Source organism: Pantherophis guttatus, chromosome 2 (genome assembly GCF_059756535.1).
Source record: "Pantherophis guttatus breed Tessera chromosome 2, ASM5975653v1, whole genome shotgun sequence".
Classification (NCBI taxonomy): domain Eukaryota; kingdom Metazoa; phylum Chordata; class Lepidosauria; order Squamata; family Colubridae; genus Pantherophis; species Pantherophis guttatus.
The window spans coordinates 271,204,892-271,276,980 of NC_142064.1; the positions used below are offsets into that span (position 1 = coordinate 271,204,892).

Sequence of the window (72,089 nt, forward strand, 5' to 3'; positions counted from 1 at the left end):
TATTGTGGTGGCCACTCCAGAGAATTTTCTAGAAAGTTACTCTTGAAACTGGAAGCATGATAGTCAGACATGCTTCCATTTTGGAGGACTGTCTCTGGAAGGCTGTCAGAGAAACTTTTGGAAAAACAGATCATATGGAGGGGAAATGGGAATTCTGGATTTCTTCAGCATGATGGGTTTTGCACTTTTCTTCTACCTAATAAGGTCAAATTCTTGAATGTATACATGTCCAAATGAACATGTGTAACTCAATTGATTTTACTTCTCCCCTCCTCTTAAATCCTGCTTCTATTTCCCTGCATCCCCACATTTTTTTTTTCCGCAGACCGAAGTCTTCTACTGAATAAGACATAAAGCATCTTTTCCTTTGCTGGTTATAAATGAAGCATGAATTTGAAGGCAGTCAGGCTTACATACTGTTTGGATGGAGTGGAATACTGATTGAGATGATGAACAAAACTAAAGAGATAGGACATCTCTTCCTCTACCTGATTGAGCCACTGAGGGCTCGTGATGGCTTCCTTGTTGATATTGAATTTGACTCCAATGGTTCCTTCTCTGTCAAGACTCCCAAATTTCACTCTGGTGGTCGACTTATTAGGAAACCACACCCAGGTCAAAATGTCAAAGTCAGCCATCAAATCTCCATTTCTATCCAAATACATTCCTTCTATGGTATTGTTGTAGATCTGAGGATTCTTCAGGAAATGGTGAAGCTACAGAATGTAAGGAAAGAGGTTTTTACACAACTGGAATCATCTAAACAAGTTGATGTACAGAGATATAAGGAATTTGGCTTATTGAGCTGCAGCCTGTTTTCTTCTCAGGGCAATCTGCATAGATTTATCCTTCAGGTACCAATGGCGGATGTTTTCCTTCCAACATCTGGCATTCCCAACTAGCCCATATTTTCTTGTTTTCTTGTTTTATTTCTCCCCTTAGTTCTCTTGATGATAAGCAGATGGCAGCAGGGGAGGAGAAGGGTAATCCATTATCTATAAATATATTTGCTTACTTTATCTGTTGCTTATCCATGAGTTTTCCCCTCCTCCCTGAGATGTTCTGCATAGCTATAGATACATGGTTTTGTCTACAGAGATTTATCTTAATATTGTTTGGAGAGTTTCTCCTGTGCACATTGAATAAGAAACACCGCAGTGAGCCTTGATTATTTATTTTGAGTCCTGTGTTTTGATTCCACAAGAGAGATAGATTAACAGAGTTGGAAGGGACTTTGGAAGTGTTCTAGTCCAACCCCCTGCTTAGGAAGGAAACCCTACATTACTTCAGACAAATGGTTATCTAATCTCTTCTTTTTTTTATTTTTTATTTTTTATTTTATTTTTTATTTATATGCCGCCCTTCTCCAGAGACCCAGGGCGGCTTACAGTGCATTAAGCAATAGCCTTCATTCTTTTGTATATTTATACAAAGTCACCTTATTGCCCCCACAACTGGGTCCTCAATTTACCTACCTTAGAAAGGATGGAAGGCTGAGCCAAACTTGAGCCTTGGCGAGATTTGAACCTGCAGTAATTGCAGGCATCTGGTCTTAATAACCAGCTTAATAACAGGGTGCCTTAGACCACTGTACTACCAAGGCTCTGTATAACTTCTTATAAACTTCCTATGTTATGAATTGGCTTTCGGAAAAGTGGAAGCAAATGTCAATATTTATAATTGACTCTTCTATCTGCTCGTTATCTGAAGAAAGCTTGAACACTGATTCTAAGAGAAAGCTTGAATATTGATTCTGGCAGTCTTCAGGTGATTTTACAAGAATATACACTGATAATTGTAATATTAAATACAATGTAGTGTTACATTATAATAAATTGGGAGATAATCCAAAATCCCTTTCTACAAGCTTCAAATTCTAGCGTCTGAAGGAAGAAAAGCTCAAAGCACATGAAGTAAAATACATGAAGTAAAATAATTGTAGTGGTGTGTGACAACATAGGCAAAGTATAATCTGCCATTCAACAATGCTTGAGGCCAAATTTAAAAAGAAAGAGTAATTCAATATTTAATGTTACATGTAATAACAGCAGCAACGGAATTATGTATGTATGTATGTATATATATGGCGACGTTTCAATGAAGTTTCATTTGTCATCTTCAGGCTGGTGTTTTCGGCTTCGTGCTTCTAGGAGCAATGTGTGATCACAGCTGTTTCTTCCTTTTAACTGCTAGTGGGGGTGTGAACTAATTGGGTGGAGGTGTGTAAACAAGATGATACCTCCTACCTACCAGCCATTTGGAAACCCGTCCTTATTGACAAACGAGTCCCTAACATGAGGAATGACACCAGACCCACACTCACGAGAGCCACACAGGATGTCACCACCACACATCCACACGGAAAGCAGACTTAAACCCACACCGATGATGAGGCACAACCACGGACCAGAAGCCAGACCACATCTGCATCATTAGCCACTTTAAATCCCTCCAATCCATACATGAAGCAGACTGACAGCTACCATGAAGATGTGGGACGACCACAAATGTGAAGCCAAACAACAGAAACGAAGCTCACCAGCTCAAATCCCCCTGCAACTCAGACTAACCCCAGCACAACAAAGCCCCCACCCAAACAGAACACACCCCCAGCCAATCAGAGCACAGCCAAGCCCCCATCCAATCATAACACACCTCCACCCAATCAGAACACAGCCAAGCTCCCACCCAATCAGTTCACACCCCCACTATTAGTTAAAAGGAAGAAACAGCTGCTATCACACACTGCTCCTAGAAGCACGAAGCCGAAAACACCAGCCTGAAGATGACAAATGAGACTTTGTTGAAACATCACCAAGACAGTTCCAATTTTACGTGGGAGAAAACCCAAATAACCAAAGACATATAAATGTATGTATGTATGTATGTATATGAAAGAGGAGGACAAGGGATCTTATGAAAGAAAATGATTCATGAAAGGTATTTTTTGTCAATGTATATGACATTTCTCAAAGAGTGTTTCACAATGTTCATCATCTAGATGTCGCCCTTAGCAACATACATGGAACCTTTAAGGAAGTACCTGCCATGGTTGAATGTTTTCAACTTCCACCTTGTCTTTTCTCTCCATCCTTGTCCTCTGGGATCGGGGTGAATTGACCACATTTAAGGCATGTGCCACAATCTGGATGGCATTGTAAGTTAAGGAGCTATCTAGAGAGAAGATCTTTTCAATCTCCTGCTGAGGTAGAGTCTCCAAGTTGTCTTTCTCTGTACACCTTATCCAGCCTTTCACAGACAAGACAGGCTTCCCATATGAACAGTGAAATTTTTTAGTCATAAATGCTTCAATATAAAAATAGAAATCTAGGAAATCGTCAAATTTTGTCCTTTGGCTGGTCTGGATAAGAAAAGAAAAAATGATATGGGTGTATCTGAAAGAGAGAGTATTATATGATAATTCAATAGTGAGATCCCACAACGCGGTTGTGATCCAAACTTTCCCTTCAATAGGCAAGGAATTTAACATGTGTTCTAAGAAATAGGCTCCCTCAATGAACGTAAACTCTGTGTAATAAACGAATACATTGATTTGGGCCCACAGGTTGAAAACAGAAATCAGATGCTTGAACTTCTCATCTTTTAACAATATGATTTGTGAAAAAACAACACAGATGCCATTCTGAGCCAGCACAGGAACGAAGGTTCTAATGAAATGTTCTCCGTTATCGGTGTCTGCAGCAAAGACGCCAATGAATGTCCATCGAAAATACAGCAGCAGTTTAACAATCCCCAGGTTTTGAGCACCTTCTTTGGGGACGGTCCGGTAGAAAAAAGGTAACTGAGTTTTATCACTCAGGATCGGTGAAATATAAGTGTAGCTGATCTGGAGGGGGGAAAAAAGGAGATTTATGTTTTATTTGGGGCTTTTACTATCCTGCTCTATGGAATAGAGAGTTGGTCTCTGACAGAAAACCACTTGAAGAAATGAGAAGCATTTGAAATGTGGATTTACCATCTATTCCACGCCGTATAATATTTTGAGTCTACCTTATCTTTTAAGTCAAATGTTAATTTATCCATAGATGGTACAATTGGATAACTCAAAGAAATGAGATTAAATATAAAATTCTGTATGACAATAAAATTAACAAATGGGCACCCTTTACAAGATAACAGATGTGTGACTAAAGTCACTTTCTTCTTTTGTTGTTGTTGTTGTTGTTTTAGTTTTAGTAAGTAATGTTGTTTGTATTAACACAAATGTATTTTATGTGTACATGATATGGTATTTTATCTTTTTCTGTTTAATAAATTTTGTTTTTAAAATAAAAAAAGAAAGAAATGTGGATTTACAGATGACTTTTTCGTATAAACTGAGTTAACAATAATCACAAATGAAGAGATGATAAGCCGCCTGGGAAAGCAAAGGGAAATCATCAAAGCCATTAAACAGCGAAAGTTAGAATATTTTGGACATATGATGCGACACCCAGAAAAATATGGCATCCTTCACTTAATCCTCCAGGGAAAGTTCGAAGGCAAACGAGGTCCAGGCAGAAGAAGAACATCATGGCTTCAAAACCTAATGGACTGGTGTGGACAAAACTCAGCAGTACTTTTTCATGTGGTTGTTGACAAAAATAGGATTTGCCAACATGATCACCAACGTCCGATGACGGATATGGCAGAAGAAGAAGACCTATTAGATCCTGAAAAGATAATGTCAGAGCTTAGGTAGTGGCTGGAAGATTCCAGCCTACCTTGGTGGATTTAATAGGGGATCAGAAATGCAGAAAACCTAACTGTCAACAAAGGATGTTAAGAAGAAATCCACATCTCATTTTCTGAAAAGCTGATGCTTCCTCAGAGCCTGCATAGTGCAAGATCTGAGCAACGTGAAATATTACAAATTAATATTTGTACTCAATTTATAACTGTTAATTAGGGTTGTACCAATATTTCTTCTTGTCTCTTGTATCTTAATCCATGCTTAATTAACATTTCTAAGGAGAAAATCTCCTTGAACTGCTCTGGAATAAACTTGCAGCCATTCACTGGCTCTATACCTGTGGGATTTTGTAGATGCCCAATATGGCAGCCATGAGGATGGATATATCAGAGTTGGTCTCTTCCAGGAGAACCAGCATGTTTCTCTTCCTTCCACAGCTGTAGTTGGGAACATTGGCCTCTCCAGTCGAAAGCAAATCCAACAGACCATCCAATGTCAACATTTTGTCTCGAAAGTTGTCATGGAGGTTATAACCCAGGGTGAGGTTGGGCAAGAGAAGAGGATCTTTGTTGATTTCCTGAATGGCAAAAAGGAAGGACAGAATTTTCCAGTACATCACTCTTTTTTTCCTGAAAAGATACATGGATTTTACCATAATGTTACATTCAGTGAAATCACCAATCAAGAACTAAGGAGAAATTTCCTGACAGTGAAAGCAATTAACTGGTGGAAGGGCTTCCTTCCCGAAGTTGTGGATGCTCCATCACTGGAAGTTTTTAAGAAGAGATTGGACAGCCATTTGTCTGGAGTGGTATAGGGCAGTGATGGCTAGCCTTTTTGCCATTGCATGCCAGGAAGGGGGGAGGGGGAAGTCCATGTGTGTGTGTGCCCACACCCATAATTCTATGCACCCTGCCCTATGCATGTGCGTGAACCCCCCTCCACCCCAGCTTCTGTCCCCAGCCTCCAGAGCCTCTCCAGGAGTCTCTGGCGGTTGGGGACAGCAAAAACGTCCAACCGGGAGTTGGGAAATGGGCCATTTCAGGCCTCTGGAGGGCCTCTGAGGGAATGGGGAAGGCTGTTTTTGCCCTCCCCAGATGCATAGAGAGGATCTTGAGCCAGGTGAGAAAGAAAAACGGGACTTGTCCACCCCCCCGAGGCCCTCCGGAGGCAGGAAACAGCCTATTTCCTACTTCTGGTGGGCCCATGAGGCCCAAAAATCAGCTGGCCGGTATGTGCATGTGTGCCAGAGCTGAGCTTGCATGCCCACCTATATGGCTACACATGCCACCTGTGGCACGCCTGCCATTAGTTCGCCATCACAGGTATATGGTCTCCTGCTTGTGCAGGGGATTAGACTAGAATGGATACCCCCAGACTTGCTATCATGGGGGATTTCAACCTGCCATCTATCGGTGAAACGTCTGAGGTGGCTCGAGAGTTCATGGCTTCCATGATGGCCATGGACCTTACTCAGTTAATTCATGACCCCACTCACATAGGTGGACACACTCTGGACTTAGTTTTCATCTCTGGTCAGTGGTCGAGTGGCCTTGATATAGGGGATATAGCCATCGAACCCTTGTCATGGTCTGACCACTCGCTCCTTCGACTGGACTTTCTAACCGCTGCACCCCGCCGCAGGGAGGCGGGACAGACCAGGTGGTTCCGCCCCAGGCGCCTGATGGACCCTGATAGGTTCCAGATGGAGCTTGGGCCATTTCCTGAGACTCTGGCTCATGACTCGGCTGAAGACCTGGTGGCTACCTGGGATAGTGCGGCTGCCGGGGCCTTGGACCATATTGTGCCTTTGCGGCCTCTGACCCGGCACCGAACTCACCTAGCTCCTTGGTTCTCCGAGGAGCTTAGGGAGATGAAGCACCGGAAAAGACACCTGGAGAGTAGTTGGAGGACCAGCCACTCCGAATCCGACCAAACACTGGTGAGGTCTCATATTAAGACCTACCTAGTGGCGATAAAAGCGGCGAAATCTAGCTATTTTGCTGCTCTTATCGCGTCATCAGATAATCACCCGGCCGCCCTGTTTAGGGTGACCCGCTCCCTCCTCCATCTGGAAGTGCGGGATGACCCCTTGCAGGGCCGAGCTGAGGATTTTGTGCAGTATCTGTATGACAAAATTGCTCAGATTTGGGAAGGGCTGGCCTCTGACTGGGTATGTCCGGATGGGATGACTGAGGCAAGTCTTGAGAATGTTAACTGGGAGGAGTTCGATCCTGTGGCTCCCGAGTACATGGACAGGGTCCTGGGATGGCTGAACGCGACCACATGTTTATTGGACCTGTGTCCCTCCTGGTTGGTACTGGTTTCCCGGGAGGTGACACGAGGCTGGCTCCAGAAGATTGTTAATGCTTCTTTGAGTGAGGGGGTCCTGCCGGCCGCTTTGAAAGAAGTGGTTGTGAGGCCCCTCCTCAAGAAGCCCTCTCTGGATCTGGCTGTTTTGGCTAACTATCGCCCAGTCTCCAACCTTCGCTTCATTGTGAAGGTTGTTGAGAGTGTGGTAGCACAGCAGCTTCCCCGGTACCTGGATGAAGCTGTCTATCTAGACCCGCTCCAGTCCGGCTTCCGGCCTGGGCACAGCACGGAAACGGCATTGGTCGTGTTGGTGGATGATCTCTGGAGGGCTCGGGATAGGGGTTGCTCCTCTATCCTGGTCCTGTTAGACCTCTCAGCGGCTTTTGATACCATCGACTATGGTATCATGTTACACCGGTTGGAGGGGTTAGGGGTGGGGGGCACCGTTTTGTGGTGGTTCTCCTCCTACCTCTCTGACCGGTCGCAATCTGTTTTGACAGGGGGGCAGCGGTCGACCCCGAGGCACCTTGCTTGTGGGGTGCCACAAGGGTCGGTCCTCTCGACCCTTCTGTTCAACATTTATGTAAAGCCGCTGGGTGAGATCATCCGTGGCTTCGGGGTGGAGTTCCATCAGTACGCTGATGACACCCAGCTGTACATCTCCACCCCAGGCCACCCCAACGATGCCCTTGAAGTGATGTCCCAGTGCCTGGAGGCCGTGCGGGCCTGGATGGGGAGAAACAGGCTCCGACTCAACCCCTCCAAGACCGAGTGGCTGTGGCTTCCGGCGTCCCGATATAGCCAGCTGACACCATCGCTGGCTATTGGGGGCGAATTACTCACCCCCACGGAGAGGGCTCGTAACTTGGGCATCCTCCTGGACGCACGGCTGTCTTTAGAAGATCATTTGATGGCTGTGGCCAGGGGGGCTTTTCATCAGGTTCGCCTGATACGCTAGTTACGCCCCTTTCTAGATCGGGACTCCCTATGCACAGTCACTCAGGCACTCGTCACTTCCCGCCTGGACTACTGCAACGCTTTCTACATGGGGCTCCCCTTGGGGTACACCCGGAGGCTCCAACTGGTGCAGAATGCGGCTGCGCGGGGGATTATGGGGGCGACAAGGCGCTCCCATGTGACACCTCTCCTGCGCGAGCTGCACTGGCTCCCGGTGGTCTTCCGGGTGTGCTTCAAGGTGTTGGTGACCACCTTTAAAGCGCTCCATGGCTTAGCGCCGGGGTATTTACGAGACCACCTTCTGCCACCAATAGCCTCCCACCGGCCAGTACGCTCGCACAGAGTGGGCCTCTTCAGGGTGCTGTCCACCAGACAATGTTGGCTGGCAAGCCCCAGGGGGAGAGCCTTCACTGTGGCGGCGCCCACCCTCTGGAACAACCTCCCCCCAGAGATACGTACAATAACAGACCTCCGGATTTTTTGTCGGGCCCTAAAAACCTATTTATTTCAACTAGCTGGGCTGGCTTGAGTTAAATTTTAAATTGATTTTAAATTGGGTTGTTTTAATTTACGGCCAAAATATTTAATTATTTTAAATTGCTTTTAAATTTTGTATGTTCTGTTTTTTACTCTGGCTGTTCACTGCCCTGAGTCCTATTGGAGAAGGGTGGTATAGAAATGGAAACAAATAAATAAATAAAGAAGACCTCCAAGGTCTTCCCATCCAACTCTGTTCTTCTGTTAATGCATTTCATATGTGCTATTGTGACTGCACACGTTTTTGTCCCCAAAGTTTCTCTTCTCTACTTAGATTATTTGAAAGTCAAAACAGACACACTCCAGACAATCTGGGCACTGTTGTCACTTGCACTATTCGCTCAACCTCAGTTTGAGAAGTCAAAAAACATCCCAGGAAAAGATTTTGGCAAACCATGTCTGAAAATGTAGCTCAGAAATCTGCATGGACCTCACCATGTAGGAACCAGGATTTGAGATTCCATCAAAGGGCCATTATGCATGTATTACATTTTAAAAGTGTGCATGTATGGATGTGTATGAGCCTGAATGTGTGAATGAAGTTGGGGCAGAAAAGAAAGCATTTAAGAATTGAACAGAAGTACCAGCTTTCCCATTTTCTCTTGAGTAAATGGTCTCGATCCCTGTTTGCTTGAGAGAGTGGATAGAGAAAACAGAGGGCCTGCTCAAAGCACTTTGGTATCAGTGGAACCAGAGGTGAGTCAAGAAGGAGCATCTGAAGATGCCCATGTCCACATCAGGGAAACAACAACTAGCTGTGGCGAGTTTGGAGAAATCCATGGATCATTGAAGAAAACAATAGCAGAGAATTTGGGAGAAAGACTGGAGGCACCCAGGAGCTGACTGCTGATGTCTTTAGAATTATGGGTTCTATCTTTCTGGAAAATTTATTCATTCAATTTATTAGATTTATGAGGCATGTCAAACTCCTACTCTGCAATAGCATTGTGGTCTCCTCGCTACTGTAGCAACACCAGACGCTAATAATAATAATAGATTTACATGCTGCCCATCTCATCCAAAGGAGACCCTGATAGAGAACTATCTTCTAGGAAAGACTGAGAAAAGAAATCAGCCTTTTCTTTGAATTGGGATTGACCAATTAGAGCCTCCTGTCCTTTTCTTTGATGGCCATGCTGAGACCATAACCATGACCTCCCAAGCTAATCAGCTTGAAAGATGAAAGCAAGTTGTCCATGTAGAGATCAGTTGGACAAGGGTGCTGAGCATTAAAGCTTGCTTTTGTTTCATCTGCTGAATATATTCCACTTCATGCTGTTTGTATACAGATGTGACTGTCGATCTAAGTAACTAACTAATCTCACTCTGTCAAGGACCTAGGAGTACTTATCTCAAATCATCTATGCCCTAGAGCTCACTGTAACAGCATTGCCAAAAGGCATTAAGAGTTATTAACCTAATTTTGTAAAACTTCTTATTAACATCGAATTGTTAACTAGTGCATTCAAAACCTTTGCCTGACCAATTCTCGAATATACACAGGCAAGCAATAGATACAAACTTAAAGTAAACTGCTCCAAACTCGACTGCAGAAAATACGACTTCAGCAACAGAGTGGTCAATGTCTGGAATGCACTACCTGACTCTGTGGTTACTTCCACAAACCCCCAAACCTTTAACCTTAAACTGTCTACCGTGGACCTCACTCCATTCCTAAGAGGTCTGTACGGGGGCATGCATAAGTGTACCAGCGTGCCTACTATCCTTGTCCTACCATCCCCATTTATTTGTACTCATCTCCTGTGTTCATGTCTATACTTACACCAGTTTTCTCATACATGTTTGACAAACAAAATAAAATAAAAAAATAAAATAAAATAAAACCTCACTGCCTTCTGTCCCCATTTTTCCTCAAAGGCAACGTAACATAACATCAATCAACATCCTGAGACTTACTTATGAACCTTTTTAGAAGGACTCAAACTGAAATTCTGCAGCTCAAGATGTACTTTATTTGTTGCAGAGAAGAGCCCACCGATGAGATGATCTCCTGGCCTGTAATGATTGAGTGGGTCTCTTGCATCCCTTCCCAAAGTCAAGAAGCACTTGGTGCCGAGCATCCCACAGGCTGCCTGGGGCAACAAAAGTTCCATCAGAAGCAGAAGCAGTGGGTTCATTTCTGGGTTAGCCGAAGGAATCCCCTGCCTTGCATCTGAATTCAGAATCAGGAGAGCAGAAGCATTTGGAGATGTTGAAAGCAGATTGCTGCAAGACTGACTTTTCTAATATAATATGAAGTCCAGAGAGAACTTCCGCAATGATGGAAACTGGACCAATGCAGAAGCAGAGCGCCTGGTGTCCATGAAGCTCAGTCCAGCTTTCCAGGGTGACAAGACAACTTATACACTAACTATCCTGATGCTGAATGTCTTGCTGCTGAGTCTGTTGAACTCCTTCAGACAATTTCCAGAGGGAAAAAGAATCCCTTGACATTTAGCAAGAAGGCAAGAAAGAAATCACTATCATTCTAATAATTAGCTGGGGAAGTAGGAGTTTTGCAAAGTCCTCCTTGCAGGGTGAACTGGGATCCAACTGAAAAAGTCCCGATGAAACTCAACGTAGTGGATTCCCAGAAAGCATCCACAACCAAATTGTTCTGTGGGCATTTGGGACACGTATCATTCTGCTGGGTTGATTTCCAATTGTTTTTCTTTTATGCTATTATATGTGACTGGTTTATTTTATAAAGTTGTGCTTTTGACATGATGAAGTTACTGTTTTCTTACTGTGGACTTTTGAACATTATGATGCTGATGTGGTCTTAACTTACTGTGCATTCCTTATTATACAGAACTTTATATTTTAGGGTGGATACTTCATTTTTTTATTGTGAGCTGCTGTGCATCTGTCTGGAATTGAATGCATACATATCAAATAGATGTCCAGATGTCCATCCATCCATCCAATCAACCATCCATCCATCCATTCATGTAACATGTCCCTTTTCTTGCCAAAATGAAAATCTAATGAGTAGCATTTCACCCTGAATCTTAGAAAACATCATCCTTTCCTTTCCTTTCCTTTCCTTTCCTTTCCTTTCCTTTCCTTTCCTTTCCTTTCCTTTCCTTTCCTTTCCTTTCCTTTCCTTTCCTTTCCTTTCCTTTCCTTTCCTCTCTTCTCCTCTCCTCTCCTCTCCTCTCCTCTCCTTCCCTTTTTGCGGGATCTCTACAACCCGCAAAATTGCTTCGATGGAGAATGTGACTGATGACACACCTTGGGGGAAGGGGGAAAACACAGTCAGAGCTGGAACGTAAATTACGTGGAGTTAGAGTTGGCTTCACTTGGAACGTGCTGACATGAAACTCCTAATAAATAATTGGATTTCTTTTGAAGCTTGGCTCGAGGCTCATGATTTAATTAGGGCATCGTTTATAATCCTGACATCTCCTTTACGGTAAACGCTATTTTGCTCTTTTCAAATACTGAAAAATACACCAAATTTCCTGTGGATCACCCTTTAAACATCAACTGAGATGACAGCATAGCTAAGATTGAATCTCTGCTATCAAGAAAATTTGGGGATCATTGTCGTTTCCCTTTGCCTTGTTTCTATTTTTGGTAACAGGCTTAATCTTGGGAATCATTTAATTCCCAAAAACTCACTTACTGAAAGCTAACAGTCAGGATCTCCTCTGTTTTATTTATTTATTGTTAAATGTGTTCAAGGATCGTGCCCAATAACTCCATAAGCAGGTATTCATTAAATCAGATATTGTTTATTAATTAAGCATCTTATCATTACAGGTACAAGTCTGGAACTGAGGCAGGACCGCATGGCTGACCCTTAAGTACCCCCTGGGCGTGGCTAAGGTAAGGAGGGGTTATTGGGTTAGGGTGGACCTTGGGGGCTGGCTTGTCCAGCCCCCCTGCCTCTAGCTCTGGATCAGAGGCAAGGCATTTATTCCTGACAAAACCCCCTCTAAATGCCTGGCCAAGGTGTTCTCGTGTGGTGCATACCTGAGGTGCCCTTTTCAGGAGGACACCTAATTTTGATGTTAGATACATGTGCTGTTTGTTTTGCAATGGTTTGGTTAGAATGTCCGCTGTTTGTTCTTCTGTGTCACAATGTATAACTCTTATGAATCCTATGCTTGCGAACTGTCTAACGTGTTTGTATTTTATGTCGATATGCCTCGACCTTTGACCCACTGCTTCAGCCTTAGATATCTCCATAGCGGCTTTATTGTCCTCGTGCATGATGATAGGGTAGTTCGGTTCGGCCCATATGTCTGCAAGCAGGTCATCAAACCAGACCAGGTTGTTGGCGGCTTTGGACAAACAAATGTATTCGGCCTCTGTTGTGGATGTGGCTACCAGATCCTGTTTGCCTGTGTACCAATGTACTGGGCTGTTGTTTAGAAAGAATACGTTACCTGAAGTGCTCTTTCTGCATTTCACATCCCCAGCCCAGTCAGCGTCTGCATAGCACGTGAATGTGGGTGTTGTGGTGTTCTCGGGTTCTAGTGATAGGCAAGCATCGGAGCTCTGTTTTAGGTACCTCAGCACCCTTTTGATGGCTTCCCAGTGGTACACAGTGGGTTTACCTACATGTCGTGATAGCAGTTAACTGGCAGGGCGATGTCTGGCCTAGTCCAGTTCGCAATGTATAATAGGGAGCCTATGGTGGATCTGTATAACGTGTTGTCCTTGAACGCCTCAGCCTCATTATACATGTCCTTCAAGAAATCTGGTTGCATTGGTGTTTCACACCCCTTGGCATTTGTCATGTTGCACTTATGTATTAGTTCCAAAATTTTGTCCTTCTGTGACAGTTGGAAACCTCTGCCTGTTTTTGTGATTTGCACCTCTAAGTATTTATCTACCTTACCCAATATCTTCAGTGTAAAGTGTTTTCCCAGCTCACTGGCGAAGTCATTACATTTGCTAGACTGGCCACCGATATACAATATATCGTCCACGTATATCAAAACGTACTCGAGGGAACTGTCTGACTTCTTGGTGAAGAAGCAGTTATCGGCCGAGGTGGCTGAGAATCCCATGGACTTCAATGTCTTGGATAGGCATTCGTACCAACATTTCCCTGACTGTTTGAGTCCATACAAGCTCCGGTTTAGGATCCAGGTTTCTCCCTTCCTGGTGTTTTGGCTAGGTGGCGCTCTCACGTATATCTCTTTATCGAGCTCGGCGTGCAGATAAGCGGTTTGCACGTCAAATTGATGTACTTCTAACCCAAGTAGTGATGCAATAACCAACACACATTTTACGCTTTCAGCTCTGACTGTGGGGGAGTACGTTTCCATGTAGTCATCAGGGTATCTTTGGGCGAACCCCTGTGCCACCAGCCTAGCCTTGTAGAGTGCTTTGTTTCCCTCTAGTGTTTTAATTTTGTAGACCCACCTGGTGCCTATGGTTGTCTTTCCTATTGGGACTTTAGAGGGAGTGTATACGTTTAGTTCCCTCAGGCTGTCCATTTCCCTCTCCATGGCTTGTTCCCATTTTTCTCTTTCCTCATCTGGTAACTTCAGTACATCCTCATATGTGTTGGGGGTTAGTTGGTTAGTGTGGAGGGATAACACGTAGTCCCCTAACCTTTCTGGCTTTTTGCCCCTGTTTGCCCTAATTGGCCTGTCGGGGGGTGTCTCTGTGTCATGCATGTACCTAGCTTCTCTCTCAGTGAGTGAGTCCACTTTGATGCATGGGTGGTTTTCCTTCCACCCCTTCACTGGTATTTCCTGTCTCTTGGGTTTGCTCTTTTCCTGCTCTGTACCCTTTCCTGTTTGGTGCTTTATCCCCCTTTGGTCATCCCCTGGTCCGTCCTTGCTAAGGGACACCTCGTTGAGGTGTATCTTGGACCAGTTGGCATTTTCGTGAAAGACAGCTGTTCGTGATATCACAAAATTGTTATTGCTGTCTATGAATCTATATCCCTTCGTCCCTGGTTCATACCCCATGAACCTCAGTCTTCTGGATACCCTGTCTCCCTTATGTCTCAATTGTTTGGGGATGTGCACATCTGCTGTGACCCCGAATATGTGTAAATGTGACACCTGTGGTTTCCTTTGGTACATTAACTCGTATGGAGTTTTGTTTAGTACTCTGGTCCATAACCTTTCAAAGTGTAATTCGAATAAATGAGTGCTTCTGACCAGAAATGCTGCCTCTAGTGCGCACCTCATCATGGTCTGCAGTGTTCCATTTTTTCGTTCTCCAACGCCATTTTGAAAGGCGGAAAAAGGAAAAGTTGTGTAGTGGACTATCCCGCCATTGCGAGAAGTCACTTGACAAAAATTCAGACCCCCGGTCTGTCATTATTTGCCTGATCTTGGTATCATGTTGTGTCTCCACCCTTGCGTAGAATTCCTTAAATTTTTGGAATACTTCACTCTTGTGTTTTAGCGTGTATACGAAGCCATAGCGGCTGAAATCATCCACTATGGTCAGGAAGTACCTCTTCCTGTATTTGATGGAGGGTCTTAGTGGTCCCACTAGGTCCATATGTATGAGTTGGAAGATTGAATTAGTTGTGCGCACTGACTTTTTGGGCCTTGGTTTAGTTTTTAATTTAGAGCTCTTACAAATAGAACACTCGAGATAGTTCTCACAATCCTTTATTTTTACACCTTCAGAGCATTCCATCATTTTCTGCACCACAGGGAAGCTAATGTGTCCTAGCCTTCTGTGTAACAGGTGGGCACAGTTGTCATGCATTGGCTTCCCTATTGCTGGCTTTCCTTCCCTGGGAGTCCCCTGCTCACTTGTATCATCAGTGGTGTGTGCGTGACTAACCCCCTCTATTTCCCCACTTGTGTAGTCTGGGTTGTCGGGTTTAACCTTCTGGTGATTGTTTACCTCTGGCTGCTTGTTCCTGACTGGTTGGAAGAATGGCAGTTCCCCACTGATTACTACTTTCCCTATTCTTTTGCCCCCTCTAGTTACCTCTGCCTTTCCTTCCTTGAATGTCACCTCGACATTGTTGTCCTTGCTTAGTTTTAGGGTGGCAAGGATGTTATAGGGTATATTTGGCACTAATAGTACTCCTTGTATTACTCCTATCCCTGGCACGTATGCGTTACCTTTACCTGTTACTTGCACATTGTTCTGGTTAGCCACTTTTATTATAAAACTTTCTTCTGTAAATGAGGTTAGCAAGTTACGGTCATAAGTGGTATGGTTTGTGGCCCCTGAGTCCAGCAGCCATGTGCCTTCCTCCCTGTCCTGGCCTATGTGTCACTCTTGATCTCCTATGCCATACAGTGATCCAGTCTGGCTCTCCCTGGAGCTGTCCCTGTGGTTTCTCCTGTCCCTGGGGCTAGGGGAATCCCTACGCCTGTGTCTGTCCTCTGGTGAGCGTCCGCTAGTGTGTCTTGTCCTTTGTTCTGGTCTGTCCCTTCTATGTGACCTGTCCCTGTCCCCTGTGTTTCTAGGACAGTCTCTTTTGTAATGGTTTCTTGACCCGCATATGTAGCACTCTGTGTTACTGTAGTTCCTACCCTGTGGCTCAGCCTTTCTGCTGGGTCTTTGCTCCCTGCGGCTTAGTAAGCGGTCTTTCCTGATGCTATCTTCAGCTATTAGTTTACTTGTTAGTAGTTCCAGTGAGAGTTTCCCTGACCCTAGGTTGTCTATCTGTGTGATAAATGTGTCCCAACTGGGGTCTAAGGAATTTACAATGATGCTTATCATGGTCCTCTCACTTATGACCTCCCCTCTTTGCGTCAGTTGAGCTCTGGTGGTATTTAGTGACAATAAATGCTCGCTCATTGGGGTCCCTGCTTTAAGTTTGGTGGCGTAGAATTCCCTGGATAACCTGGTGGTACTTGCTACGCTTTGGCAGTAAAATAGTTTGTGCATCCTCTGTATTACCTCCAGAGCAGTCAAGTGGTGGTTAATGCTGGGGTAAATACTGGGGGTAATGCTGGCAATGACAATACAGTATGCTTTATGGTGGATGCAATCTAATTCAAAAGTCCAGGGTTTTTCTGGGGGGTCTATGACTAGGGATAATAGATCTTCCTTTAGTAGGGTGACTTGGAGTTGCTGGTTCCAGTCCAGGAAATTCTCCCCATCTAGTCTCAGTTTGGGAAAGTCATTTGGCAAAGTCCCTGAATTGTAAGTTAAATTACTTATATTATGTCGCTGTCCATGGTTCCTCACGTAAGGGTACTCACAATAAGGCAGAGGAACAACTGTGGCAAGTCTGAACTGACTTGTCTCTATGTGCTTGCGTCGGTGTAGCTCTATGTCTTGTTCCGTTTCTCTTACAGGGATGCATTGCGCATGCGTGAGGTTCATTTCTGCCCAGCCGCCGTGGAGTGAGGAGCTCGTCCCCGCAGCTCTCGGGTGAAGGCCCCAACCTTCCGGATGGGCCTTCGGTTCCTCCTTGGTCGGCCTCGCTTGCTCGGGATCATCGCGGATCATCGTCTGGAGCCTCGGGAAGCAGTGAGGATCGTTGGTGGAGGTCGGAAGTCCCGTTGGGGCCGCGAATGGTCCTGGATGGCCCGGCCGTGTGTGGGTGTCGCCTCCGGGTGTTGGGCCGAGTCCCCTGCCCGCCGATGGATGTCCCCTGCCTGCGGATGGCCCCGTGGGCCATGGATCTGGTCCTGGTTGTCGGTCCGGTGAGTAGTCCCATCGCCTTCGGTGTCCCGTTTTTATGGGGAGGCTCCTTGGGAGCTCTGGGTGGCCCTGGGCCCATGCGGTGGCGGTCAGTTCCCCAGGGTGGGTGCCAGTGTCGGCCCTCTTCACGCTAGGGTCCCCTTTGTGTTTTGGCCTAGCACCGGGGTGTGTGTTCGGTAATTTCATCTTATCCCCTAGGGCCGCGGTGATTAGTTCGATGGCTTTGTTGACCTCGGGCTCGGTAGGCGGGCCTGTAGATTTTGGCTTTGGGCTTTCTTGTTTTTTGTGATAGTTTTGGTCGGCTACTTTAGGGTAGGCCCCGATTCCCGCCATGAGATTTAAATCTCGGGAATCTATTGGTGGGTGGTCAGCCATTTTTGATGATGCCGCCTCCCAAGATGGCCACCGTAAAAAGGGCGCGAAGTCTCCTTTGGCCTTTTCGGTGGGTTTCTGGTGGGGGAAGTCCTCCCTTACCGCATCTTCGTCGCTGTAGTCGGATTCGTCTTCATCTTCCTCACTCGCTGCTTCGCAGCCTTTGACCAGGCTTCGGAGTTCCGCGATGAGGTCGGTGTTGCTTTGTGACGAATCTATCAGCTCCAGAAGTTTTACTTTTAGGTCGTGTTTTTCTCCTTTTGAGGTCTCGTGTTTCTTCCACCCCTCGTCGCTTCTGGCCGGGGTGCATGGGTGGTGGAGTAGGCCGCTCGTCTCGGGTGCCTCTCCTTGCGTGGTTTTGGGTTGGGCAGGCCGTTCTTCCATCTTCTTGGTGAATGCTCTGGTATTCACCCTGTCTGTCATGGTCCTTTGCATGTTGTGGAGTATTAGGATTGGGCTGTCAAACCATCCTCTGCTACCATATTGTTAAATGTGTTCAAGGATCGTGCCCAATAACTCCATAAGCAGGTATTCATTAAATCAGATATTGTTTATTAATTAAGCATCTTATCATTACAGGTACAAGTCTGGAACTGAGGCAGGACCGCATGGCTGACCCTTAAGTACCCCCTGGGCATGGCTAAGGTAAGGAGGGGTTATTGGGTTAGGGTGGACCTTGGGGGCTGGCTTGTCCAGCCCCCCTGCCTCTAGCTCTGGATCAGAGGCAAGGCATTTATTCCTGACATTTATGTACCGTATTTTTTGAAGTATAAGGAACACCTTTTTCCACCAAAAAAAAGTATGAAAATCTGGGTTCGTCTTATACTCCGAATGTAGCCCCGCCCAGCTTCTCAAAGGTTTCAGAGGCTGAAAAAAGCATCAGAAATGAAGCTTCAAAAAAGAAGCCCCCAAACAGAATTTCAGAGGCTTTTTTTTTCTGAAACTGTTTTGGAGGCTTTCAGAGGCAGGAAAAAAGTTTTTTTCTGAAACATGGATTACAGAGTCACCATCTGGCTCCCAATAATCCTTTCACTGACCTCAGAAGGATGCAAGGCTGAAGCATTCTTGAGCCACTCAGGATTGAAGTCCTGCTGAATGAGCAAAGAGTTAGCCTGCAATACTGCTGTCATGGTTGACTCGCTACACAGTCTTGCTTTTTTGTTGTTAGTTGTGAAGTCGTGTCTGACCCATCGTGACCCCATGGACAATGTTCCTCCAGGTCTTCCTGTCCTCTACCATCCTCTGGAGACCATTTAAGCTCCCTCCTACTGCTTCAGTGACTCCATCTAGCCACCTCGTTCTCTGTCATCCCCTTCTTCTTTTGTCCTCAATTGTTCCCAGCATTAGGCTCTTCTGCAGTGAGTCCTTCCTTCTCAGTAGGTGGCCAAAGTATTTGAGTTTCATCTTCAGGAACTGGCCTTGCTTGCAACTAGACAACTATAACATGAGGGGGAAGGGAAGGCCTTGGAATCTAAGGGAGGCTTGGGAAGGAAATTTGGAATGCAAGTGTGTCAACTGGAAGTCTGTGACAGATCCAATATCTGAAGGTCACCAGCTGGGGAAGTCCGAGGCAGACAGACTGTTCCCAAAACAAAGAAAGTGCAAATGCATGGTGGACAATGGACAATGGGAGGTCCGGGGGGAAAGGGAAAGTTTTCCTATGCTATTTTGACAGGAAATCATTAGAACTGGCTTTTCTCCTGTACCTACATGGAATCTTCAGTAAAGTTACCTTATTTTTCGGAGTATAAGATGCACTTCCCCCCCCCAAAAGAGGCTGATAACTTGGGTGCATGTTGTACTCTGAATGTAGCCCCACCCACCAGCTGGCCCCCACCCTTCACCCTCACCACATCCACTTCCTGGCTGCAGAGATTGCCACAGACAATGGCTCTCATTTTCAGCCTCCAAACACTCCGTTTGAGAGCCGTTCAAGACTGCAGGGATTGCCAAAACACATCGCCACTGATCACTGCCTATGCACATTGTGTTTTCAGCCTCTGTGCATCACATTTTAGGCTTCAGCATGCCCCATTTTTGCCTTCTGCACATCATGTTTTTTGGGTAGCGATGGGCAGTGATGTGCTTTTTACGATCCCCACAGCCAGGAACAGTTCTCAAATGGAGCATTTGGAGGCTGAAAACACGAGGCGCGGAGCCCAAAATGGCAACCCATTTTGCCAAAGCTACTGCCTTGTCTTACTGCTTCCGCGCTTCACCTGCTTTACTAAGTGGAGCTCCCTCTGACAATCAGCTGTGCTTCTTTAGCTGTTTATCAGCCCCAGCGCGCACTCACAACCAGCCAACTAATCTGTGCTAAAGCTGACCAGGCTAAGGACGCTAGCCAGATGAATACTTGGTAGGCAGAGGCAGATTTTTTTCCCCCTATTTTCCTTCCCAAAAACTAAGGTGCCTCTTATACTCTGGAGCATTTTAAAATTAAAAAAAATATGGTATACTCTTGGTAAAAAAATGTCCCAGGAGTTTCTTTTGCTGTCTAACCCAATGGGACAATTGACAACTGCATTCTAACTAACTAACTAACTAACTAACTAACTAACTAACTAACTAACTAACTAACTAACTAACTAACTGACTGACTGACTGACTCACTGACTCACTGAAGCTGATGTAGATGGGATGTTCAGTTGCCTTTTTGTTTTGTAACTACATGAAATTAGTGTAGATATAGAGTTAAAGGCAGGGCAAGCATATCATTGACTGGGAATCTTGGATTCTGAGAATCCTGAATTATGCCTACTTTATCACTTTATGGCTGAAGGCTGTACAATTTAAAGCTTTGCTTTTACTTTGTATCTTGTTGCAAAAATGTATGTGAAACTTGTTGGTTTGAGAGCTGTTGTGCTTGAGGCGTAAAATATTCCTGAACATCTCTTTTTGGTCAGAAGTAAATATTTTATTATTATCTCCATCCTCAGTGTGTTTTATTGGGCTTTGCATACCAGCCCTGAATCCAGAGATTTGGAATGTTTCCAAAAATTTCCTTTCTTGTGCAATAGATTCTCTTTTCCAATTTCATTTTGGAAAAAAAAAATGTGTAGGTATCTTCAGTGCTTAGCCATCCTTTCCCCTTTCAATCAAATATTTCCTATCCTGCCAATCAGGGTTTCTTGGTCAATTCATTGCTTTGCTTACATAATCTCTCCTGTCACCTTTCTCTTTGCAAGCAGGAACACCATACCACCATCCCCCACACAATCCTGGCCTCTTAGTTCCATTGGGGGTCTATTAGTTTCTACTCTCCGCTGATCAGGCTCCCCCCGACTCAACCCACTATGGAGGAATGGCTGGTGAATTTGGTAGAGTAGCTAAATGGATAAATTAACTTATTTGATTAGAGAAAGGAAATGATCTACATTAATTGATAACTAGAAGCCTCTTATACATTTCTTCATTAAAAAAAAATGCCAATAGAGAATATATGTTCTTCAGGATTGAAAACTAATAACATCATCATCGTTAGTCACTCATGATAGTTATCAGCTCTGATGATGTTTCCCTCCCCCCGAATGCCATCACTCTGCTTAACAACTAATTCCCACAACACTGTCAAATAATGTATTACTATTATTATTCTCTTCCTTACTAGTATTTCTCTCTTCCCACTTATTACTATAACCATGTTGCTTGCATCTTTCAATTTATATTGTTTTTATTTGTTTCCTAGTACAATTTGAAAGCTTATTAGGAACCTTGACTATCACTAAGTGCTGTATCTTTTTATTCTTGGTGAATGTATTTTATTCTCCTTATGTACACTGAGAGTCTATGCACCCAAGACAAATTCCTTGAGTGTCCAATCGCACTTGGCCAATAAAGAATTCTAATCTATTTTACCTAGTTTGGGACATGAAACTTCTGCAAGAAAACAAGCCCACATAGGGAGCACCAAGGATCCCACAAATAAAAAGAAATGAACTTCTGATCTATAGTTTTGATTGTTAGACAGGATAGATTATATGGAAAAAAATACTTTCTTCTACCTGTTTGGTAGATCTTAATAATTATAAATATTTTATTAGTGAATTAACGTCCCTTGGATTAAAAAAAAAAAGGTGACAACCATTTATGTTGCAGCTTTATTTTCCCCAATTGTTTGGCCTTATTTTTCTGAATCTGAGAGATTAAAAACACTTTTTCCTTTTGGAAAAGTAAGCTGTTCACCCCAGAGGTGGGTTTCAGCAGGTTCTGACCGGTTCTGGAGAACCAGTAGGGGAAATTTTGAGTAGTTTGGAGAACCAGTAAATACCACCTCTGACTGGCCCCGCCCCCATCTATTCTCTGCCTCCTGAGTCCCAGCTGATCAGGAGGAAATGGGGAGTATCCTTCCCCTGCCATGCCCACCAAGTCACACCCACAGAACTGGTAATTAATTTTTTTTAAAAATTTTTTATTACATATATAAACACACAAAAAACACATACACAAACACATACAAATGCGACAATTACGACATTAATAACATAAATGACATCTAAACATAGTGTCTGATTTTATCCGACATCAATAACCTAAATTCCTCAATATATATTCCTTCCTAATATAACAATATTATTTTTTAATCTTTAATTATGCGTTGTTATATCTTATTTGGTACAGAATTTTGTTTTACTCTTTTAGGATCCTCTTTTGGTTTTGTTTTTCCCCTCTAACTATTGATACCACCTTTGCCAAACCAGGTAGTAGTCAGATTCTTCCTTTCCTTGAATTTCCTTGGTGAGTCTGTCCATCTCAGCACATTCCATGACTTTAGATATTATTCTATCTTGTGTTGGACTTCTTCCAACTTCCAATTTTGTGCATAAGTGATCCTTGAGGCAGTCAAAATATGTGTGATCAAGTACATTGTTTCTCTGTTGCAATTACTTGTAAATATGCCTAATAAATATGTTTCTGGTCTTAGTGGTACTTTTTGGGCTGTTATTTGTTCCAATTGGGTTTTGATATTATTCCAGAATTGTTTGGCTTTGGAACACGATCACCACATGTGGTAGTATGTCCCTTTTTGTGCTTTGCATTTCCAGCAGAGTGAAGATGTATTTGGGAACATTTTGGAGATTCGTGCTGGTGGGAGATGCCATCTATAAAACATCTTGTAAATATTTTCTTTGTACGGTACTGATAAGGTTAACTTACTTTTAATTTTCCATAGTTTTTCCCATTTGTTTAATTCTGTAGGGTATCCAAAGTTCATCTCCCACGTAATCATATTTTCCTTGACTATCTCCTCCTCTAATTTATATGCCAGTAAGAAATTATAGATTTTTGTTATTAATTTCTCATTGGGGCCCAATAAGATTTTGTCCAGTTGGTTTAGTTCTTTTTGGATTCCAAATTTCTCCATATCTGTTTTGTGTCTGGATTGTAATTGTAAGTATGGCCACCAATCCATTTCAAGCCCTTGAGTTCTTAGTTGTTCTATTGTTTTTAGTTTTCCTTCTTCATTTAAAAGATCCTGATATGTTTTCATTTTATTTGGGTCCATTGTATTTGGGTAGATTTGTGCTTCCATTGTAGAGATCCAACGTGGTATCTTATCATAGTGAATCTTTCTGATTTTGTTCCAGGTTTTGATCAGGGTATTTCTCACAATGTGTCTACGGGATTGTTCTTGTTTTGTGGGTTTGTCTTCCCATAAGTATGCATGCCATCCCTTTGTCAAGTCGAAACCTTCCAATGTTAATGTTCGTCTATTTTTCAATTTAATCCAATCCTTTATCCATGTTAATACTGACGCTTTGTAATAAATCTGCCAATCGGGAAGTCCCATTCCTCCTCTATCTCATTTATCCTGTAAATGTTTTAATTTGATTCTTGCCTTTTTTTTCCTGCCATATGTATTTTAGTATCATCCTGTCCAAATCTTTAAAGTATGTTCTTCCCGGGTTTACTGGAATCACCCTGAATAGGTACAGCACTCTTGGTAGAATATTCATTTTGATAGTGGCAATTTTACCTAAAAAAAGATAACTGAAGTTTTGTCCACTTTTCCAAGTCTTTTTCTACTTGTTTAGCCAGTTTAGTATAATTATCTCCCTTCAGCGTCAATATTTTGTTGATAAGCCATACCCCTAGATATTTGACCTTTTTTGTTGTTTGCATTCCTAGCATATTTTCCAACTCTTTTTCTTGGTGTTTGGTGAGATTCTTTGTTTTATTTTATTTATTTATTTATTAAATTTTTATACTGCCCCCTCTCCCAAAGGACTCGGGGCGGTGAACAGCCAAAATAAAAACACACAATACAAATATTAAAATACATTAAAATGAAATTAAATTATCTTTGGCTTCTCCAATTTAAAACCCCTTGCCCATAAAATTCCCCAATTAAAAGATTTTTAACACAGCCCGGCTTGCTGAAAAATAAAAGTCTTCAGGACCCGGCGGAAGGTACAGAGGTCCGGGATCAGTCGTATCCCTGGGGGTAGCTCATTCCAGAAAGCGGGTGCCCCCACAGAGAAGGCTCTTCCCCGGGGGGGTCGCCAGCCAACATTGACTGACAGACGGCACCCTGAAGAGGCCCTCTCTGTGGGAGCATGTTGGCCGGTGGGAGGTTATCGGAGGCAGAAGGTGGTCTCGTAAGTAACCAGGTCCTAAGCCATGGAGTACTTTGAAGATGAGAACCAACACCTTAAAGTGCACCCGGAAGACCACTGGAAGCCAATGCAGCTCGCGCAGGAGAGGTGTCACGTGGGAGCGCCATGTCACCCCCATAAGTAACATAAGAATGCGGCCGCATTCTGCACCAGTTGGAGCCTCCAAGTGCTCCTCAAGGGGAGCCCCATTTAGAGAGCGTTGCAGTAGTCCAGGCGGGAAGTAACGAGGGCATGAGTGAACGTGCATAAGGAGTCCCGATCCAGAAAGGGGAGCAACTGGCATATCAGGCGAACCTGATAGAAAGCCCCCCTGGCCACGGCCATCATATGCTCTTCCAGGACACCCAAGTTACATGCTGTCTCCGTGGGGGCCAATGTCTCGCCCCCAATAGTCAGCGATGGCACCAGCTGACTATATCGGGACGCCGGCAGCCACAACCACTCAGTCTTGGAGGGGTTGAGTTGGAGCTTGTTCCTCCCCATCCAGACCTGCACGGCCTCCAGGCACTGGGACATCACTTCAAGGGCATCGTTGGGGTGGTCTGGGGTGGAGATGTACAGCTGGGTGTCATCAGCGTACAGATGGCACTGCACCCCAAAACCATGGATGATCTCGCCCAGCGGCTTCACATAAATGTTGAACAGGAAAGGCGAGAGGACCGATCCTTGTGGCACCCCACAAACCAAGTGCCTTGAGGTCGACCTCTGCCCTCCAGCCAACACAGACTGCGACCGGTCAGAGAGATAGGAGGAGAACCACCGTAAGACAGTGCCTCCCACTCCCAACCCTTCCAACCGGCGCAGCATGATACCATGGTCGATGGTATCAAAAGCCGCTGAGACATCTAATAGGACCAGAACAGAGGAGCAACCTCTGTCCCGAGCCCTCCAGAGATCATCAACCAACGCGACCAATGCCGTTTCTGTGCTGTACCCAGGCCTGAAGCCGGACTGGAATGGATCTAGATAGACGGTTTCATCCAGGTACTGCGGGAGCTGTCACGCAACCACACTCTCAACAAAAAATTTAGCTTTTTGTTTGTTGATTTTCAAGCCCGCCACTTCTCCATATTGCTCTTTTAGTCAGTAGACTTTTTTTTTTAATTTGATTTATATGCCGCCCTTCTCCGGAGACTAAGGCAGTTTACAATTGATCTGTCCCCGTCTACACACACACACAAACACAGCCAGCCGAGGGTTAAGAAAGTACTTGGCACACACACACCGTCTGCCAAGAGCTTTACTGCAACAGATAACATAAAATTACATACGCATTGCAAATAGTCCAGCAAAACAATATCCTTTCGGCAGCTTCAGACGTTGTTCAAGTGACTAGCCAGAGTTAGTTTTTGTTCGTCACAGAGTTTTACCAGCCACCACCCTCTCTTATATAGTCTCTGGGTTGTGGTCCAGTGACTCAGTTCTAATCCCTAGCACGCCTCCTTAACTGCTGCAACCGTTTATCATGCCTTCGTTGGCGTGCATCCAGGAACGACGGCTCTCCTTCCTCGCTCTCATCAGAGACACCTGGCTCCTGGCTAATCTTCTGTCCCTTGGCCAGCACCTGAGACAGTACCAGAGGGGAGGGGCCTGGAGAAGGAGGCCTGGCTGACTCCTCTCCCTCATGTTCAGAGCCTTCTTCCTCCGATGAGATAGGCTCAGAGGGCGGGGCCACAACAACAATGTGCTAAGCAATTGTAGTACTATGTCATCGGCGAAGGCTTGCAATTTGTATTCCTGATTTTTTATTTTTAATCCCGTTATTTCTGTATCCTTTCTGATTTCTTCTAATAGTATTTCCAAAGTTAATATAAACAATATGGGGGATAGGGGGCATCCTTGTCTTACCCCTCTTTTTATATCAAATTGTCCTGTCATCTCACCATTAATTAATATTTTTGCAGTTTGTGTACTGTATATCCTTTTAATCATCTTTACAAATCTTTCTCCAAATTTCATCTTTTCCAATTGTGCAATGAGAAATGTCCAATTAAGGTTATCAAACGCTTTTTGAGCGTCCAGGAACATTAAGGATTAGCTGTTTGTCTGGTCTTTGTTCGTAGAATTAAAGGGTGTCCATAATTGTTCTTGTGTTATTTTGGATTTGTCGTCCGGGGATGAAGCCATTTTGGTCGGGATGTATATAATGTTTGATAAAGGTTTTCAGTCTCTGTGTTATGATGGATGTATATAGAACTGGTAGTAAAAAAAATTTGAAACCCACCACTGGTTCAGCCCTACCCAAAAACACAAATCGCAGGCACATTGAAAAGCATTTATGGAATGGGGGGAGTCCAAGTCTTTTAATAGGTTACAGAAACAAATGATACAAACATTTGGTACATGTGATACATCAGAAATAAACCAATAAAAGAACAAAAGACATTTATTACATTTGACAAGTGAACAATAGAAAAAATTGATTAGAGATTACTTTCCACATGTAGTAAATTTATGGGTTACATCATGCTCTTTCCCAGATGGATTAGTATCTTACTTAAAATTTGCAAGTGTATTCAATTACTTTCAGAATACACTGATTAAGAGCCTGTAGTACAGTGGACTACAGCACTGTTATTAACATATGCTGCTTGCAATTACTGCAAGTTCAAATCTCACCAGGCTCAAGGTTGACTCAGCCTTCCATCCTTTCAAAGGTAGGTAAATTGGGGACCCAGATTGTGGGGGCAATAAGCTGACTTTGTATAAATATACAAAAGTATGAAGGCTATTTCTTAACGCATTGTAAGCCTCCCTGAGTCTCTGGAGAAGGGCGGCATATAAATTAAAGGAAAAAAAAATTAAGATTCAGTTGTTGAAAAGGCTGTTTTTTCACCATGAAAAAACAGAAGAAAAGCATGCTTTCCTAAAATCTGAAAGGAAGTCAACACTGCCAGACTAAAATTCTAATAACATCCTCACTTAAAGGCTGATAATGAAGCCCAAAATGCTAAATAATACTACCAGACACAGAAACTTAAAAGCATGGAAATTAGGCTTAAGCAGGAGATCACTTCAAAAAGCAGCCTGATAGTGTTTTCTCCTGAAAAGTACCCCATGGGTGAGAATTATATTGGGTGGGAATTATACTCCCAGGACATCCATCAGCATCACTTTTTTACTTCACTTTTGAACATCAGATGTTCCTTTGTATTCAGATCTGGCCTCAGCAAAATGATGTAACACTTAGGGATGAAGATGCAACCCAGCAGCCCAGCACTGGAAGCCAAGATGGAGAAGACCTGCACAGCAACCGTGAATTTCCCTTTGGTGCTGAGATAGGTAGGCACAAAGGAGATCCAGACACTGCAAAAGACCAGCATGCTGAAGGTGATCAGCTTGGCTTCGTTGAAGGACCCAGGTAGATTCCTGGCCAGGAAGGCCACTATGAAGCAAATGGCAGCCTGAAAACCCATGTAACCAAGGGCAACATAAAACATAGTGACCGAGCCTTCATTGCACTGCAGAACAATCTCTCTAGGCTGGGAATACATGTCAGAATCAGGGAATGAAGGAAAGACTCCTAACCAGGTGAAACAAATGACAACCTGGACACTGGAACAAGAAATGATGATGGTGTTGGTCAGACTCTTGCCCAGCCACCCTCTCACTCTGTTTCCTGGCTTTGTGGCCAGGAAGGCCAGCACCACCATGATTGTTTTGGCCAAGACGGAAGACACGGCAATTGAGAAAATGATGCTGAAAATTGTTTGTCGGAGAAGGCAGGTGGTTCTCCTTGGCCGACCAATGAAGAGAAAGGAAGTCAAGAAGCAAAGAAGAAGGGAGACCAGGAGAATATAGGAGAGGTCCCGGTTGTTGGCTTTGACAATTGGAGTTTCTTTTAATTTAATGAAGATTCCCAAGACTAAAACTGTGGTTAAGATCAGGAATATGGCAAAGAAAGTAAGAATAATTCCCAAATAATCTTGATGGGACAAAAAAGTGACAATTTTGAGGATACATTGATCTCGATGCTTGTTCTGATACTGATTGTCTGGACATCTGGTGCAGTGGTCTGCATCTATAGAGGACAAATGTAATATTTACCATGGGCCTTGAGTTTCACACCCCTGATCTACATCATGTAGGAAGGTTTCTAATGGAGTAGGACTAGCCAATTTGACAAGGTTGGAATATTCTGGTTTTCCAAAATGGAGTTTGATTTGTCCCATTACCCATTAATTGGAAGATAAAATTGAAATTCAATAACAATATTGTTCAACTATTTTTGCTTTCATTTTGTCCCACCAAATCCCAATGGTTAATGATTAAAAAGGGGCAGATAAAGTTTCTGGTTTGACCTTTCTCTCTAATCGCCATAATGAGGAGAGGTTCTCTCTGGTAGCAATGTATTGCCCCAAATAGCTACTCCACAGGAAACACAGATCATGCTTGCCTACTCCTTGGATACTTTGAAGGAAGATGGTTAGGCAGAAATGTGTCTATCCCGAGTCTACCCTGGAATGGAGGAGATGGCAAGTTTACTGACTAGGTCCTGTGTGAGTTGGCTGTCAGGCCTGGAAGCCATCTTTTTCATTGCATCTTCAGGCCTGCCATATTTACTACTGTGGGAAATTGTGATGAGGGGATTGTATGGACTATGGGTGATATATACCGGTAGTCATAATAACATTCCTTTCTCAGAAAGTCAAATTGCCCTGGATCTGGAGGGTTACAACCGGGAGGCATCTCCAGTGAGCATGGTGTTTGGATTGGGCCATGTGATGGACTTGTGGGTGTTGGGCAGGGACTTGAACTTTCCCTTGGGTGAGGAAAACCTGGAAGCTTTCAGATTTGGGTTTTCCCAGATGTGCCAATATGACATCTTCAATAACATGTAACTTTGGGGAAAGTCAAGCCTCGGAGTTTTCTTTCATTGGGGGTGTTACTTGGAATCCTGACATTGGAGATTAATTCATCTCAATGGAGAGCTTCATATTGTAGAAGCAACATCATTCTGTTTGTCATGGTGAAACAATGAGCTGCTTCATATCACTTCAACTGATCCTTCACAAAGTCACATATGCTTCTTGATAGCTGCTTGGCTTCTTCTACACTTAACCTCTCATTCCAATGAATTCTCCCAGCTCATATTACTGTTATATCCTTGGTAAAATTAATTCTGATAGTTAAATTAATACTCCCTCCCCCCCCCAATACTTAGAAGATATTAGAAATATCTTCTTAGAAAAGGTCTGCAGGAACCTTTGCTCCTATCCGAAGAACTGTTTTGATTCCCATTCACCCACCTTCTTGGGTGGAAATGCTCCCTTCTGCACAAGGGACGCAGTTGTAGCAACAGATTGGTTTTCCTTCCTGGACCACCTTGAAATAGCCAGGTTGACAAGGCTCCACACACTGGGAGTGAGGCAAGGGCTGAAATTAAACAGAATTTGCATTCAGAAGCATCTGCAAAACTGATTAGTTATGAAATGAATTACAGTGATGGAATGGGATTGTCAGGTCCCATAGCTTTTCTCGTCTCCAGAGAAGAGCAGCAGCGTTGCCTTGGAGACCAGCATTTATCCGTCCTCAGCCGGAGTATCTCATAATATCTTTACACTTCGAGATTGACTTGGTGATGTATTGGACTTTGGGAGGGACTCTGTCTGCACTTTACTGTTTTGAGCGGGAAACTTAATTCCTGCCTAGATCTCTTGCTATCACAATCTTCCAATAAAAGTTTCCTTTTGAAATGGCTTTTGTTTCATGAGTACTGCTTTCTTGAGAGGACTGGAGAGGCAGGGCCTTATAGGGAAAAACAAGAGGTATGTGCAAAATGGACTAGAAGTGGACCATTCTGTTTCTCCTCTGGGCCATGTTGTGGTGGCCACTCCAGAGAATTTTCTAGAAAGTTACTCTTGAAACTGGAAGCATGATAGTCAGACATGCTTCCATTTTGGAGGACTGTCTCTGGAAGGCTGTCAGAGAAACTTTAGGAAAAACAGATCATATGGAGGAGAAATGGGAATTCTGGATTTGTTCAGCATGATGGGTTTTGCACTTTTCTTATACCAAATAAGGTCAAATTAGCTGTCCTTGGAGGAACATCTGACGGCTGTAGCCAGGGGGACCTTCTGTCAGGTTCGCCTGATTCGCCAGTTGCGGTCATTTCTTGATTGGGATTTTCTGTGCACAGTCACCCACACCCTTGTCACCTTGTGCCTGGTCTACTGCAATGCACTCTACATGGGGCTCCCCTTGAGGAGCACCCGGAGGCTCCAACTGGTCCAGAATGCGGCCGCGTGGGTAATCCCGGGAGCCACCTGGCGCTCCCACATAACACCGCTCCTGCGTTAGCTGCATTGGCTCCCAGTGGTCTTCCGGGTGCGCTTCAAGGTGTTGGTTACCACCTGTAAAGCGCTCCATGGCATAGGACCTAGTTATCTTTGAGACCGCCTGCTGCTACCGATGACCTCCCACCGACCTGTGTGCTCCCACATAGAGGGCCTCCTCCGGGTGCCATCACCCAAACAATGTAGGCTGGTGACCCCCAGGGGGAGGGCCTTCTCTGTGGGGGCACCTACCCTCTGGAATCAGCTGGCCCCAGAGATAAAGAGAATCCAAGACCACGGTGCCTTCCACCGTGCCCTTAAAAGTTTCTTTTTTCAGCAAGCCGGGTTGGCTTAACATATTTTTTAACATATTTTTAAATTTTTTAATTGGTTTGTTATCTTAAATTGGGGCCAAATTAATATATATCTTTTTAATTGTTTTTAAAGTTTGTATTGTATGTTTTTATCTGGCTGTACACTGCCCTGAGTCCCTCGGGAGAAGGTACGGTATATAAATTCTAAATAAATAAATAAATAAATAAATAAATAAATAAATAAATAAATAAATAAATAAATAAATAAATAAATTCTTGAATGTATACATGTCCAAATGAACATGGTTAACTCAATTGATTTTACTTCTCCCCTCCTCTTAAATCCTGCTTCCATTTCCCTCTATCCCCCCATTTTTTTTCGCAGACCAAAGTCTTGTAATGTATAAGTCAGAAAGCATCTTTTTCTTATTTGTTATAAATGAAAGAATATAATCCTGAAACATGAATTTTAATAGGGTTGCTGATTTTAACTTTATTTCATTGTGATTTGTATTGGAATTTGTCATTTTGTAAGCCGCTTTGAGTCCCTAGGGAGAAAGGCGGCATATAAATCGCAATAATAAATAAAATAAATAAATAAATTTGAAGGCAGTCAGGCTTACATATTGTTTGGAATGGAGAGGATTGATTGAGATCATGGGATGGAGGGGATTGATTGAGATGATGGACAAAACTAAAGAGATGGGACACCTCATCCCCTACCTGATTGAGCCACTGAGGGCTCGTGATGGCTTCCTTGTTGATGCTGAATTTGACTCCAATGGTTCCTTTTCTGTCTAGACTCCCAAATTTCACTCTGGTGGTCGACTTATTTGGAAACAACACCCAGTTCACAATGTCAAAGTCAGCCATCAAATCTCCATTTCTATCCAAATACATTCCTTCTATGGTGTTGTTGTAGATCTGAGGATTCTTCAGGAAATGGTGAAGCTACAGAATATAAGGAAAGAGGTTTTTACACAAATGGAATCATCTAAACAAGTTGATGTACAGAGATATAAGGAATTTGGCTTATTGAGCTGCAGCCTTTTTTTTTTCTCAGGACAATCTGCATAGATTTGTCCTTCAGATACCAATGGCGGATGTTTTCTTTCCAACATCTGGCATTCCCAAATAGCCCATATTTTCTTGTTTGCTTGTTTTATTTCTCCCCTTAGTTCTCTTGAAGATAAGCAGATGGCGGAAGGGCAGGAGAAGGGAAATCCATTACCTGCAAATATATTTGCTTACATTATCTGTTGCTTATCCATGAGTGTCCCCCTCCTCCCTGAGATGTCCTGCAAAGCTATAGATACATCATTTTGTCTACAGAGATTTATCTTAAGATTCCTTGGAGAGTTTCTCCTGTGCACATTGAATAACAAACACCGCAGTGAGCCTTGATTATTTATTTTGGGTCCTGTGTTTTGATTCCACAAGAGAGATAGATTGACAGAGTTGGAAGGGACCTTGTAGGTCATCTAGTCCAACCCCCTGCCCAAGCAGGAGACCCTACACTATTTTTGACAAATGGCAGTCCAATCTCTTCTTGAAGGCTTCCAATGATGAAGTTCCCACTTCTGAAGGCAAGCTGTTCCATTGGTTGATTGTTCACACTGTCAGAAAATGTCTCCTTATTGTAGAAGACATAGCATCAGTTTGTACAACTCAGTCCTGGAAATATAATAATTTAATAATTATAATAATAATTTAACAAAGTTGGAAGGAACCTTGGAGGTCTTTTTTTTTCTTTTTATTGAAAAGTTTTACAGAAAAACAGAAATTTTCTTCCCCCCCATGTTCCCCCCACCCTTTCCCTCATCCCACCCTCCCCTCCAGACTTCCCAGAACAAAATACAAGGTATTTCATTTAACAATCATAAAATAGATTAACCTACTTATCCTCAGACTACTAACTCCCCCCCTGAAACCTTAACTCCACTATAGATAACATAATACTTGACATTCATTCATAAGCTATTTGGTATTTTCTTGTCTGATACTTATTTTTGAATATAATCAATCCATCTTCTCCATTCCGATACGTATCTTTCTTGTGTATAGTCCTTCAGGTACACTGAGATTTTCGCCATTTCTGCTAAGTTTGTTACTTTCAGTATCCACTCTTCAATAGTAGGCAAAGAGTCCTTCTTCCAATATTGCGCTACCAACAGTCTTGCTGCTGATATTAAGTTCAAAATCAATTTAGTCTCTGATACTGTACAGTCCGTAGTTATACCCAATAGGAACAATTGAGGAGTAAATTTCAACCTTCTTTTCAAAATATTCTGCATAACCCACCAAATGTTTATCCAAAATGCCTTGATTTTCTTACAGGTCCACCATATATGATAATAGGTTGCATCATTACATTTACATCTCCAACATTTAGCTTGCAAATTTGAGTACATACATGATAATTTTTTAGGATCTAAGTGCCATCTATAAAACATTTTATAAAAATTCTCTCTCAAATTTTGTGCTTGCGTAAATTTAACATTTCTGACCCAAATCTTTTCCCACGTTTCCATCATCACTGGTTCCTGAAAATTTTGTGCCCATTTTATCATACAATCCTTAACCAATTCCGTTTCTGAATCTATTTCCAATAATGCATTATACAACCTTTTAATATGCATCTGACTTTGATCTCTAATCTGTTTCACCAGATTTTCCTCATTTTGCATAACCCCAAATTTTTGATCTTCCCTCCATCTAGCTTGAAGCTGACCATACTGAAACCAAGTATAAATTATCCCTTCTTCTTTTAGTTAATCTAAAGATTTCAATTGCAACTTATCCCTTTCCAAAAAAAGAAGCTCTTTATAAGTAATCACCTCTGTTTTTTGCTCTATACTTATATTTTCTATTGCATGTCTGGAATTTGCCCATATAGGTATCTTATAATTTAGCTTATATTGGTACTTTTTCCAAACCCTCAACAATGCATTTCTAAGTATATGACCCTTAAACACTTTATCCACTTTTTTTTCATATAACAGATAAGCATGCTATCCATATAACAAATCATAACCTTCTATGTTTAACATTCTTTCTTCAGTTAAATTAAACCAATCGCTAATTTGTGATAAAGCAGCTGCTTCATAGTACAATCTTAAATTAGGCATTTTAAGACCTCCTCTCTCACGTACATCCTGTATAATTTTTAGTTTCACTCTTGGTTTCTTCCCAGCCCAAATAAAGGTATTAACCCCTTTCTGCCATTCCATCAAATTTCCATCTTTCTTAAGCACTGGTATCATTTGAAACAAAAATAAAAACCTATGTAATACATTCATTTTTATTGCTTCTATCCTTCCCAATAGTGATAATTGTAACTTTTTCCAATTTTCCATTTCTTTCTGTACTTTTTGCCAAAGAATTTCATAATTATTTTTAAACAATTTCGTGTTTAAGGCTGCAATATATACTCCTAAATATTTAACCTTTTTAAATATTTCAAACCCCGTTATTCTCCCTAAATCTTCTCTTTGAGTTATGGATATATTTTTAGTTATCATCTTTGTTTTATGTAGATTTACTTTTAATCCAGATACTTTACCATATTGAGCTACTATGTCCAACATATAGGGAGCCGTTTCTATAGGTTGAGATAAAGTAACAACCAGGTCATCTGCAAACGCTCTTAATCTATAATCCTGCTGTCTAATTACAATTCCTTTTATTTTATCAGAGTCACATAACTTATTCAACAAAACTTCTAAAGTTAAAATAAACAACAATGGGGACAAAGGACAACCCTGCCTGGTACCTTTCTCAATTTTAAACACATCTGTTAAACCTCCATTAACTATTATTTGTGCTGTTTGTTCCTGATATATTGCTCTAATTGAATGTATAAAATACTCCCCAAAATGAATTTTTTTCTATTATTTGAACAGAAATTGCCAATTCAATCGATCAAATGCTTTCTCTGCATCCAAAAATATGAACGCCGCAGGGACCTGGTTGTTTTTGTCCAAATATTCCAATAAGTTTATAATTTGTCTAACATTATATTTCATTTGCCTCCCTTTTATAAAGCCTGACTGATTATTATGAATTGTTTGTTGCATAACTGGCATTAGTCTATTCGCTAATATCTTAGCAAAAATTTTATAATCCGTGTTCAAAAGTGAAATTGGCCTAAAATTTTCAGGTTTAGTACAGTTTTGATCTTCCTTCGGGATCAGTGAAACAAAAGCTGTTCTCCAAAAGGGTGGAACTCCTCCCCCTAATTGAATTTTACAAAATAGAACTCTAAGCGGTTCTACCATTTCAAGCTGTAAATTTTTATAATAAACAGCTGTTAATCCATCTGTTCCCGGAGCTTTCCCTATTTTCAATTGCTTAATTGCATCAATAATCTCCTCAGAAGTTATTGGTTGATTCAATCCTTCCCTCTGTTTCAACGTTATTTCAGGAATATTCCCTTCCTTTAAGAATCTATCTATATCTATACCTTGTATTGAGTCACTAGCATATAACTTTGTATAAAATTCTAAAAAAGCCTTTTTGATCATATTCTGTTGGTAAACTTGCTTACCTCTAAATTCTATCTTGCCAATGACTCGTGATTTCTGTTTTTTCCTCAACATGTAGGCCAACCACCTACCTGGTTTATTGGCATTACAAAATGTATTATGTTTAGCATATTGTAAGCTAGTTGCCACCTGATCAGCCATTAACATATTAAATTGCCCTCGTAGTATATTAATTGTTTCTTTTAATTTCTTATCTCCTGGATTGAGTATGAGTAATTGTTGGTTGATTGTTCACACTGTCAGAAAATGTCTCCTTATTGTAGAAGACACAGCATCAGTTTGTACAACTCAGTCCTGGAAATATAATAATTTAATTATTATAATAATAATTTAACAAAGTTGGAAGGGACCTTGGAGATCTTCTAGTCCAACCCCCTGCTTAGGCAGGAAACCCTACACCACTTCAGACAAATGGTTATCTAATCTCTTCTTATAAACTTCCGGTGTTATGAATTGGCTTTAGGAAATTGGGAAGCAAATGTCAATATTTATAATTGACTCTTCCATCTGCCCGTTATCTGAAGAAAGCTTGAACACTGATTCTGAGGGAAAGCTTGAATATTGATTCTGGCACTCTTCAGGTGATTTTACAAGAATATACACTGATAATTTTAATATTAAATACAATATTGTGTTACATTATAATAAATTGGGAGATAATCCAAAATCCCTTTCTACAAGCATCAAATTCTAGAATCTGAAGAAAGAAAAGCTCAAAGCACATGAAGTAAAATACATGAAGTAAAATAATTGTAGTGGTGTGTGACAACATAGGCAAGGTATAATTTGCCATTCAGCAATCCTGGAGGCCAAATGTAAAAAGAAAGAGTAATTCAATATTTAATGTTACATATAATAACAGCGGCAACGGAATTACGTATGGACAAAATTGGAAAAATGGAGGTATACCAACAGAAGAAATGGTAATAAAGAAAATTTTAGAATGTGCCAAAATGGACAGGTTAACGATGGAAATTAAAGACAAAGAAGAAACAGCATATTACTTAATATGGGGTCTATTGGCTAGATAATAGATGCAAAGCTTAGAAATTAATGATGAAAGAGGGTCAGTAAGCGAGAAACAAATACAGGTATAAAACTATATAGAAGAATATATATTGCAAGCAATATTATTATTTGACTGTACATAGCTGCAAATTAAAATATATAGAGTGCTAAATGTATAGAAAATTATGTTATAACTATGGAAACAATAGATATAAGTATGTTATATAATATCAAGTTTCTTTTTTTTCCTGCGGACTATGATTAAGTGAAAAATGGTCATAATTAGGATGTATAACATTATATATATTTAAAAAGGTACTGATACAACCAGTATATCCTTTCGCCTTTCAGCTCCAATCCAGGAGCCCTCAAGCAGCCACGTTCACGACAAACCATTTTATACCAAATTTATATTTTTAAAAGGTAGACTATTATAGATCTATTTCAAGCTATTTAACTCTCATCAGCTAGTCTCCCTTTATTTCTTTATCAGCAAAAATATAAATTTGGTATAATTAATATATATAAGTTGTGAACCTTAGAAGGTTAATTCAACTGCCTAACATGCAGGAATCCAAGTTTGTAAGGACATGGCTAGTTGATGAAAGCTAAAAAGCTTGAAATAGATCTATACTAGTCTCCCTTCATTTCTTTATCAGCAAAATATAAATATATAGTGGTTGTATCAGTACCTTTTTAAATATAAATAATGTTATACATTCTTAAGTTTTATATATGAGCACGAAGCCGAAAACACCAGCCTGAAGATGACGAATGAGACTTCATCGAAACATCGCCAAGACACTTCCAATTTTACGCGGGAGAAAACCTGAATAACCAAAGACCTACATACAAACACCCGCGAAAACCTCAGAAACCATATATATATATATATATATATATATATATATATATATATATATATATCTGTGAAAATTGACAAATACGAAAACAAATATATATATATATGAAAGAGGAGGACACGAACAATTCATCAACTGCAGAAAATTTACTTAGAAGAATTAGACTCAATAAAAATATAAAAGGACTCAGGGTCAAAGGAGAAGAGTACAAGGTCCAAGCATTCGCTGACGACCTTGTATTCTTCATAGAAGATCCACTAGAAACAGAATTAAAATTAATAGAAGAAATAGAGAAATTTGGTAAAGTGGCAGGTTTAAAAGTCAATAAAGATAAGACCAAAATATTAACTAAAAATTTAACAGCAAAACAAATAGAAGAGTTAGAAAAACAATCAGGATTACAAGCAGTTAAGAGGATAAAATATCTAGGTATTAATTTGACAACTAGGAATGTGGCTATAAAAGATAATAATTATGGAGAGTTAGTACAACAAATTAAAAATGACTTAGAAAGATGGGGGAAACTAAAACTATCATTGCTAGGAAGAATTGGGGCGATAAAGATGAATATACTCCCGAGGCTCCTCTACTTATTTCAAACTATCCCGGTTAAATTAGAGAAAAACTTCTTTACAAATCTGAATAAAATAATATCAAAATTTGTATGGGAGGGAAAAAAACCAAGAATAAATTTAAATATATTACAGGATGATAGAACTAGAGGGGGTTTTGGCCTACCAGCGTGGGAAAAATACTATAAGGCAGCGAGTCTAACATGGATTAAGGAATGGGTCAATTTGGATAATTATAGACTATTAAAATTGGAAGGCCACGATTTATTAAAGGGGTGGCATGCCTTCTTGTGGAATGCCGGGAACAAAACATATAAACATTTTAAAAATCACATAATAAGAAATTCACTGAGTGGTACTTGGTTCGAAATTAAAAATAAACACTACATGAAGGTTCCCGGCTGGATATCTGCATTGGAGGTGGCAATTCACCCCAACACATTAGCCCCCCATAAATTAATAAGATATAAAGAATTATTGGATCCCCATGGAAGATTAAAAACACGACAGGAACTCAGGGAACAAGGTATAGAAATAGATTGGTGGCTCTACCTACAAATACAAACTAGGTATAATAAACATAGTGAGGAAGGAGGAATCGAAATAATCCCAACCGACTAGACAAATTATTAGGAGCTAAAGGTGGAAATTTGATTTCAAAGATTTACAAATACTTATTAGAATTCGACCTAGCAGAAAATCTAGTCAAAGCCTGGACAAGGAATATTGGTAAAAACATACAATTGGAAGAATGGGAAAGGGTATGGGAAACCAACTATAGAATAACAAATCGGTAGCATATAAGGAGAACCACTACAAGATGTGGTACAGATGGTATCTAGCCCCTGTGAGATTGGCGAAGATGTATGCAAATCTTCATCCAACATGTTGGAAATGTAAGCAAGCACAGGGAACCTTCTTTCATGTCTGGTGGCTTTGCCCAAAAATTAAGAAATATTGGATAAAAATAAAAATTTGGATATCAGAAATAATTGCAGAGGATATTGAGTTAGAAGCAGAAATCTTTTTGTTAGGAATGCTTCAACAAAACATTAGAAAAGAAAAAAAGTACCTAATATTACATATAATTATGGCAGCTAGGTTAGCCCTAGCACAAGTCTGGAAAACAGATAAATTGCCAACAGAGCAGCAAATAATTCAAAAAATTTATGCATGTGCAGAAATGGATAGACTAATGTTGAAATTGAAAGATAAGGAAGACTCACAGTATTTTAAGGTATGGGACAGTTGGTATGAGTGGATAAACCAATGGAAAAGAAGGCAAAGTCAAAATTTAGTAAGAAATTAAAAGTAATAATTATACGCCGTCATCAAGGAAAGAAAGGAAATAAGTCACTGTGTATATTTGTACTTATATTCATTATATATACTTGTTGTTTGTTGATAGTGTTGATTGTATTTTAAGGTTGTGAATGTTTTATATAATTTTATTTTTTAAAGAATCTAATAAAGTTTGTTTTTTAAACCCCCCCCCCAAAAAAGAAAAAAAAAAGAAAGTGGAGGACAAGGGATCTTATGAAAGAAAATGATTCATAAAAGGTATTTTTTCTCAATGTATATGACATTTCTCAAAGAGTGTTTCATGATGTTCACCATCTAGATGTCGCCCTTAGCAACATACATGGAACCTTTAAGGAAATACCTGCCATGGTTGAATGTTTTCAACTTCCACCTTGTTTTTTCTCTCCATCCTTGTCCTCTGGGATCGGGGTGAATTGACCACATTTAAGGCATGTGCCACAATCTGGATGGCATTGTAAGTTAAGGAGCTATCTAGAGAGAAGGTCTTTTCAATCTCCTGCTGAGGTAGAGTCTCCAAGTTCTCTTTCTCTGTACACCTTGTCCAGCCTTTCACAGACAAGGCAGGCTTCCCATATGAACAGTGAAATTTCTTAGTCATAAATGCTGTGATAAAAAGATAAAAATCCATGAAATTGTCAAATTGGGTCATTTGGCTGGTCTGAATAAGAAAAGAAAAAATGATATGGGTGTATCTGAAAGAGAGAGTATTATATGATAATTCAATGGTGAGATCCCACAAAGTGGTTGTGATCCAAACTATCCCTTCAATAGGCTTTCGCAAGGATTTTAATATGTTTTCTAGGAAAAGGGCTCCCTCGATGAACGTAAACTCTGAATAATAAACGAATACATTGATTTGGGCCCACAGGTTGAAAACAGAAATCAGATGCTTGAACTTCTCATCGTTTAATAATATGATTTGTGAAAAAACAACACAGATGCCATTCTGAGCCAGCACAGGAACGAAGGTCCTAATGAAATGTTCTCCATTATCTGTGTCTGCAGCAAAGACGCCAATGAATGTCCATCGAAAATACAGCAGCAGTTTAACAATCCCCAGGTTTTGAGCACCTTCTTTGGGGACGGTCCGGTAGAAAAATGGTAACTGAGTTTTATCACTCAGGACCGGTGAAATAAAAGTGTAGCTGATCTGGATTGAAAAAAAAGGAGATTTATGTTTTATTTGGGGTTTTTACTATCCTGCTCTATGGAGAAGAGAGTTGGTCTCTGACAGTTGAAGAAATGAGAAGCATTTGAAATGTGGATTTACAGATGGCTGTTACGTATAAACTGGGTTAACAAAAATCACAAATAAGGAGGTAATAAGCCACCTGGGAAAGCCAAGGGAAATCATCAAAGCCATTAAAAAGCGAACGTTAGAATATTTTGGACATGTGATGCGACACCCAGAAAAATATGGCATCCTTCACTTAATCCTCCAGGGAAAGTTTGAAGGCAAACGAGGTCCAGGCAGAGGAAGAGAAGAGCATCGTGGCTTCAAAACCTAAGGGACTGGTTTGGACAAACCTCAGCAGTACTTTTTCATGTGGCTGTTGACAAAAATAGGATTTGCCAACATGATCACCAGCATCTGATGACGGATGTGGCAGAAGACCTATTAGATCCTGAAAAGATAATGTCTGAGGTTAGGTAGTGGCTGGAAGATTCCAGCCTACCTTGGTGGATTTAATAGGGGATCAGAAATGCAGAAAACGTAACTGTCAACAAGGGATGTTAAGAAATCCAGATCTCATTTTCTGAAAAGCTGATGCTTCCTCAGAGCCTGCAGAGTGCAAGATCTGAGCAACGTGAAATATTACAAGTTAATATTTATATTCAATTTATAACTATTAATTATGGTTGTATCAATATTTCTTCTTGTCTCTCTGGGAGACTGAAAGATGACATAAAGATTAATTCTTCATCTTAATCCATGCTTAATTAACATTTCTAAGGAGAAAATCTCCTTGAACTGCTCTGGAATAAACTTGCAGCCATTCACTGGCTCTATACCTGTGGGATTTTGTAGATGCCCAATATGGCAGCCATGAGGATGGATATATCAGAGTTGGTCTCTTCCAGGAGAACCAGCGTGTTTCTCTTCCTTCCACAGCTGTAGTTGGGAACATTGGCCTCTCCAGTCGAAAGCAAATCCAACAGACCATCCAATGTCAACATTCTGTCTCGAAAGTTATCATAGAGGTTATAACCCAGGGTGAGGTTGGGCAAGAGAAGAGGATCTTTGTTGATTTCCTGAATGGCAAAAAGGAAGGACAGAATTTTCCAGTACAACACACTTGTTTTCCTGAAAAGATACATGGATTTTGCCATGATGTTACATTCAGTGAAATCACCAACCTAGAACTAAGGAGAAATTTCCTGACAGTGAAAGCAATTAACTGGTGGAAGGGCTTCCTTCCCGAAGTTGTGGATGCTCCATCACTGGAGGTTTTTAAGAAGAGATTGGACAGCCATTGGTCTGGAATGGTACAGGGCAGTGATGGCTAACATTTTTGCCATTGCGTGCCAGGAAGTGGGGGAGGGGGAAGTCCATGTGCGTGTGTGCCCACACCCATAATTCTATGCACACTGCCCTACGCATGTGCGTGAAACCCCCCTCCACCCCAGCTCCTGTCACCAACCTCCAGAGCCTCTCCAGGAGTCTCAAGGTTGGGGACAGCAAAAAGGTCACTTCCTGTCTAACTGGGAGTTGAGAAATAGGCCATTTCAGGCCTCTAGAGGGCCTCTGAGGGAATGGGGAAGGCTGTTTTTGCCCTCCCCAGATGCATAGAGAGGATCTTGAGCCAGGTGAGAAAGAAAAACGGGCCTTACCCACCCTGATAGGCCCTCCGGAGGCAGGAAACAGCCTGTTTCCCTACTTCTGGTGGGCCCATGTGGCCCCAAAATCAGCTGGCCGGCATGTGCATGTGCTCCAGAGCTGAGCTCGTGTGCCCACCGATATGGCTACACATGTCACCTGTGGCATGCCTGCCATTGGTTCGCCATCACGGGTATAGGGTCTCCTGCTTGTGCAGGGGATTAGACTAGAAGACCTCCAAGGTCTTCCCATCCAACTCTGTTATTCTGTTAATGCATTTCATATGTGCTATTGTGACTGCACAGGTTTTTGTCCCCAAAGTTCCTCTTCTCTACTTAGATTATTTGAAAGTCAAAACAGACACACTCCAGACAATCTGGGCACTGTTGTCACTTGCACTATTCGCTCAACCTCAGTTTGAGAAGTCAAAAAACATCCCAGGAAAAGATTTTGGCAAACCATGTCTGAAAATGTAGCTCAGAAATCTGCATGGACCTCACCATGTAGGAACCAGGATTTGAGATTCCATCAAAGGGCCATTGTGCATGTATTACATTTTTAAAGTGAGCATGTATGGGTCTGTATGAGACTGAATGTGTGAATGAAGTTGGGGCAGAAAAGAAAGCATTTAAGAATTGAACAGAAGTACCAGCTTTCCCATTTTCTCTTGAGTAAATGGTCTCGATCCCTGATTGCTTGAGAGAGTGGACAGAGAAAACACAGGGCCTGCTCAAACCACTTTGGTATCAGTGGAACCAGAGGTGAGTCAAGAAGGAGCATCTGAAGATGCCCATGTCCACATCAGGGAAACAACAACTAGCTGTGGCAAGTTTTGGGAAATCCATGGATCATTGAAGAAAACAATAGCAGAGAATTTAGGAGAAAGACTGGAGGCACCCAGGAGCTGACTGCTGATGTCTTTGGAATTGCGGGTTCTATATTTCTGGAAAATTTATTCATTCAATTTATTCGATTTATGAGGCATGTCAAACTACTACTCTACAATAGCATTGTGGTCTCCTGGCTACTGTAGCAACACCAGATGCTAATAATAAAATTAGATTTACGTGCCGCCCATCTTGTCCAAAGGAGACTCTGATAGCTATCCACCAGGAAAGTCTCAGAAAAGAAATCAGCCTTTTCTCTGAATTGGGATTGACCAATTAGAGCCTCCTGTCCTTTTCTTTGATGGCCATGCTGAGACCATAACCATGACCTCCCAAGCTAATCACCTTGAAAGATGAAAGCAAGTTGTCCATGTAGAGATCAGTTGGACAAGGGTGCTGAGCATTAAAGCTTGCTTTTGTTTCATCTGCTGAATATATTCCACTTCATGCTGTTTGTATACAGATGTGACTGTCAATCTAACTAACTAATTAACCTCACTCTGTCAAGGACCTAGGAGTACACATCTCAAATGATCTATGCCCTAGAGCTCACTGTAACAGCATTGCCAAAAAGACATTAAGACTTGTTAGCCTAATTTTGCGAAATTTCTTATTAACATTGAATTGTTAACTAGGGCATACAAAACCTTTGCCAGACCAATTCTCGAATACAGCTCATCTGCCTGGAATCCACACTGTATATCGGACATTAATACAATTGAGCAAGTCCAGAGGTATTTCACGAGAAGAGAACTCCATTCCTCTGCTCACAACAGAATACCTTATGCCACCAGGCTTGAAATTTTGGGCTTGGACAATCTAGAACTACGCCGACTACAGTCTGACCTAAGCGTAGTCAACAAAATTGTCTAGCTTCAACCACAATAATACACAGGCAAACAATAGATACAAACTTAAGGTAAACCGCTCCAAACTGGATTGCAGAAAATACGACTTCAGCAACAGAGTGGTCAATGCCTGGAATGCACTTCCTGACTCTGTGGTTACTTCCACAAACCCCCAAACCTTTAACCTTAAATGGTCTACCGTGGACCTCACTCCATTCCTAAGAGGTCTGTACGGGGGCATGCATAAGCACACCAGCGTGCCTACCATCCCTGTCCTACCATCCCCATTTATTCGTACTCATGTCCTGTGTTCATGTCTATACTTATACCACTTTTCTCGTACATGTTTGACAAACTAAATAAAATAAAAAAATAAAATAAAATAAAACCTCACTGCCTTTCTCCATTCCCATTTTTCCTCAAAGGCAACGTAACATAACATCAATCAACATCATGAGACTTACTGATGAACCTTTTTAAAAGGACTCAAACTGAAATTCTGCAGCTCAGATTGTAGATTATTTGTTGCAGAGAAGAGCCCACCGATGAGATGATCTCCTGGCCTGTAATGATTGAGTGGGTCTCTTGCATCCCTTCCCAAAGTCAAGAAGCACTTGGTGCCCAGAATCCCACAGGCTGCCTGGGGTAATAAAAGCTCCATCAGAAGCAGAAGCAGTGGGTTCATTTCTGGGTTAGCCGAAGGAATTCCTTGCCTTGCATCTGATCTTAGAATCAGTAGAGCAGAAGCATTTGGAGACGTTGAAAGCAGATTGCTGCAAGATTGACTTTTCTAATATAATATGAAGTCTAGAGAGAACTTCCCCAATGATGGAAACTGGACCAACACAGAAGCAGAGCTCCTGGTGTCCATGAAGCTCATTCCAGCTTTCCAGGGTGACAAGACAACTTATACACTAACTTTCCTGATGCTGAATGTGTTGCTGCTGAGTCTGTTGACCTCCTTCAGACAATTTCCAGAGGGAAAAAGAATCCCTTGACATTTAGCAAGAAGGCAAGAAAGAAATCACTATCATTCTAATAATTAGCTGGGGAAGTAGGAGTTTTGCAAAGTCCTCCCTGCAGAGTGAACTGGGATCCAACTGAAAAACTCCCAATGTAACTCAATGTAGTGGATTCCCAGAAAGCATCCACAACCAAATTGTTCTGTGGGCATTTGGGACACCTATCATTCTGCTGGGTTGATTTCCAGTTGTTTTTCTTTTATGCTATTATATGTGACTGGTTTATTTTATAAAGTTGCTCAATATGAGACATCTCTGGTTCTTTCATACTGATCCACCAGGTAGAAAAGTCTATCTGTACCCTTCTGCATGAAATGAAAATCTAATGAGTAGCATTTCACCCGGAATCTTAAATACTTTGCTTCCACAAATATCTCCTGCAAATCATGAATTTTGATTGTCCCTAGAAATGGTTCCATCCACGAAAGGAGATTCCAAGAAAACCTCATCCTTTCCTTTCCTTTCCTTTCCTTTCCTTTCCTTTCCTTTCCTTTCCTTTCCTTTCCTTTCCTTTCCTTTCCTTTCCTTTCCTTTCCTTTCCTTTCCTTTCCTTTCCTTCCCTTCCCTTCCCTTCCCTTCCCTTCCCTCCACTCCACTCCACTCCACTCCACTCCACTCCACTCCACTCCTCTTTCCTCTCCTTCCCTTCTTTCCTGTAGGTATTTTTGTCCACTTTCATCGGCTCCATCAAAAGTTTCACTCCAACAGTGAATCTGATGGAAGAAGAATCTGCTGTCAACTCAAAGAGCATCTCTGGCTTGCTCTGCGGTGAGGAAGCATGTCAGTCAAAACAAAAGCACATTCCAGTCATATCTCTGTTAAGGCTGTCTCCATGTTTATCTACAGTGGCCAGAAAGGAGTGATCACTACAACCCACAAAATTGCTTCGATGGAGAATGTGACTGATGACACACCTTGGGGGGAGGGGGAAAACAGGGTCAGATATGGAATGTAAATTACATGGGGTCAGAGTTGGCTTCACTTGGAACGTGCTGACATGAAGCTCCTAATAAATAATTGGATTTCTTTTGAAGCTTGGCTGGAGGCTCATGATTTAATTAGGGCATCGGTTGGAATCCTGACATCTGCTTTATGGTAAACGCTATTTTGCTCTTTTCAAATACTGAAAAATACACCAAATTTCCTGTGGATCACCCTTCAAACATCAACTGAGATGACAGAATAGCTAAGCTTGAATCTCTGCTATCAAGAAAATTTGGGGATCATTGTAGTTTCCCTTTGCCTTGTTTCTATTTTTGGTAAGAGGCTTAATCTTGGGAATCATTTAGTTCCCAAAAACTCACTTACTGAAAGCTAACAGTCAGGATCTTCTCTGTTTTATTTATTTATGTACCATATTTTTTGGAGTATAAGGCACACCTTTTTTCACCAAAAAAGAGGGTGAAAATCTGGGTTCGTCTTATACTTGGAATGTAGACCCACCAAGCTTCTCAAACGGAGGTTTCAGAGGCTGAACAAAAGAAGCCCCCAAACAGAGCTTCAGAGGCTTTTTTTTGCTGAAACTGTTTTGGAGGCTTTCAGAGGCAGGAAAAAAAGTTTTTTTCTGAAACATGGTTTACAGAGTCACCATCTTGCTCCCAATAATCCTTTTACCGACCTGAGAAGGATGCAAGGCTGAGTCATCCTTCAGCCAGTCAGGATCGAACTCCTGCTGAATGAGCAGTGAGTTAGCCTGCAATACTGCTGTCATGGTTGACTCACTACACAGTCTTGGTTTTTTGTTGTTAGTTGTGAAGTCGTGTCTGACCCATCGTGACCCCATGGACAGTGTTCCTCCAGGTCTTCCTGTCCTCTACCATCCTCTGGAGTCCATTTAAGCTCACTCCTACTGCTTCAGTGACTCCCTCTAGCCACCTCGTTCTCTGTCATCCATTTCTCCTTTTGCCCTCAATCGTTCCCAGCATTAGGCTCTTCTCCAGTGAGTCCTTCCTTCTCATTAGGTGGCCAAAGTATTTGAGTTTCATCTTCAGGATCTGTCCTTGCTTGCAACCAGACAACTATAACAGGAGGGGGAAGGGAAGGCCTTGGAATCTAAGGGAGGCTTGGGAAGGAAATTTGGAATGCAAGTGTGTCAACTGGAAGTCTGAGACAGATCCAATATCTCAAGGTCACCAGCTGGGGAAGTCCGAGGCAGATAGACTGTTCCCAAAACAAAGAAAGTGCAAATGCATGGTGGACAATGGACAATGGGAGATCCAGGGGGGGGAGGGAAAGTTTTCCTATGCTATTTTGACAGGAAATCATTAGAACTGGCTTTTCTCCTGTACCTACATGGAATCTTCAGTAAAGTTACCTTATTTTTTGGAGTATAAGATGCACTCCCCCCCAAAAGAGGCTGATAACTTGGGTGTGTCTTATACTCCAAATGTAGCCCCACCCACCAGCCGGCCCCCACCCTTCAGCCTCAGCACGTCCTCTTCCTGGCTGCAGAGATTGCCGCAGACAAAGGCTCTCATTTTCACCCTCCAAACGCTCCCTTTGAGAGCCATTCAAGGCTGCGGGGATTGCCAAAACACATTGCCACTGATTGCTGCCTGTGCACATTGTGTTTTTGGCCTCTGTGCATCACGTTTTAGATTTCAGCATGCCCCATTTTTGGTTTCTGCACCTCATGTTTTTGGGTGTCGATGGGTGGTGATGTGCTTTTTACGATCCCCGCAGCCATGAACCGTTCTCAAATGGAGCGTTTGGAGGCTGAAAACGCGAGGCGCGGAGCCCAAAATGGCAATCCATTTTGCCAAAGCTACTGCCTTGTCTTACTGCTTCCACGCTTCACCTGCTTTACTAAGTGGAGCTCCCTCTGACAATCAGCTGTGCTTTTTAAGCTGTTTATCAGCCCCAGTGCGTGCTCACAACCAGCCATCTAATGTGTGCTAAAGCTGACCAGGCTAAGGACTCTAGTCAGATGAATACCTGGTAGGCAGAGGCAGAATTTTTTTTTCCTATTTTCCTTTCCAAAAACTAAGGTGCCTCTTATACTCTGGAGTGTCTTATACTGCAAAAAATATGGTATACCCTTGGTAAAAAAATGTCCCAGGAGTTTCTTTTGCTGTCTAACCCAATGGGACAATTGACAACTGCATTCTAACTAACTGACTGACTGACTGACTGAAGCTGATGTAGATGGGATGTTCAGTTGCCTTTTTGTTTTGTAACTACATGAAATTAGTGTAGATATAGAGTTAAAGGCAGGGCAAGCATATCATTGACTGGGAATCTTGGATTCTGGGAATCCTGAATTATGCCTACTTTATCACTTTATGGCTGAAGGCTGTACAATTTAAAGCTTTGTTTTTACTTTGTATCTTGTTGCAAAAATGTATGTAAAACTTGTTGGTTTGAGAGCTGTTGTGCTTGAGGCGTAAAATATTCCTGAGCATCTTTTTTTGGTCAGAAGTAAATATTTTATTATTATCTCCATCCTCAGTGTGTTTTATTGGGCCTTGCATACCAGCCCTGAATCCAGAGATTTGGAATTTTTCCAAAATCTATTAGGGTCTATTAGTCTCAACTCTCCGCTGATAAGGCTCCTGCCTCCCACTCAACCCACTATGGAGGAATGGCTGGTGAATTTGGTAGAATAGCTAAAACGGATAAATTAACTTCTTTGATTAGAGAAAGGAAATGATGTACATTAATTGATAACTAGAAGCCTCTTATACATTTCTTCATAAAAAAAATGTCAATAGAGAATATTTGTTGTTCAGGATTGAAATGAGGGATCCTTGGTTCCCTCTGAGCTTTTTTGCTTTCTTGCAGATTTTTCATAACCCAAAGTAATAACATCATCATTGTTAGTCACTCATGATAGTTATCAGCCCTGATAATGTTTCCCTCCCCCCGAATGCCATCACTCTGCTTAACAACTAATTCCCAAAACACTATCAAATAATATATTACTATTATTATTCTCTTCCTTACTAGTATTTATCTCTTCCCACTTATTACTATAACCACGTTGCTTGTATCTTTCAATTTATATTGTTTTTATTTGTTTCCTAGTACAATTTGATAGCTTAATAATAACCTTGACTATCACTAAGTGTTGTATCTTTTTATTCTTGATGAATGTATTTTATTCTCCTTATGTACACTGAATGCATATGCACCAAAGACAAATTCCTTGAGTGTCCAATCACACTTGGCCAATAAAGAATTCTAATCTATTTTACCTAGTTTGGGACATGAACCATCTGCAAGAAAAGAAGCCCACATAGGGAGCACCAATGAGCCCAGAAGTAAAAAGAAATGAACTTCTGATCTACAGTTTTGATCGTTAGACAGAATAGATTATAGGAAAAAAAATACTTTCTTCTACCTGTTTGGTAGATCGTAATAATTATAAATATTTTATTAGTGAATGAATGTCCCTTGGATAAAAAAAAAAAAGGTGATGATCATTTATGTTGCAGCTTTATTTTCCCCAATTGTTTGGCCTTATTTCTCTGAATCTGAGAGATTAAAAACAATTTTTCCTTTTGTAAAAGTAAGCTGTTCAGCCCAGAGGTGGGTTTCAGCAGGTTCTGACCAGTTCTGGAGAACCAGTAGGGGAAATTTTGAGTAGTTTGGAGAACCAGTAAATACCACCTCTGACTGGCCCCGCCCCCATCTATTCTCTGCCTCCTGAATCCCAGCTGATCAGGAGGAAATGGGGATTTTGCAGTAACCTTCCCCTGGAGTGGGGAGGGAATGGAGATTTAACAGTATCCTTCCCCTGCCATGCCCACCAAGCCACGCCCACCAAGCCACACCCACAGAAGCGATAGGGTTATGCACAGTGAAAAGCATTTATGGAATGGGGGAAGTCCAAGTCCTTTAATAGGGTACAGAAACAAATGTTACAAACATTTGGTACATGTGATACATCAGAAATAAACCAACGAAAGAATGAAAGACATTTATTACATTTGACAAGTGAACAATAGAAAATATTGACTAGAGATTACTTTCCACATGAGGTAAATTTATGGGTTACATCATGCTCTTTCCAAGATGGATTAGTATCTTACTTAAAACTTGCAAGTGTATTCAATTACTTTCAGAATACACTGACTAAGATTCAGTTGTTGAAAAGGCTGCTTTCTCCCCATGAAAAAAGCATGCTTTCCTAAAATCTGAAAGGAGGTCAACACTGCCAGACTAAAATTCTATTAACGTCCTCACTTAAAGGCTAATAATGAAGCCCAAAATGCTAAATAATACTACCAGACACAGAAACATAAAAACATGGAAATTAGGCTTAAGCAGGAGATCACTTCAAAAAGCAGCCTGATAGTGTTTTCTCCTGAAAAGTACCCAATGGGTGAGAATTATATTGGGTGGGAATTATATCCCCAGAACATCCATCAGCATCACTTTTTTACTTCACTTTTGAACATCAGATGTTCCTTTGTATTCAGATCTGGCCTCAGCAAAATGATGTAACACTTAGGGATGAAGATGCAACCCAGCAGCCCAGCACTGGAAGCCAAGATGGAGAAGACCTGCACAGCAACCGTGAATTTCCCTTTGGTGCTGAGATAGGTAGGCACAAAGGAGATCCAGACACTGCAAAAGACCAGCATGCTGAAGGTGATCAGCTTGGCTTCGTTGAAGGACCCAGGTAGATTCCTGGCCAGGAAGGCCACTATGAAGCAAATGGCAGCCTGAAAACCCATGTAACCAAGGGCAACATAAAACATAGTGACCGAGCCTTCATTGCACTGCAGAACAATCTCTCTAGGCTGGGAATACATGTCAGAATCAGGGAATGAAGGAAAGACTCCTAACCAGGTGAAACAAATGACAACCTGGACACTGGAACAAGAAATTATGATGGTGTTGGTCAGACTCCTGCCCAGCCACCCTCTCACTCTGTTTCCTGGCTTTGTGGCCAGGAAGGCCAGCACCACCATGACTGTTTTGGCCAAGACGGTAGACACGGCAATTGAGAAGATGATGCTGAAAATTGTTTGTCGGAGAAGGCAGGTGGTTCTCCTTGGCCGTCCAATGAAGAGAAAGGAAGTCAAAAAGCAAAGAAAAAGGGAGACCAGGAGGATATAGGAGAGGTCCCGGTTGTTGGCTTTGACAATTGGAGTTTCTTGGAATTTAATGAAGATTCCCAAGACTAAAACTGTGGTTAAGATCAGGAATAGGGCAAAGAAAGTAAGAATAATTCCCAAATACTCTTGATGGGACAAAAAAGTGACAGTTTTGAGGATACATTGATCTCGAGGCTTGTTCTGATACTGATTGTCTGGACACCTGGTGCAGTGGTCTGCATCTATAGAGGACAAATGTAATATTTACCATGGGCCTTGAGTTTGACACCCCTGATCTACATCATGTAGGAAGGTTTCTAATGGATTAGGACTAGCCAATTTGACAAGGTTGGAATATTCTGGTTTTCCAAAATGGAGTTTGATTTGTCTCACTACCCATTAATTGGAGGATAAAATTGAAATTCAATAACAATATTGTTCAACTATTTTTGCTTTCATTTTCCCCCCCAAATCCCAATGGTTAATGATTAAAAAGGGGCAGATAAAGTTGTCTGGTTTGACCTTTCTCTCTAATCGCCATAATGAGGAGAGGTTCCTCTCCGGTAGCAATGTATTGCCCCAAATAGCTGCTCCACAGGAAACACAGATCATGCTTGCCTACTCCTTAGATACTTTGGAGGAAGATGGTTAGGCAGAAATGTGTCTATCCTGAGTCCATCCTGGAATGGAGGAGATGGCAATTAATACTCCCTCCCACTCCAATACCCAAATTAGAAATATCTTCTTAGCAAAGATCTGCAGGAACCTTTGCTCCTATCCCAAGAACTGTTTTGATTCCCATTCACCCACCTTCTTGGGTGGAAATGCTCCCTTCTGCACAAGGGACGCAGTTGTAGCAACAGATTGGTTTTCCTTCCTGGACCACCCTGAAATAGCCAGGTTGACAAGGCTCCACACACTGGGAGTAAGGCAAGGGCTGAAAGTGAGTAAAATTTGCATTCAGAAGCATCTGCAAAACTGATAGTTATGAAATGAATTACAGTGTTGGAATGGGATTGTCAGGTCCCATAGCTTATCTCGTCTGCAGAGAAGAGCAGCAGCGTTGCCTTGGAGACCGGCATTTATCACCTCCTCAGCCTGAGTATCTCATAATATCTTTACACTTTGAGATTGGTTTGGTGATGTATTGGACTTTGGGAGGGGCTCTATCTGCACTTTACTGTTTTGAGCGAACATGTGTAACTCAATTGATTTTACTTCTCCCCTCCTCTTAAATCATGCTTCCATTTCCCTCCATCTCCACATATTTTTCCTCAATGTCCCCAGACCAAAGTCTTCTACTGTATAAGTCATAAAGCATCTTTTCCTTTGCTGGTTATAAATGAAAGAATATAATTCTGAAGCATAAATTTGAAGGCAGTCGGTCTTATATATAGTTTCGGATGGTGTGGTACACTGATTGAGATGATGGACAAAACTACTGTGTTTCCCCCAAAATAAGACCCTGTCTTATATTTTTTGAACCCTGAAATCAGCGTTTGGCCTTATTTTTTGTGAGGTTTTATTATTTTGGGGTGTGTGGAGCAAGACGAGGCTCCTCTTGCTGATTTCCAGCTCTGTCTCCCTAACCCTAACTAGAGGAAATGGCGAGGACTGTCTGCGCATGTGCTTAAATATATTTTGGGAGGGCTTATTTTTTTTGTGGGGGGGACTTATTTTAGTGCATGCGCTCAAAAACCTGATTGGACTTATTATCAGGGAATGTCTTATTTTCAGGGAAACATGGTAAAGAGATAGGACACCTCTTCCTCTACCTGATTGAGCCACTGAGGGCTCGTGATGGCTTCCTTGTTGATGCTGAATTTGACTCCAATGGTTCCTTCTCTGTCTAGACTCCCAAATTTCACTCTGGTGGTCGACTTATTAGGAAACAACACCCATCTCACAATGTCAAAGTCAGCCATCAAATCTCCATTTCTATCCAAATACATTCCTTCTATGGTGTTGTTGTAGATCTGAGGATTCTTCAGGAAATGGTGAAGCTACAGAATATAAGGAAAGAGGTTTTTACACAAATGGAATCATCTAAACAAGCTGATGTACAGAGATATAAGAATTTGGCTTATTGAGCTGCAGCCTGTTTTCTTCTCAGGACAATCTGCATAGATTTGTCCTTCAGGTACCAATGGCAGATGTTTTCTTTCCAACATCTGGCATTCCCAACTAGCCCACATTTTCTTGTTTTCTTGTTTTATTTCTCCCGTTAGTTCTCTTGAAGATAAGCAGATGGCAGAGGGCAGGAGAAGGGAAATCCATTACCTACAAATATATTTGCTTACATTATCTGTTGCTTATCCATGAGTGTCCCCCTCCTCCCTGAGATGTCCTACATAGCTATAGATGAAGTTCCCACAACTTCTGAAGGCAAGCTGTTCCATTGGCTGATTGTTCACACTGTCAGAAAATGTCTCCTTGTTGTAGAAGACACAGCATCAGTTTGTACAACTCAGTCCTGGAAATATAATAAGTTAATTATTATAATAATAATTTAACAAAGTTGGAAGGGATCTTGGAGGTCTTCTATGTTCTGTCTCTGTCTCCACACACACACAAACACAGCCAGCTGAGGGTTAAGAAAGCACTTGGCACGCACACAGGTCGTTATCTCAAACTTGGCAACAATATAAGCACCGTCTGCCAAGAGCTTTACTGCAACAGATAACATAAAATTACATACGCATTGTAAATAGTCCAGCAAAACAATATCCCTTCGGCAGCTTCAGGCGTTGTTCAAGTGACTAGCCAGAGTTAGTTTTTGTTCGTCACAGAGTTTTACCAGCCACCACCCTCTCTTATATAGTCTCTGGGGTGTGGTCCAGTGACTCAGTTATAATCCCTAGCACGCCTCCTTAACTGCTGCAACCGTTTATCATGCCTTTGTTGGTGTGCATCCAGGAACGACGGCTCTCCTTCCTCGCTCTCATCAGAGACACCTGGCTCCTGGCTAATCTCCCCTTCCTCGGCCGGCACCTGAGGCAGTGCCAGAGGGGAGGGGCCTGGAGAGGGAGGCCTGGCTGACTCCTCTCCCTCATGTTCGGAGCCTTCTTCCTCCGATGAGATAGGCTCAGAGGGCGGGGCCACAACATTCTAATCTAACCCCTGCTTAGGCAGGAAACCCTACACTACTTCAGACAAATAGTTATCTAATCTCTTCTTATAAACTTCCTGTGTTATGAATTGGCTTTCCGAAATTGGGAAGCAAATGTCAATATTTATAATTGACTCTTCCATCTGCTCGTTATCTGAAGAAAGCTTGAACACTGATTCTGAGGGAAAGCTTGAATATTGATCACTCTTCAGGTGATTTTACAAGAATATACACTGATAATTTTAATATTAAATACAATGTTGTGTTACATTATAATAAATTGGGAGATAATCCAAAATCCTTTTCGACAAGCATCAAATTCTAGAATCTGAAGAAAGAAAAGCTCAAAGCACATGAAATAAAATACATGAAGTAAAATAATTGTAGTGGTGTGTGACAACATAGGCAAGATATAATTTGCCATTCACAATGCTGGAGGCCAAATGTAAAAGAAAGAATAATTCAATATTTAATGTTACATGTAATAACAGCAGCAACGGAATTACATATGCACAAAATTGGAAAAACGAAAGTATACCGACAGAGGAAATGGTAATAAAGAAAATATTAGAATGTGCCAAAATGGACAGGTTAACGATGGAAATTAAAGACAAAGGAGAAACAGCCTATTACTAAAATATGGGGCCTATTGGCTAGATAATAGATGCAAAGTTTAGAAAATTAATGATGAAAGAGGGTCAATAAGCTAGAAACGAATACAGGTATAAAACTATATAGAAGAATATATATTGCAAGCAATATTATTATTAGACTGTACATAACTGCAAATTAAAATATATAAGAGTGCTAAATGTATAGAGAATTATGTTATAACTATGCAAACAAGAGATATAAGTATGTTATATAATATCAAGTTTCTTTTTTTTCTACGGACTATATTGTATGATTAAGAGAAAAATGGTCATAATTAGGATGTACAGTATAACATTATATATATTTTAAAAAGTGCTGATACAACCAGTATATCCTTTCGCCTTTCAGCTCCAATCCATGAGCCCTCAAGCAGCCACTAGCTGATGACTAGCTGATGAAAGCTAAAAAGCTTGAAATAGATCTATACTAGTCTCCCTTCATTTCTTTATCAGCAAAATATAAATTTGGCATAAAATGGTTTGTCGTTTATGCAAGTTTTGGTGTGTATGGGTCTTTTCCTATGTAAGATTGAGAGTATCTTGGCGACATTTCGATGAGGTCTCACTTGTCATTTTCAGGCTGGTGCTTTTGGCTTCGTGCTTGTGTGAGCAAAGCGTGCTCGGAGCTGCCGTCTCTCTATTAATACTGGTGGGGAGGTGGGGAGTTCTGGCTTTGTTGCTGTAAGTGGGTTGGTTGGCTGTGTTGTTACATCTTGATTAGTTAATGGAGTTGATGTTTGCACTCAGCTGTTTCGTCGCATCCTGTGTGGGTGGGGCCCTGGCTGTGTGCCTATTAGTCTTTTGTGTTTTAATGTCCTGGGTAATGGCTTGTGTAGTAGCATCCTGAGCTCTATTCTTATGATGTCCTGCAACATCCTGGGATGTTGTGCTGCAACATCCTGGGTAGTTGGCTGTGTTGTAGCATCCTGAGCTTTAGTGTTGTGGCATTCTGAGTTCTGTGATGTGATATCCTGAGCAGATGGTTGTGATGCAGCATCCCGGGCTTAGGTTTGGCTTCAAGTTTGAGGTCTTGTCATGTGTTCATGGCGTGTGTCAGTTTGCTTTGTGTGGGGATCGGAGGGGGGGTGCAGCAGCTGGTGATGCTGCCGTGGTCTGGCTTCTGGATGGTGGTTGTGTTTCATCTATGGGATGGGTTTGGTTTTTTTATATATATATTATACATGAAACAAGCATTAAATCTATAGCCGTCTACATCACAACACGAGAAAGGAATAAAATTGTCCCATTACATATATAGGTTAGCCAAGTAAAGCCTATTAGATATACCAAGTGACATGTTTATCAAATACATCAATTTGCAGCTCGATTTGACATCCAATTATACCATTGACTCCAAGATATATAGTAATCTGTGTCCCCTCGCCCTTTCAGTATCATAGTAAACCGATCTGATTCTGCACAGTTCATTATTTTCTGAATTACTACTTGTTCGGGTGGGCTGACATCCATCTTCCAGTATTGGGCCCATGCCGATCTTGCAGCTATTGTTATTCATGTTATGGGGGTGTTTCTCTATTTCTATGGCTTCCATGATTATTCTCTTGTTGAAGTGTTCAGTTTTGGAGATTAATTTGGAGATCAACACAGCCAACCAACCCACTTACAGCAACAAAGCCAGAACTCCCCACCTCCCCACCAGTATTTATAGAGAGACGGCAGCTCCGATCATGCTTTGCTCACACAAGCATGAAGCCAAAAGCACCAGCCTGAAGATGACGAGTGAGACCTCATCGAAACGTCTCCAAGATACTCTCAATCTTACACAGGAAAAGACCCGAATACGCCAAGACTTGTATACCTGTACCCGTGAAAATCTACGAAAACAAATATCTTACCTCTACGGGGAGAAAACCTTCCTGCTGACCAGGACCTACGAGAAACTCAAAGTCCAAAGAGCTACCATTTTACATACCAACAAACTCCACAGACTAGAAAAATGCCAGAAGCCCAACCCCCCTCCACAGCAACTCATGAAACAAACAGTACATAACATATCAGACAGGATCTTCACCATAGCAGAAACCAATGTCCTTTCCAAAGGATTGAACTTTGCAGTCGCCCCCAAACGCATCCCTACTGAAAACATCATATGCGGAGTTGAAGCTAGCCTAACCAAAATCAACCCAGATGAAGCCAATAAAATCAGACTTGAAGTCACCAATGTCCTCTGCTCCAGCAATCCACCCAGAAGCAACTTACACAAAGAAGAACAAAAAGCACTCACCAACTAGAGGAAAGACAATCACATAATCATTCTCCCAGCAGACAAAGGTAATGCCACAGTGGCCATGAACACATCTGACTACCAAGCCAAACTATCCAACCTACTCCAAGACCCCACTTACAAACCTCTAACACAGACCCCACCACCTACCTGGAAAAAACCACCAAATCCAAAATAAAAGCCTCTCCCATCAGTGAAGAGATCTAGCAAAGAATCATCTCCAGAGAGAAATCATCCAGATGCCCCAAGCTCTATGGCCTCCCCAAGATACACAAAGAAGGAACACCACTCAGACCCATAGTCAGCTCCATAGGCTCACCTCTACAGAATCTTGCCAAATTTCTTGCCAAACAACTTCAGCCCTACGCAGAATCCATCACCTCACACGTACAAAACTCATTCCACTTCATAGAAACAATAAAGAAACAAAACCTACGACCCAGTGACCTACTCGTGAGCTTCGATGTCATATCCCTCTTCACCCAAGTGCCTATTAAAGAAGCCTTGACAGCTATCCAAAACACATACAACTCCCCTAAGCATATCCTAGACCTGACCAACCACTGCCTAACCAACACATACTTCATCCACAATGGACAAAGATACAAAAAGGTAGAAGGAGCACCTATGGGATCACCCCTCTCACCTGTCATCGCAAACCTATACATGGAACACTTTGAAACCAACACTTTAGATAAATCTGAACCCAAACCCAAACAATGGCTTAGATATGTAGATGGCACTTTCATAATTTGTCCACACGGAAAGGAAAAACTAGACAACTTCCTCACACATTTCAACAGCCTACACCCCAAAATACAATTTACTATGGAAATAGAAGCTAACAACCAACTCCCCTTTCTGGATGTCGGCTCCCTAGGACATACCATCTACTGGAAAAAAACACACACCAACCGCTACTTAAACGCACAATCACATCACCACCCTGCACAGATCAACCCCGTAGCCAAGACTCTCATCTCCAGAACCAAACGCCTAGCCAACAAAGACCACCTGAAAACTGAACTACACACTCTCACTAACATATTAATCTCTAACGGATTAAAAAGAAACACAATTACCAACCAAATCCAAAGGGAGACACCCCCAAGAACTGAGACACAGAACAGGACAAGGACATCGCCCTCTTCCCTTATATCAAAGGCACCACAGATAAAATCAGCAAAATTCTCCACAAACACAACATCAGGACAGCCTTCTGCCCTGACCAAATAATAGCCAACATCTTAAGAAACCCCAAAGACAAGATCCAGCTAGAAAACCAACGAGTCTATGAAATACCATGCAAAATCTGCCCAGCCACATACATTGGACAAACCAATAGGAGAATAAATGCACGCATCGCAGAACACAAGAACGCAGTCAGAAAAGAAGAAAAAACTTCCTCCCTTTTCCAGCACTTTAAAACAACAGGACATGAAATTGATTTTGAAGGAACCAAATTAATCTCCAAAACTGAATACTTCAACAAGAGAATAATTATGGAAGCCATCGAAATAGAGAAACACCACCATAATATGAATAAACGTGATGATACCTCCCGCCTACCAGACATCTGGAAACCAGCCCTAGTCAACAAACAAGTCCCAGCCACGAAAATTGACACCGGACCCAGGACAACACATGACGCCACCACCAATCATCCTCACCAGATTCAAACCCAATCCCATCCAATAGACGAAATACAACCACCATCCAGAAGCCAGACCACAGCGGCACCACTAGCTGCTGCACCCCCCTCTGATCCCCACACAAAGCAAACTGACACACACCATGAACACATGACAAGACCTCAAACTCGAAGCCAAACCAAAGCCCGGGATGCTGCATCACAACCATCCGCTCACGATATCATATCACAGAACTCAGAATGCCACAACACTAAAGCTCAGGATGCTACAACACAGCCAACTACCCAGGATGTTGCAGCAGAGTACTCAGGAAATCACAACGATAGAGCTCAGGATGCTACTACACAACCCATTACCCAGGTCGTTAAAACACAAAAGACTAATAGGCACACAGTCAGGGCCTCACCCACACAGGATGCTACGAAACATTTTACTAATCTGCAAACATCAACTCCATCAACTAATCAAGATGTAACAACACAGCCAACCAACCCACTTATAGCAACAATGCCAGAACTCCCCACCTCCCCACCAGTATTTATAGGGCGACGGCAGCTCAGATCATGCTTTGCTCACACAAGCACGAAGCTGAAAGCACCAGCCTGAATATGACAAGTGAGACCTCGTTGAAAGGTCGCCATGATACATATATATAAAGTTAAAATCTCGGGTGTTTTCCCGCGTCATTAAAAGTCTGTTAAAATACTTAAAATCCTGGCTAAAATCTCACCTTAAAATCCTCTAAAATCCCCACAAAACACTTTGTAAGGTTTTTTAAAAACTTTGGCTAAAATCCTAACCAACACTTTAAAGGTTTTTTGGCAACGTTTCGGGAAATGTTTCGGGAAAACACCTGAGATTTTAACTTTTTACATACACACACCCGCGAAAACTTGAGATATATATACATACATACACGGGAAAAGACCTGAATACGCCAAGACGTCCATACCTGTATCCGTGAAAATCTACGAATATACACACACACACACACACAAACAAACTAACACACACACACACACACACATATGAAAGAGGAGGAAAAGGGATCTTATGAAAGAAAATGATTCATAAAAGGTATTTTTTTCTCAATGTATATGACATTTCTCAAAGCGTGTTTTATGATGTTCACCTGTCAAGTATTTGCAAGCCATTGGCACATATATCATACAGACACTAGTGGAGGCAGAAAGTGCCCCCACCCCTATGTGGAGAGGAGGGGCTTACACTGAGTATAAAACCCCCTCTAACCTCTCCACCATGCTCTCTTTTACGTTTGTTCTCCATGAGACATGATCTTTGATAGGGGTGGTCACACACGCTGTGTGCCCCCCATCCTAATGGATATTAAGACAGCCTTTGTATATAGTTAATATGTTTTGTTATATGAATAAATACATTTATCACATTTATTCATGCATCTGCCTTTGGACTCTTCTATGCTCCTGGGTGTTTCTACGATCCCAATTCCACATCACCATTAGATGTTGCCCTTAGCAACCTACATGGAACTGATAAGGAGATACCTGCCATGGTTGAATGTTTTCAACTTCCACCTTGTCTTTTCTCTCCATCCTTGTCCACTGGGATCGGGGTGAATTGACCACATTTAAGGCATGTGCCACAATCTGGATGGCATTGTAAGTTAAGGAGCTATCTAGAGAAAAGATCTTTTCAATCTCCTGCTGAGGTAGAGTCTCCAAGTTCTCTTTCTCTGTACACCTTGTCCAGCCTTTCACAGACAAGGCAGGCTTCCCATATGAACAGTGAAATTTCTTATGAATGTGATACATTTATCACATTTATTCATGCATCTGCCTTTGGACTCTTCTATGCTCCTGGGTGTTTCTATGATCCCAATTCCACAGAATGGTAGCAGAGCGAATGGTAGCAGAACTCCACTCCAGGAGCTGTTGAAAAGGCGAGATGCCCTCCAAAATAACCTGTGAGAGAAGCTCCCCTGTTGTGACCAGAGGCCTTCAACGGAGGAGAACTTCACAGCAGCCCCAGTCTGAATCAACGATGGAAAACATTGAAGGGGGTTTCCATCCAGCTACACCCTGGCAGCCAGAGGCCACCCAGATGCAGCAAGAGATCCCAGGGGCTGAGCCAAGCGATGCTGGAGAAGGCTTCTTCAGCACTGACAAAGAGGGGGCAGAAGGACCAGATGAAAGCCTGGACAGGCAAGTGGCTGAGATGTCAGAAGAGGAGTGCCGAGCAGCGCTGGCCTCCCTCCTGAAGACAAGGGCAGCAGCCAGAAAGAGGCCTGAGGAGGCAGCACCAGAGATGCCTGCCATCCCGGTAAGGACTCCCCTGCCTGATCTCTCCAAGATGGCGCCTGCCGCCAGAGAGACTGCCCCCCCACCCAGTTTCCCGCCAAACAAAATGGCCGCCAGGCCACTTCCGGAGGCAACTTCCTCCAAGATGGCGGCTCCCCTGGGCACTTTGCCAGAACCACGAGCCAGGCCATCCCCAGCCCCGCAGCCCAGGCCTATAACGCCAGCCAGTCAGTTCAGCCTTCCAGAGGCCCAGAGGACCACTCCGAACCCACAAGCCCCTTGCCAGGCCCCGCCTGCCAAGGCAAACATCAAAGAGGCCATAGAGGCCCTGGTCGCTGCCCTGGAACTTATGGAGCAACCACCCACCGGCCGCCCCGAGGCCCCAGACCCAGCTGCCCACTTAAGGAGGGCCCCAAATCCAACCTCCCACCCCCGGAGGAACCCAGATGGAGCTGCAGCCTCCCACCCCCCACTGCAGAGGCGCTCACCACTCACTGAATGCTCCAGGGAGGCCCAGGCTGAGGCCTCCGCACCTTTCCGGCCCTGCTGGGATGATCCGGAGCTGCAATCCTGCTCCTCTGATGGAGAAGAGGAGATCCAGAGAGATTTCCAGGCCTACCCAGCCCATGGACCTCATCTGATGGGCCTCCAGTCTCCAGAAAGATCTCCAGGCCTTCTTCCCACTCCTCCAAGGCTTCCCCGCCACATCGCTGATGTCCCGGCCTGTACTGAGGCTCCAGCCAGACCTGACTTCAGAGCTCAGAGAGGGAGATCGGAGCTCCAACAAGAAAAGGCTTTGGAGCATGCTCCATTTCCTGCACGTGCCCAGTTGCTTCAAACTACAGAAGGACTACAAAAAGGAGCCAGACCTAAGCAATCGATCCCAGGCTTAGGGATCCCAATGCCATTCACAACAGGCTCTTTTCAGCCATTTGAACAACTCCCCATGCAGTTTAATGGCAATAATTTTGTAACTTTGCCAAATAATTTTGAAAAATTACATTTAAGTGGTCAGAATTTTAAAAAATGGTGTAAAGAGATTCAGATAATTCTCTTAAGAGAAAATACTCTGGACATGATCAAAAAACCACCCCCTTTACCTTGGAGCCCTGAAATTGAGTTCCTGCATAAAAGAGCTTACACAACCCTGTTAAGTTCTATAGACACAGCTCTTTATGCCAGTCTTTCAGACGGCCTCACAGTTCAGGAAGTTTGGACTGGCCTATATAATTTGTTCCATAGTGACAATATGGCTGCAACCAGCAGATTGTCAAGAATTTTCCACAACTATAAACTCAAACCTGGTGTCAAAATGGGGGAACATTTGGCAACGCTTAAAGCCATGAGGGATGAGCTTATACAGAGGGGGGAGCCTGTTTCTGAATCCACTTTAATTAGTGTGATGTTGAACTCCCTAGACAAATCCTGGAGTCCCTTTATTATTTCTCTAGAAGGGGTTTCTAGGGAACAAAGAAATATAGAATACTTTTCTGGCCGCTTTAATGAGGAAGATTTAAGGCGCAGAGATGAGGAACAACAAGAAATGAAGGAGGCATATCACAGGCCTAGGCCTCAGAGGAAGCGCCAGGACACAAGTGAAAGGATTAATACCCTTCCCACCTGCTTTGACTGTGGCATACAAGGTCACTTTAAAAGGGAGTGCCCTCGCTCTAGGGCCAACACGGCTGGACTTAAGCACAATAAAAATAAAAGAGGCCGTGGAAGAGGGGGAGGTGGTCATAAAGGATACCAATACTGTAGTGTCACTAGTGACAACCACACCTCCCAGATAAAGGATGCTGAGGGGCTGTGGCTTCTTGATTCAGGTGCATCAACGCATATAGCCAACACAAACCAACAATTTAAGGTTTTACACCCACTCAAGTCCTCAGTAAAAGTTGCCACTGGGGACAAGGCAGAGGTAACTGGGGAAGGCGTGATCAATGTGCCTGGTATAGGAGATGTCACTGGGGCACTGTATGTTCCCTCAATCAAGAACAACCTTTTAAGCATCTTAAAATTGACTGAGGATAAAAATGTAAAACTGGTTTTTGAGAAGGGTGGAGGTTATGTTTTCGAAAATGGGGGTGTTGTTGGCGATATTGTAAAAATCAACAATTTGCCTTATTTTTCCCCAAAAGCACAGGTCAAAAGGCACAAGAAACCTAACAAGAGGGCTCAGGGAGCTAACGTCCAGATAGAGCAGAAAGCTTCTATGCCAGCCCCCAGGTTGTCCAAACTCAAGGACCCTGGACCTAAAACCAATGAAGCTTTTAAACCAGCTCCTAGGACATCCAAAGCCATTAAGGCTGAGCCCATTAAGGTCACAACTCCTCAGCCAACCCTGAGGAAATCTAAGGTGACCATTAATCCAGTGCCTACTCTCATTACAGAACAGACCAAGGCTTGTAATGGTAAGATACATAAGGTTGACAAAGTATGCATGGGTAAACCTTTACATTTGGATTGTGCTCATATATTACACCGCAGGCTCGGCCATGCCAGCTTCCCGGTTATTAAGAAAATGCAAGATTTTTCTGATGGGCTTAAGATAAAGAATTGTAATACCTATTTGGAATGTGCCATCTGTAAGGCAGCAAAATCTAAAACTGCTGCTATACCTAAGGTCTCTTCCCGTCGTGCAAGGTACCCTTATCAGCTGGTACACATGGATTTGGTTGGTCCTTTTAGACCCTCCCTTGGTAGGGGGTGTTATTTTTTAACGGTAGTAGATGATTACTCTCGTTATGGCCATGTATTTATTTTAAAGGACAAAACTGAAGTCTTTACCAACTTCAAATATCTTTACAACCAGATCCAAACGCAACACAAGGTGTGCATCGCTCAGGTGCAGAGTGATAGGGGGACTGAGTTTACATCCAAGATTTTCGAAAAGTGGATGAAGGAGAGAGGTATCCTCCATTTTAAATCATCCCCTCGAACTCCGTCCGAGAATGGTATTTCAGAAAGGAGAAATGGAGTGCTGCAGAATGTCATGAACTGCCTACTTGCAGATGCTGACATGAGCCAAGTTTTTTGGGCAGAAGCGGTCAAAATGGCTAATTATCTAGTCAACAGGACGTGGAGTAGTGCCATTAACCAAACCCCATACTTCCTGGTCCATGGAAGGAAACCTAGCCTCTCACACCTGAGAATTTTTGGTTCCTATGCCTGGGTCCATATTCCCAAGCACCTCAGAAGAAAGGGGGGCAAGGCATCAAGGAGGCTCAGATTTATAGGTTATGCAACCGGCAGCAAGGCCTCTAGGTTTGTAGACAAAAATAACCTTGTCATTGTCTCTAGATCAGCTTCCTTTGAGGAGGGGTCAAATTGGTCAAAAATTCATTCCAATGAACCCGGTTATTCCCCTATTAGAAGCGACACTGAACAAGCAGCACCACCTGAAGAGGATGAACCAACAAACTCCAAACAACTGACCAGCGAAGATCCGGATGGTGATGAATCCCTACCTGACTCTGACGATTCAGACAAGGAATCCCTGGGTGACTTCACACCTCCTGCCTCACCTAAACGACCATATCTTCGAAGCGCCTGGGACAGAGGCCCGCCCCATTTTGATTGGAAAGATACTTCCGGCAGCTCCAATTCTGACACCGATGCTCCGGATGACAATGATGATGGTGAGTGGCAATTTCCCAGACGGTCAAAACGCTCCAATAAAGGGGTGCCACCCAAAAGGTTGGACATTGGCTGTGTTGCCTCGGTCAACAGTGTTACCATGGCCCCTAAAACGTACTCAGATGTCCTCCAGCTTCCCGAGGAAGAACAGCGCAGGTGGAGGGTGGCAATGGAGCGGGAAATGGACAGTCTCAAAAAATTGAAAGTCTTCATCCCCATGGAAGTCCCCAAAAAGAGGAAAGCAATTGGCACCCGTTGGGTCTACAAGGTCAAGCCAATGCCCAACAACAAACTCCTCTATAAGGCCCGGCTGGTAGCACAAGGCTACGCACAGCGCTACTTGCAGGACTTTGATGAAACATACTCCCCCACCGTGAGAGCGGAAAGTGTGAGGGCTGCTTTAGTCACCGCAGCAGCACATGGGGAACACATTTTTCAATTTGATGTGCAAACTGCTTATTTACATGCACATCTAAAACAAGAAATTTACGTCAGAGGTGCCCCTGGATTTCAACGGCAGGAAGGCCACACCTGGCTTCTGAAGAAAAGTTTGTACGGCCTCAAACAATCAGGCAGACTGTGGTACAAATGCCTGACTAAAACTCTCAAATCACTGGGTTTCCATCCATCTCCAGCTGATAAATGTACCTTCACAAGGGATACCAAAGGGGGTCTGGAGAAAGTCCTAGTGTATGTCGATGATCTTTTATATATAGGGCCTGACAAGGGGGGAAGTATTATATTTGCCAGGACCCTACAAAAAAAGTTCACTCTAAAGTCTTTAGGATATGTGGACAAGTACCTAGGCGTACAAATCATCACTACACCAAAAGGTTTTGCTCTCTCCCAAAAGGAAAAGATAGAGGAACTCTTGGTGAAATGTAAAATGGAAGATAGCAAGCCAACGGCTATCCCAATGCAGACCGACTATTATGGATTGGCACACAAGGATAGCCCAGAGTTCCAAAATAATACTCTATTTAGGTCAGTGATCGGCTCATTACTATATATAAGTAACTGGAGCCGTCCAGATATTGCCCTGGCCGTAAACCTGCTATCTAGACAAGTGGAACATCCTACCCAGTTCCACTGGTTGGCCATTAAAAAGCTATTAAGGTATCTCAAGACCACAGCAGATTACGTGCTTCGCTTGGAACCTGAGAATAGAGACAAGGCCCAATTAAAATGCTTCGCGGATGCGGACTGGGCCGGAGATACCAAGACACGTAGGAGTACTTTGGGCTTCTTGGTACTATTAAATGAGGCACCCATCCATTGGCATGTGGGGCAACAGAAATTTGTTTCGTGCTCCACCGCTGAGGCCGAATATGCATGCTTATCAGAGGCAGGGAACGACCTGATATGGTTTGATCCCTTAATTTCTAGCATCTGGACACCACCGACTTTGCCCATCCAAATTATAGAAGACAACACCGGGGCCATAGGCATTGCCAAAGCCTATGCGGTGGGAAAAAGGTCCAGACATATTGATATCCGCTATCAAAATGTTAGGCAACTAGTAGAGATGGGGTTTATATCTTTATCACATTGTCAGACCAAATATCAAACAGCTGATATTTTCACAAAACCTCTACCAGCAGATAGGCACAAAGATCTGTGTAAAAAGTTATGTCTCACAGGGTAAAATTTGTTGTGCATTGCATTTGTATGTTTGCATGCCATTGGCTCGCAAGGAGGGGAACTGTCAAGTATTTGCAAGCCATTGGCACATATATCATACAGACACTAGTGGAGGCAGAAAGTGCCCCCACCCCTTTGTGGAGAGGAGGGGCTTACACTGAGTATAAAACCCCCTCTAACCTCTCCACCATGCTCTCTTTTACGTTTGTTCTCCATGAGACATGATCTTTGATAGGGGTGGTCACACACGCTGTGTGCCCCCCATCCTAATGGATATTAAGACAGCCTTTGTATATAGTTAATATGTTTTGTTATATGAATAAATACATTTATCACATTTATTCATGCATCTGCCTTTGGACTCTTCTATGCTCCTGGGTGTTTCTACGATCCCAATTCCACATCACCATTAGATGTTGCCCTTAGCAACCTACATGGAACTGATAAGGAGATACCTGCCATGGTTGAATGTTTTCAACTTCCACCTTGTCTTTTCTCTCCATCCTTGTCCACTGGGATCGGGGTGAATTGACCACATTTAAGGCATGTGCCACAATCTGGATGGCATTGTAAGTTAAGGAGCTATCTAGAGAAAAGATCTTTTCAATCTCCTGCTGAGGTAGAGTCTCCAAGTTCTCTTTCTCTGTACACCTTGTCCAGCCTTTCACAGACAAGGCAGGCTTCCCATATGAACAGTGAAATTTCTTAGTCATAAATGCTTTGAGAAAAAGATAGAAATCTATGAAATCGTCAAATTTGGTCCTTTGGCTGGTCTGGATAAGAAAAGAAAAAATAATATGGGTGTATCTGAAAGAGAAAGTATTATCTGATAATTCAATGGTGAGATCCCACAAAGCGGTTGTGATCCAAACTATCCCTTCAATAGGATTTCGCAAGGAATTTAATATGTTTTCTAGGATAAAGGCTCCCTCGATGAATGTAAACTCTGAGTAATAAATCAATACATTGATTTGGTCCCACAGGTTGAAAACAGAAATCAGATACTTGAAGTTCTCATCATTTAATAATACGATTTGTGAAAAAACAACACAGATGCCATTCTGAGCTAGCACAGGAACGAAGGTCCTAAGGAAATGTTCTCCGTTATCAGTGTCTGCAGCAAAGACGCCAATGAATGTCCATCGAAAATACAGCAGCAGTTTAACAATTCCCAGGTTTTGAGCACCTTCTTTGGGGATGGTCCGGTAGAAAAAAGGTAACTGAGTTTTATCACTCAGGATTGGTGAAATATAAGTGTAGCTGATCTGGAGTGAAAAAAAGGGAGATTTATGTTTTATTTGGGGCTTTTACTATCCTGCTCTATGGAGTAGAGAGTTGGTCTCTGATAGTTGAAGAAATGAGAAGCATTTGAAATGTGGATTTACAGACGGCTGTTACGTATAAACTGGATTAACAAAAATCACAAATGAGGAGGTGATAAGCTGTCTGGGAAAGCCAAGGGAAATCATCAAAGCCATTAAAAAGCAAATGTTAAAATATTTTGGACATGTGATGCGACACCCAGAAAAATACGGCATCCTTCACTTAATCCTCCAGGGAAAGTTTGAAGGCAAACAAGGTCCAGGCAGACGAAGAACATTGTGGCTTCAAAACCTAATGGACTGGTGTGGACAAAACTCAGCAGCACTTTTTCATGTGGTAGTTGACAAAAATAGGATTTGCCAACATGATCACCAATGTCCGATGATGGATATGGCAGAAGAAGAAGGCCTATTAGATCCTGTAAAGATAATGTCAGAGCTTAGGTAGTGGCTGGAAGATTCCAGCCTACCTTGGTGGATTTAATAGGGGATCAGAAATGCAGAAAATGTAACAATGGATGTTAAGAAGAAATCCAGATCTCATTTTCTAAAACGATGATGCTTCCTCAGAGCCTGCACAGTGCAATATCTGAGCAACGTGAAATATTACAAATTAATATTTGTACTCAATTTATAACTGTTAATTATGGTTGTATCAATATTTGTTCTTGTCTCTTGTATCTTAATCCATGTTTAATTAACATTTCTAAGGAGAAAATCTCCTTGAACTGCTCAGAAATAAACTTGCAGCCATTCACTGGCTCTGTACCTGTGGGATTTTGTAGATGCCCAATATGGCAGCCATAAGGATGGATATATCAGAGTTGGTCTCTTCCAGTAGAACCAGCATGTTTCTCTTCCTTCCGCAGCTGTAGTTGGGAACATTGGCCTCTCCAGTCGAAAGCAAATCCAACAGACCATCCAATGTCAACATTTTGTCTCGAAAGTTGTCATGGAGGTAATAACCCAGGGTGAGGTTGGGCAAGAGAAGAGGATCTTTGTTGATTTCCTGAATGGCAAAAAGGAAGGACAGAATTTTCCAGTACATCACACCTGTTTTTCTGAAAAGATACATGGATTTTGCAATGATGTTACATTCAGTGAAATCACCAACCTAGAAGTAAGGAGAAATTTCCTGACAGTGAAAGCAATTAACTGGTAGAAGGGCTTCCTTCCCGAAGTTGTGATGCTCCATCACTGGAGGTTTTTAAGAAGAGATTGGACCGGAATGGTTTAGGGTCTCCTGCTTGTGCAGGGGATTAGACTAGAAGTCCTCCAAGGTCTTCCCATCCAACTCTGTTATTCTGTTAATGCATTTCATATGTGCTTTTGTCACAGGCTTTTGTCCCCAAAGTTCCTCTTCTCTACTTAGATTATTTGAAAGTCAAAACAGACACACTCCAGACAATCTGGGCACTGTTGTCACTTGCACTATTCGCTCAACCTCAGTTTGAGAAGTCAAAAAACATCCCAGGAAAAGATTTTGGCAAACCATGTCTGAAAATGTAGCTCAGAAATCTGCATGGACCTCACCATGTAGGAACCAGGATTTGAGATTCCATCAAAGGGCCATTATGCATGTATTATATTTTTAAAGTGTGCATGTATGGGTGTGTATGAGCCTGAATGTGTGAATGAAGTTGGGGCAGAAAAGAAAGCATTTAAGAATTGAACAGAAGTACCAGCTTTCCCATTTTCTCTTGAGTAAATGGTCTCGATCCCTCTTTGCTTGAGAGAGTGGATAGAGAAAACAGATGGCCTGCTCAAAGCACTTTGGTATCAGTGGAACCAGAGGTGAGTCAAGAAGGAGCATCTGAAGATGCCCATGTCCACATCAGGGAATCAACAACTAGCTGTGGCGAGTTTGGAGAAATCCATGGATCATTGAAGAAAACAATACAGAGAATTTGGGAGAAAGACTGGAGGCACCCAGGAGCTGACTGCTGATGGCTTTGGAATTGTGGGTTCTATCTTTCTGGAAAATTTATTCATTCAATTTATTCGATTTATGAGGCATGCCAAACTACTACTCTGCAATAGCATTGTAGTTTCCTGGCTACTGTAGCAACACCAGATGCTAATAATAATATTAGATTTATGTGCCGCCGATCTTTTCCAAAGGAGACTCTGATAGAGAGCTATCTTCTAGGAAAGACTCAGAAAAGAAATCAGTTTTTTCTCTGAATTGGGATTGACCAATTAGAGTCTCCTGTCCTTTTCTTTGTTGGCCATGCTGAGACCATAACCATGACCTCCCAAGCTAATCAGCTTGAAAGATGAAAGCAAGTTGTCCATTTAGAGATCAGTTGGACAAGGGTGCTGAGCATTAAAGCTTACTTTTGTTTCATCTGCTGAATGTATTCCACTTCATGCTGTTTGTATACAGATGTGACTGTTGATCTCAGTAACTAACTAATCTCACTCTGTCAAATGATCTGTGCCCTAGAGCTCACTGTAACAGCATTGCCAAAAGGCATTAAGACCTAAGCATAGTAAACAAAATTGTCTGCTACAAAGTCCTTCCTGTCAATGACTACTTCAGCTTCAACCACAATAATACACATGCAAGCAATAGATACAAACTTAAGATAAACTGCTCCAAACTCGATTGCAGAAAATACGACTTCAGCAACAGAGTGGTCAATGCCTGGAATGCACTACCTGACTCTGTGGTTACTTCCACAAACCCTCAAACCTTTAACCTTAAACTGTCTACCATGGACCTCACTCCATTCCTAAGAGGTCTGTATGGGGGCATGCATAAGCACACCAGCGTGCCTACCATCCCTGTCCTACCATCCCATTTATTTGTACTCATCTCCTGTGTTAATGTCTATACTGATACCACTTTTCTCGTACATGTTTGACAAACTAAATAAAATAAAAAAATAAAATAAAATAAAACCTCACTGCCTTCCTCTTTCCCCATTTTTCCTCAAAGGAAACGTAACATAACATCAATCAACATCATGAGACTTACCGATAAACCTTTTTAGAAGGACTCAAACTGAAATTCTGCAGCTCAGGTTGTAGATTATTTGTTCCAAATATGAGTCCACTGATGAGATGATCTCCTGGCCTGTAATGACTGAGTGGGTCTCTAGCATCCCTTTCCAAAGTTAAGAAGCACTTGGTGCCAAGCATCCCACAGGCTGCCTGGGGCAACAAAAGCTCCATCAGAAGCAGAAGCAATGGGTTCATTTCTGGGTTAGCCGAAGGAATCCCCTGCCTTGCATCTGATCTCATAATCAGGAGAGCAGAAGCATTTGGAGACGTTGAAAGCAGATTGCTGCAAGACTGACTTTTCTAATATAATATGAAGTCCAGAGAGAACTTCCCCAATGATGGAAACTGGACCAATGCAGAAGCAGAGCTCCTGGTGTCCATGAAGCTCAGTCCAGCTTTCCAGGGTGACAAGACAACTGATACACTCACTTTCCTGATGCTGAATGTGTTGCTGCTGAGTCTGTTGAACTCCTTCAGACAATTTCCAGAGGGAAAAAGAATCCCTTGACATTTAGCAAGAAGGCAAGAAAGAAATCACTATCATCCTAATAATTAGCTGGGGAAGTAGGAGTTTTGCAAAGTCCTCCCTGCAGGGTGAACTGGGATCCAACTGAAAAAGTCCCAATGTAACTCAATGTAGTGGATTCCCAGAAAGCATCCACAACCAAATTGTTCTGTGGGCATTTGGGACACCTATCATTCTGCTGGGTTGATTTCCAGTTGTTTTTCTTTTATGCTATTATATGTGACTGGTTTATTTTATAAAGTTGTGCTTTTGACGTGATGAAGATACTGTTTTCTTACTGTGGACTTTTGAATATTATGATGCTCATGTGGCCTTAGACTTACTGTGCATTCCTTATTATTCAGAACATTATGTTTTAGGGTGGATACTTTATTTTTTTATTGTGAGCTGCTGTGCATCTGTCTGGAATTGAATGCATACAAATCAAATAGATGTCCAGATGTCTCTCCACCCACCCACCCATCCAACCATTCATGTAACATGTCCCTTTTCTACCTGGAAGAGTCAAAGAAAAGAGTCAAAGAGTTTATAAGAAATTTCTCCCATGCTATATAACCTCAAACAGAGATGCTCAATATGAGACATCTCTGGTTCTTTCATACTGATCTAACAGGTAGAAAAGTCTATCTGTATCCTTCTGCCAAAATGAAAATCTAATGAGTGGCATTTCACCCTGAGTCTTAAATACTTTGCTTCCATAAATATCTCCTGCAAATCATTAATTTTGATTGTCCCTAGAAATGGTTCCATCCAGGAAAGGAGATTCCAAGAAAACCTCATCCTTTCGTTTCCTTTCCTTTCCTTTCCTTTCCTTTCCTTTCCTTTCCTTTCCTTTCCTTTCCTTTCCTTTCCTTTCCTTTCCTTTCCTTTCCTTTCCTTTCCTTTCCTTTCCTTTCCTTTCCTTTCTTTTCCTTTCCTTCCCTTCCATTCCTTCCCCTCCTCTCCTCTTTCCTCTCCTTCCCTTCTTTCCTGTAGGTATCTTTGTCCACTTTCATCCACTCCATCAAAAGTTTCACTCCAACAGTGAATCTGATGGAAGAAGAATCTGCTGTCAACTCAAAGAGCATCTCTGGCTTGCTCTGCGGTGAGGAAGCATGTCAGTCAAAACAAAAGCACATTCCAGCCATATCTCTGTTAAGGCTGTCTCCATGTTTATCTACAGTGGCCAGAAAGGAGTGATCACTACAACCCACAAAATTGCTTCGATGGAGAATGTGACTGATGACACAACTTGGGGGGAGGGGGAAAACAGGGTCAGAGCTGGAACGTAAATTACGTGGGGTCAGAGTTGGCTTCACTTGGAACGTGCTGACATGAAACTCCTAATAAATAATTGGATTTCTTTTGAAGCTTGGCTCGAGGCTCATCATTTAATTAGGGCATCGGTTGGAATCCTGACATCTGCTTTATGGTAAACGCTA

General features: G+C 42.2%; 1 protein-coding gene across 1 annotated transcript; it reads right to left on the minus strand.

Moving 5' to 3' along the window:
* Window positions 1-27,191: 27,191 nt before the first annotated feature.
* Window positions 27,192-31,616, minus strand: LOC132711855 (vomeronasal type-2 receptor 26-like). The gene is made up of 3 exons (XM_060691700.2): window positions 31,394-31,616; window positions 29,331-29,457; window positions 27,192-28,102 (listed from the first exon to the last, which is right to left on the minus strand). Exons 1-3 carry the CDS (start codon window positions 31,568-31,570, stop codon window positions 27,192-27,194), a joined length of 1,215 nt encoding a protein of 404 aa, XP_060547683.2. The 5' UTR covers window positions 31,571-31,616.
* Window positions 31,617-72,089: the final 40,473 nt, after the last annotated feature.

Bases quoted from the DNA above. Each gene is read 5' to 3' on its own strand.
- LOC132711855 (XM_060691700.2), bottom strand. From the start codon at position 31,570: ATGTATTTGGATAGAAATGGAGATTTGATGGCTGACTTTGACATTGTG. The intron at 29,458-31,393 runs GTAGGGGATGAG...GTTTAATTTCAG, and splicing joins GCCCTCAGTGGCTCAATCAG to CCCTTGCCTCACTCCCAGTG. The intron at 28,103-29,330 runs GTGGGTGAATGG...TGTCCTCTATAG, and splicing joins GAGCATTTCCACCCAAGAAG to ATGCAGACCACTGCACCAGA.